This window comes from Schistocerca americana, chromosome 11 (genome assembly GCF_021461395.2).
Source record: "Schistocerca americana isolate TAMUIC-IGC-003095 chromosome 11, iqSchAmer2.1, whole genome shotgun sequence".
NCBI lineage: Eukaryota > Metazoa > Arthropoda > Insecta > Orthoptera > Acrididae > Schistocerca > Schistocerca americana.
In genome coordinates this window covers 101,207,654-101,268,601 of record NC_060129.1, presented here as the reverse complement: position 1 = coordinate 101,268,601, position 60,948 = coordinate 101,207,654, and the positions used below count along the sequence as shown (strand labels likewise).

Here is a 60,948-nt window from a genome sequence, read left to right as displayed (position 1 = left end):
TCTGAGGTCATCAGTCCCCTAGAGCTTAGAACTAGCCTACTTAAACCTAACTAACCTAAGGACATCACACACATTTATGCCTGGGGCATGATTCGAAACTATGACCATAGCCGCAGCGCGGTTCCAGACTGAAGCGCCTAAAAAGCTCGGCCACAGCGGCCGGCGAAGTCATTCACAAGATGAGCATAATGGGGGCTCGAATTGTAGTGCATGAAGACGAACGCCTCGCCAATATGCTGCTGATATGGTTGCACTATCGGTCGGAGGGTGGCATTCACGTATCTTATAGCCATTACGGCGCCTTCCATGACCACCAGTGGCGTACGCTGACCTCGTCATTGACGTCGGGAATGACGTTGCGCATCATACAGCCCATTGAACACAGTTTGAGTCATAACACGACGTCCTGTGGCTGCACGAAAAGCATTATTCAACACGTTGGCGTTGCTGTCAGGGCTCCTCCGAGCCATAATCCGTAGGTAGCGGCCATCCACTGCAGTAGCAGCCCATGAGAGGACTGAGCGAGAGATGTCATCGACAGTTCCTGTCTCTCTGTATCTCCTCCATGTTCGAACAACATTGCTTTGGTTCACTCGGCGATGCCTGGACACTTCCTTTGTTGAGAGCCCTTCCTGGCACAAAGTAACAATGCGGACGTGATCGAACCGCAGTATTGATCGTCTAGATACGGTTGAACTGCAGAAAACACGAGCCATGGTTCTTTTACATCTTTGGGCGTGTTTAGTGACATCTCTGAACCATCAAAGGGACTGTGTCTGTGATACAATATCCACAATCAACGTCTATGTTCAGGAGTTTTGGGAACTGGGGTGATGCAAAATATTTTTTGATGTGTGTATTATGTTTCATGATATCACAACTTGCTGTGCTGCTCTCTGGTAGTCGTCTGTAAGTCCGCCCTTGGCAAATGAGACTACCGACCATATTGCTTCTCATTTTCGCAAATTGCCAAGTTCTTTCTATCAGTATAGCTATTCCATAAAATGTAACAAGCCCAATTTTCTTCGTTTCTTTTGTATTGGGGTGGCATATATATCTAATGTTAAGTGTTCCGTTTCATGACCCAATAGTCTACATAAGTACGTCACATTGTGGTATCGGCTGTAGAATTCCTGCAATTTGTAGTTACAAAGACTGCCAACTGGGGCAGTGAGGGTGCTGTCAGCAATGGCGCCTGTCTGTCCAGAGTTGCTACAAGCGCTCATCTGACGATAGCCGGATGGAGGAATGCACAGAAGGTTGAAAGAAGGGAAATGTTGAAAGTAGTGAGATTTGCCATGGCCACATGAAGGTCATGAGATTTTAGATTGTGCTTTGCTTCTCTGTAGTTAAACGTGAACTGCTTTTACAATTCCAGATGACCAGCATATAAGATAATGTGAATGATGCTACCAGTATGACATTATAATAAAGTAAACGAGCTATTCCATTATCGCAGCAGATGCAGAAGTAGATACCATGTTATATCAGAGAAACGTATTCTTATCTTTTAATCTGGAAAGTTGGCTATGTCCTTTTCTTTTATAAGAATTTGCCTTATTTTTATTCTGTTGACAATGGAACTACAGCTGCATTATCACATAGGACCATGAGCAATTATCATTCTAACAGTTGTATGATTGTGTTGCATTCTATCAAAATATAGAATTTCTTGTTTAATCATTTGTCTGTCAAGTCTGAATGTGGCAGGCACCTTGCATGAATGGCTGCTTAACCCCAATTGCCTCGCACACCACAGAATACAAAGTTTATGATAATGGTACCACTGTACGTGAGTCCTACTTAAAGGTGGGTACAAATGATGGACTGCAGAATTCACATTCGCATTCTGTATTTAGAACAATATCACAAACAGATGTAGAGAGTCATTTCAGCATCATTGCAGAGATGTTTGTTGCACTGAATCCTTCACGACAGCATCTCCACGAGCTGCTGCTTGCCGTTCTGCCTGGCGATGGCGCAGGGTTCGTGCCCGTGTGCGTCCCTGGCCTCAGTGTCAGCCCCTGCATCGAGCAGCACGGCCACCACCTTTGTGTAGCCGCATCTTGCTGCAAAGTGCAGCGGCGTCCACCCATACTTATCCCTGGCGTCGGGGTCAGCAGAGGAGTCCAGCAATCGCCGTGTCACAGCCACGTGACCCCGGTATGCAGCCCAGTGCAGCGGCGTGTTGTGCCTGCTGTCCCTCACATCCACCTCTGCTCCACCTTCCACCAGACATGTTACTGCCTCCAGGTGTCCCCTCTCAGCTGCCCAGTGCAGAGCAGTCCACATGTCCTCGTCCCTCACCCCCACTTTCGCCCCTGTCGCGAGAAGCACCCTGAGCTCCTCCACCGCCCCCTCCTTAGCTACCTGGATCAGTCCTCGGCTACTCTCCTTTCCAGGAAGGCTCCTGCACAAAACATAAAAATTCTCACACCTTCCTGAAAACACACACTTAATAAAGAAAACATACAACCAAAAATGTATACATATGTCCAACAACGACCCTACTATATTCCCCTATTAAGGTATAGCGGTTCTGTCTTCAACCATCATCCATTAAAAGTTTCTTTATGCAACCTCTCAAGATTTTCATCTGTCAAATTCCGACACGCTTATTCCTGTAACTCACTTTCTTTCAACTTGGTGTGCTGTTTCTTAGCAGTCATTATATCCGCTAAAATAGATGCTTCAGGCAGCTTATTCTAGTTCTCTGTGAAACTATCAAAGATTACACACAAAACAATTTACATTTACATGTTAAAGACTCTCCTGACATTAAAACAAAATCCTTCAAACCTCTTATTGGTAAATTTGGTGACCTTATCAGCAAATCTAACCAGCTTCTGTTTCACATAAAAGAAATTCATCGAAACATTTTACATGTAACAATGGCATGTAATCTACTACATCTCCATTGTGTGTGTGTGTGTGTGTGTGTGTGTGTGTGTGTGTGTGTGTGTGTGTGTGTGTGTGTTGAAGCCTCTAACAGTATACAGTCTTCTACATGAACATATTTGAAAAAACAGGGAAACACCGACACACACACACAAAGTCACTTGTATCTGACAAGTTCACTACAGTCATCCTAGAAAAGATTACATACTGTAAAATGCGTGTGGCATGTGCCAGTAACTAAAATGTGGCAACTTCTGGACAAACAAAGCAAATAAATGATATGTACTTTTCTTATTCTGCCAAGAGATTTATTACAACTTATCAACATAATATTCATCTTCCATATGCCCAGATCCATTCCGTTAAAATATCAGATGCGCACTAAAATGGTAATACGACTGTTCCAAATTAAAATAAATCCATGAAATGGAATGAAAAATTAATGAACTCTTACATACATCATGTACTCTCGATGAATAAGCTTTTTGAAAATTTATGTAACATTCCATAACCTGTCCTATTGAATAATGAGGTAGACAATGTGAATCATGAACAAGTCTACAATATTTAATAGCCTGCAAATCGTGTTGACCCCCATAGTGCTTTACTAGGTCCACCAATGGTTGTGCTGGTTGTAGTGGTGGTGGTGGTGGTTGTGGTGCTTGTGCTCCACTGCCTACCTCTGTTGTGTCCACTGGTTTACAGGGACCAACAGTGACATTTACTACATAGTAGCAATGTTGCTACTTCATTTTAGAACACAGAGTGCACAGAGATACCAAAATCAAGTTGAAGCATCATGGGACTGTGTATGAATCGACCCTGTTGTTTGGAATCTGAGGCTATGGTAAAGAGCAACTAAGTCAGTTCATCTGTGTCTACATGTATACCATAAAATGACATATCATGAGTAAGGGCAAAACGACTCATTTTTGCCTGATCAACTGATGTAATAAAACCATTTAAAATATTTACAAATACATTGCAATAGCATTACTAATACCATAAAAGAGTTGGATCCCAATTCCTACCAAATTTTTGCAGTTTGTTAAAATATTTGTCCGAAAGACTACATGCCCGTCATGGGATAAATAAGCCATGGAAAGGGCCATCAATATAGTAAACAAGAATGAAATTGGCTGATTGAGAGCAGCCAGACAATTTGGTGTATCACAGGTGACTTTCAGAAGGCATGCCACAAACGAAGGGTCAGAGGTTTCGTCTACATTTGATGAGGGGTTTATGCAGGATATAGTGTCCCAAAGGAACTAGCTTACTAAGCTGCAGAACAAAATAGTATCTCTCACAAATTTAATAAGGAGAAGAAAATTGCTGGCAGGACTGACTGAAAGGATTTATGACACACAATCCTGATTTATCTTTAAGGGAGCTGGAAGCTGCTACTTTGGCTCATGCAGTGGTATTAAATTGAGTTCAGGTTAACAGATTTTACATGGTATATGAATGTCCTCAATAAAGAAGGAATTTCACCAGCATGAATTTATCTGTACTTTCATGTGTGGACATGAGTCAAAAATTTTTTGCAATGACTGGAGAAACAAGTTGGGGTACTTACAATTGTTAAAAGGTGTTGCACATTACAACATTAGCGTACATGAATACTGCTGCTAACTTTATACCTCCAGCTTTACTCTACCCCAGAAAAAACCGAAAGAGAAATTAACTGATGGAGTACCTATAAGAACTCTAGAAATAGGGCCAGAAAGTGGATGAATGGCTGGAGAAATTTTTCTAGTTTCATTAAGGTAAGCAAAGAGAATAAAGTGTTTATCACTGATGACGATAGCAAGAATCTCAAACATGTTCAAGTGCTGAAATGTGCCAATGAAAATGGAGCTTCTGTATTTTGCCTACTATCCCACTGTAATTGCCAACTTCAGCCAATACACGTTTGCATTTTTGGGCCCATGAAGACCCATTATAATGAAGGTTTCAAACGACCTAGAAACACAGCAAACGTCACCCAGTGCCAAATGCGTTAGCTCTTTGCCACTGCATAAGGCATAGAAGCATGTGTGGTTAATACTAAGTGTGGATTTCCTAAGGTTGCTTGACTCACTCTAGGTCACACTGTTGCTGCCCTCTCGTTCGCCTACAGCAGTTAGCTAGCTGGAATGTCAACACGCAAAAAGGGAGGCTAAGTCAAGGGAAAGTGATAGTACCACTCAAGCAGGGCTGGGCTTCAGTTCCTAGTCAGCAGAATCCACCCTCTTTTGCACAAGGCTAACTATGCAGGGCCTGTGGGTGCCTGGGCACCATTCTACCTCGCCGCCATCACTGAGTACCTAGCAGCTGAGTGCTTGAGCTGGATGGAATTGTAGCCTCCAACAATAAGACATACGTCACCCTGCACCACTTGGACCTGCAATCTGCAACAATAAGATGCGCAACAAGCTGCCCTCTGGCATCACCACAGAGGCTTTTGTCCTGCCCAACATCCAAGCCATCCTGTTGCCAAAGGAGAGTGAGAAGAAGGCATAAACGGCGGCCGCCTCTCTGATTCATGGGACGCACAGTGCTGCTTGCTCCCTGTATGCAATGGGCTCGGCCGGCAGCTTGGACGAAAACAATCTTCGCCTGTACATGGTGACCAAAATTCACATCCACCTAGGCGCGACAACGAATATTCCAATTTTCCTGCATGTTCACATGTTTTACAGAATATTTCACCATCTGAAGAGGAATACTTCCACAAACAGCTTTCAGACTTGTAAAAGATAGCTCTAGATGTCTCAAGGCACCATTTGATGAAGTATCTACAGTTCGAGCTGCAGTACAATGCTCATTAAAGACATGTAAAATAACTCTGGTTTCTTCTGGCTTTCTGAGCAGCTGTACCAACAACAAGCTTCTAGAAGAGAAAGTGCAACAGTGAAAATTAACTGAGGATTGACATATGTCGACAACCTTGCAAAAGAATATAGTTAAGCAGGGTGGAAGCCTATAACTCAGATCTCAGTGCAGATGAAGATGACTGTGTTTGTATGTACTGCACTATCTTCTCCCATTCAAGACCAGGGGAATCGTGCATTAAATATACTAGATGTAAGGTATGGGCTCACTGTATGCTGATATCCCAGCTACAGTTATTAATTTTGTGAGAAATCTTTTAAGACCTTAAAAACATATGCATGGATATGTATTAAACCCTCAAGACGTTTTGGCTTACGGTGTTTACTATTTCTGAAAATTGTGCACTATCATTTTGTCCCTATTGTAAGTATAAAATGACACATGGGCATAGTTTCTTGTCTTAATTTTTTCTTAATATTGTAGTTTCATGTTTAATGATTTCTAATCATTTTGTGTATGTCCTGGATTTTGAAGTGTTTACATAATAAAAAATGATTAAATTTTTTCAATAAAAACAAAACATTAAAATAGTATGTCATTTCTGGAACTATTCCCTACAGCATTACAGGTCACTAAGGAACCAATGAAAAAGGAAGTTCTGGAAAGAAAGCAAAATGGTTGCTGGAAAAGCGTGAGCATTCAAGATCAAGAGTTAGAAAGGAATTCCGTTGTTAAAAGCAGAGCAGAGCAAGGATAGAAACAGTATAGTGAAGACCTCTATGAGTGAAGGGAACTATCAGATGAGATGACACAAGAAAAAATGGTCATCAAATAACAAAACATAGGGGACTCAGTATTAGAACTTAAGAAAAGCTTTGGAATACTTGCACACAAACAAGACAATCTGGTTGGATAATATTACTCTGGAATTTCTATGACATTTGGTGAAAGTGACTCCCATATGACTGTTCAAGTTGGTTGCACAACCTATGACAAGGGACATACAAGCAGACCTTCAGAAAAAAATGTCATCCAGATACTATAGAAGCAGGCAAAGGCCAATAAGTGAAGACTTCCACACAATCAGCTTGGCAACTCATGCATCCAAATTTATGACAAGAACAACATACAGTAGAATGGTAAGGAAAATTTAGGATCTATTATATAGTCTGATAAGTTTGGATTTAGGAAAGATAAAGGCCTCAGAGAGGCACTTGCACTTGGTAATGGAAGCAATATTTACCAAAAATAAAGGAATGTTCATTGGATTAGTCTATCTTTAGGAAGCTTCGGCAGTGTAAAATGGTGCAACTCGTAGAAAATCCTGAAAAATAGTTTAATAAATAGGGGAAATGCAGGTAATATATAGTTATATACAATAATCGACTGGGAAAAATAGGAATGGAAGAAAGAGGAACTAATTCAAAATATGCTAGAAATGGTTCACCCTAATCGTTTAAAACTAAAATCGAGGTATCACTGCTGCAACTTAAGAGAATCAGGAATAGAATTAAAATTCAGAATGAAAGGATTCGCTGATGGTGTTGTTATCATTAGCAAAAGTGAGAAAGAATTACCAGAGCGGTTGAATGGAATGAATACAGCATTAGGATTTACAATCAAAAGAAAGATGAATGTATTGGGTAGTAGTAGAAATAACATTGATAACAAAGTTATGAAAATTAAGGACCACACTAGCAACAAACATAGACATGAGGGACAATGAAAGTTGCTCCAGCAGGGTAATACGACATTCCTCAGAAAACAAGACTACAAATACCAAACACAGACCTTAATCTGTAGAAGAAGTATCTGAGAATGTACATCTGGAGCTGAGTAGTGAATAAAAATGAATTGTGGGCTGTGAGAAAAGCAAGAAAAGAGAATACCACATTCAGAATGGGAGGCTATAGAAAGATGTGAACTGATAAAGGAACTGTGAAAGTTCTCCACAAAACAGGTGAGGATACTCATATGTGGGAATCTGTGACAATAAGAAGGGACAGGATAATAGAATGTGAAGACATCAGTGAATAACAGCCATGGTACTACAGGGAGCCGTATTGTTACTCTCATGTGAAGAAATTCAGTTCCTCCCCCCACCCCCATATCTCCCATAAACGTAGAACTTTCTCCTCTCTCATTCTTTCCAATAATCGTATATTGTCTCTTAACTATGTCTTTTTACCTTCCCCTATTACAGCAACCCAATGATTATTAGATGTTTCTCTCTTTTTACATACAGAGATACCTATTCACTATTGTTGTATACTCTCTTCCTGTCACTTGATTTTCTGGGAGTGACAATGGCTTCCAAAACTGAATTATTGTTGCTATTGTTTTGCTAATTACGACACAAATAAATCACTGAACTCTTCAAAATTACTCATGGGTTGCTATTCAGCGTTGACCTTTTCCTCAACTTCCTCATCCTGTTGAGATCATCACATTCCTCTAACAGGCCATCCTTCTTTCCATTTCAATTCGCTGGTCACGTTAAATCTAGATTCAGGCATCATATTTTCTTTTTCATGTTTCCCAGCCCTCCTACAACTCCCCCCTTTTCCCCTCACCTCCCCAATCGAGGATCTTTGGGACTACCTCGAGTGTGCTGTTCATGCCATGGATTCTAAACTGAGAAGACTAGTGCAGCTGGCCTGTCTGTACCTTCCAGAAACTCATTGACTCTCTTCCCACATACGGTGTGCTGCCAAAGGAGCGCATTCAGGCCTTTGACAGGTTGTCACATTAATGTGATTAGATAGTATATTCATGGGTGATGTGTTTCGAAAACAGCTTCTTTAAAGAAAATGTAGAGCAATTTTAATATATTTCGTGTTTCAAACATGAATTTTCATGTCATGCTAACCAAACAAGAGAGAATTAGGCTGAATAATTAACAATAGGGGCCAGAAGATAATTATCAATGATCTAGGAAGTGCAACCAATTTAACCAAAAGAGAAATTTTCTAGTAAGTAAACATCACAAAGTATTGCATAAATATTTAAGTCTAGCCAAAAATTTTATTAGCTACCAGAAATTCAGGGGAATATATAACTAAGTGGTGTGGAACAAATGGAAGTTAAATATCAGTGACTCTTCAATGTTCTGGTTATCGGAGAAGGTACAGCAGCAGCAATGGGTAGGGTAGAGAAGGCCGTCAGCAGCATCCTAACTGAAGGACATCCTGTGGTAGTTACTGGAGAGTTTTGTGAAGATACAGAAAACTTGAAAGACAGGTAGACAAATATGACACCTTTTCATCAAGGATGCAAGCAAAGCATGTTGACCACTAAACCCCTTCTGTGGTAGTGAGTGTCACATGTGCTCTGCATGATGGCTAAACAGAGAGAAACAATATGGGGACACTCCACACTGTATGGGAGCACCCAGAGCTGCCGTTAGGCCTGGGTTCTTATCCTTTGAACTGATCACAGGTTGCATGCATAATGATCAACCTCACGTGGGTGCACAGACGCTCACTTCACCTTTTCTGCGAATCTTCTATACAAGCCATTAATGAGAAACTGTTTCATCTGCTGTGCCTTAAATGTAGTTAAAAAGTTTTCCTGTACCGTCTAAAGACAATAAAGGATTGTGCTGAGAAAATTATTTTCAGAATGTAAACACCGAGTTGGGAATAGCAATTGCTCTAACTATCTACTTTAGACGAACCGATTTCCTCAGGTCTATATTAGCTACATCATCAATCGAAAACTGTAAATATATTGTTGCTCAACATGATCTGTGCTGCAGTAGGCTACTTTGTACCAGGTGTTGGTTATGAGATACACACTTAGTCCTCATCTTTTCTTGTGTTTACGCAGCGTGACACTATTGCTAGGTATTTTACTGCAAGTAGCAGTTGCAGAAGACACACTAAACCACTTTAAACTCTACTTTATGCAAACAGGATTTTAGTGACCTGCACAGTGCACAGAACGAGTCCTGAGGCACAGCTCGTCTTGGCCCCAAACTAGACACATCACTGCTTCGGCTTATGTGCTGAGCAACACATCTTTGTGCCCACAGCAAAATGACTGATGCTGTATACAAAGGGTTTGTACCTTTGTTGAGATACCTGATGCAGAAAGCCATAGGGCAACGTTTTGTACACATGCAATTTAACAGTGACAACAAATAAGGAGGGACTGTTTAAAGGACAAAATTTTTGAAGCTATGAAAACTTGGGCTATTTCTTGACATCTGCTGTTAACACTGTTAAATTTAGAGATATGTCTGAATGTGACAAAACTGCCTATTGGCTTCTGTCCCTGGTTCTTTGGCCGACGTTCGTCTGATGATTTTACTGATGTTACGGCAGCATGAGTGGCTGGCATTGTCAAAGCTTCACCCTCCATTGCCGGTGATGAACTGGAGCCGAGCTCACAGCCACAGACCATATGTACCTGTTGCACCAATGTCTGAGGGCTTTTCCGCGGTCATTTCCGGTGCAGTTGTACTCTTGCTACCTGCGACGGTCGTTCGCTGCATTACAGGAATCCAGGATCCGTTTACCTTAAGGCTTTCCGCTTTCTTGATGAAGCCATTCACATGTGTTTATATTTCTACAGCTTCTCTGAATAAGCAGCTGATTTCTCAAGCTGGCCCAACCTGCAATGTCTCTTATGTTCTTTCATCCTGGTAATGATTGATCATCCAGTCATCCCATCTGCGGCAGCGAGGTGGGCACCACTGGCAGTGGAGGGTGAAGCTTTGACAATGTCAGCCACTCGTGCTGGCGAAACGTCAGTAAAATCATCAGACGAACATCGGCCAAAGAACCCGAGATAGAAGCCAGTAGGCAGTTTGTCAACAAGTGCCGACGAAAGCCTTGACAATTCTCTTTGAATCTGCCAGGCAACAAAAGTATTCTGAGGTAGCAGCAAATGGCTGTTGTAGGCATCAATGAAGCTGCATTTTACAGGACAGAGACATCTATACAAACTCAGTGGCAAACATTATAGCCTTCAACACACACACACACACACACACACACACACACACACACACAGATATGGGGACAGAGTTTCACACTTAAGAATGGGAAGTGCAGCTGATCATCTTGTCTCGCACTTACCTGGTTTCTGTTAGTGGCCCACCGAGCAACTGACTCACTTTGACCACCTCATCAGGGTGGTTGAGGACCGCATCGGCCCAACCCGCTGTGGCAAACACCAGCGAGTTGGCTTTTATGAAGGCGACAGCGACCTCTGCGAGGCTGGGACAGGAGTGCCTCACTGCCAGCACCGCCGTGCGCACCGCGTTCTCTGCTGACAGCTGACTGGCCAGCTGCTCCTCACACTGGACCTTCAGCCCCCACACGCCGTACCTGTCTGCAGCTGCCAGGAGTTGTGGGGCCATGCGGGACACCTCGGGAGCATGGAGGGAGTTCATGTAGGCCAGCAGCTGGTGCAGCACCGGGCCCTCCACGTCGGGGACTGTGACCACACTGCTGCTGGCCTCCGGCGTGTCCTGGCAGAGCATGGCGCCGAACACGGGGCTCCTGCCTGCCAGGACGGCCCTGTGCGCCACCAGCCGCGTGTCCCCGGCCACCAGAGTCACCGTGGCCCCTTCCCCAGCATCCGTAGCAGCAGCCTCTTGCACCTCCTTGGCGGCTGCCATTGTGAATGTTTCTGAAAAAAGGCATCACTGAACAGCCATTTGCCCTTACACAGCACCGTAAATTCATGTATTAGGCATAGGTGATCTGTGCTCAGCAGCAGCGGGTAAATATCGCCCATTACATGTCAATCACAACTGCATGACATCCTTCCATAGCCACAGGTGATAGCCACGTGTCTTCAACAATACAATATCAAACACCTGTATTTCCCACAAGAAGTCGACAGAAAGGGGTGAAGACACTATTTCTGTAATTTCTAGTCGCAGTACAGTGTTACAAAACAATGATGGTTTTAAATATGGAGATCAGGAGCAATACAAACAAGGCCTGGCGAATCTATAGCTGTTAATCACTCCCGGTATTTAGGAAACTGCTAGTAATTACCTTTCCTGTTCCACTCCCAAGTAGAGCGACAGTGAAACAAGTACTAAAATGTAGACTTTCACGGGCGGAAATATCATGTACATTATAATTATCCGGGCTGTTATGCCGTGGTCGGTTGATGAATTCTGTGTCAATTCCCAACGTTTCGTCTCCGACTGCGGGAGACATCTTCAAGGGGGTCAGTAGCTTGATGGAAGGTCCAACACACCCACTGGATCGCTACTGACTGTACTGGGTGTGTTGGACCTTCCATCAAGCTACTGACCCCCTTGAAGATGTCTCCCGCAGTCGGAGACGAAACGTTGGGAATTGACACAGAATTCATCAATCGACCACGGCATAACAGCTCGGATAATTATAATGGACAGTGAAACAAGTGTCTATATGCCTCCTTATGAGTCCTAATTCCTAGCATCTTATCTTTGGGTCCTTACGCGAAATGTACGCTGGTAGCAGCAGAATCGTTCTGCTGTCAGCTGCCAAAGCCAATTCTCTACGTATTCTCAATGGTGTTCCTTGAAAGAACATCAGCTTCCCCCCAGGGATTGACATTTGAGTTTCCACAGCAGCTCTGTAACATTTTCTTAAAACCTATTGCTACCAAATGTTAGAAGCCTGCCTCAATTTCTTTGATGCCCTTCCTTCAATCCGACCCGGTGACGATCAACACTCACGCAGTACCCAAGAATGAGTCGCATTACTGTTCCATAGACATCTACTTTACAGGTTATTTACACATTCCTAAAATGTACTGAGTACACGCCTTCCCTTCTACCCTACCTACGTGCTCGTTTTATTTCATATCGCTTTGCAGCGTTACTCCAGGGTATTTAATCGACGTGACTGTCAAGCAGCACACTTCTAATGCTGTAGTGGAGCACTACTGGATAGTTTTTCCTACTCATCTGCCATAGCTTAGATATTTCTACGTTTAAAGGTAGCTTTCATTCATTATACAAACAAGAAATTTCGTCTAAGTCACCTTGTACATTGCTAAGTCACTGAAAAACACCACCTTTCTGTACCTCAGCATCATCAGCAAATAGCTGCAGATTGCTGCCCACCCTGTCTGCCAGCTCATTTATGTATATGGAGGATCACAGGGGTCCTCTCACACCACCCTGCCGATACCCTTGTCACTGATGAACGCTCTTCATCAAGGACAGCATATTAGATTATATTATTGAAGAAGTCTTTCAGCCACTCACATATCTGGGAACCTTTTCTGTTGCTATCTCCATTAACAGGCTGCAGTGCGACAGTTGCAGATACTTTCCGGAAATCTAGGAGTATGGACTACCTTTTGCCCTTCAACCAGAGTTCGCAGTATAATCATGTCAAATGACAAGGCGAGATTCACACATGCAATTATTTCTGAATTTGCGCTGATTTGCACACAGAGGCTCTTAAATAAAGGAAATTTATTTTCTTTCAACTGATAACATGTTCAAGGATTCTACAGCAGACGAATGTTGAGAACATTGATCTGTAATTTTGCAGATTCGTATTTTTATTCTGGTTATATGGATGCACTTTTTTCCAGTCGCTTGGAATTTTGTGCTGGACAAGAGATTCTCGACAAATGAAAGCTAAATTAGGGGCCTATGCCGTATATCGGGTGTCTCCAAACATTTTAGCCTAACGGCCACACTGGCTGTTCTGCTAAATCCCAAGGGCAAGACCTGGCTACAGCCTCTAAGTTTTCCTGAGGCCTGATACATGTTTTGCTCTGCTCACCTCGGTACAATTCAGTTTTTGTGACGCTTATCACTGTCGTCATTCTCTACGAGCTGACAGTGGCACTGCAGTTGCCATTACGCAATGAACAGCTATTATTGCATGAAATCTGGGAGGGAAGAAAATGTGTAAGACTCTGTGAGTAATCACACTGAAGTCGGAAACGAAATATCAAGCAAAAATAGGAAACATTAACGGAAAGGAAGAAAAGCTGTTAAAAGTGTTAAAAACAATATAGCAGGTTGCCTTGGCTGGCTGACTGCAGTAATAAAAATGGATGAGCCAGCCACTGCCACACACTAAAATACCCAGCCTAAGAGCAAAAGGCAAGAGAAACACAAATGCTGAAAAGATGAATACCAAGTCGAATAGACAGCACCAGACGGGGCGGGGATGAGTTAAAATGCAGGTAGGGTGAAGGGATGGAAGACAAGGCCACATGCCAACCCTTAGACTGAATGTTAAAATCCTCCTCTCGAATAAAACTTGAAGCTAGATCGGCTGTTCAGGCACTGCCACCTAACACTGCAGGCAGTGCGCCAGGATGGTTAAAGGTCCGTCTCAGGGCGGCTAAATCTGGACAGTCCAAAAAGATTTCAGACACTCAAGTGTGAACCACAGCGACACTTAAGTGGGTCCTCGCAACGTAGGTGAGCGTGAGCCAGCGAAGTATGTCCGATGAGGAGCCAGCAAAGGACGATGTAGTCCTTGTGAAAAGCTCGCATGGAGGAGTACCACACATTCGTCGCCTCCTTTACCATTCGTAGCTTATTCAGCAAAGTCAGGGAGCAGCATTCTGTATACCAGAGCTCGAAAACTTTGCGGCATAATACTGAACCAAACAACAGATTCCGGTAGGCCGATCTCCAGACTTTACAAGTAGTCTATCTGGCTAGACTTTCAGCAAATTCATTTCCCAGGATTCCGACGTTACCTGGGGTCCATAGATAGATAGACTGATTGTCTACGTTGTTTGAGGATGTAAACAGACTCTTGGATGACCGTTAGCAAAGGATGGCGATGATAGCACTAGTGGAGAGCTTGTGAGGTGCTCAAGGTGCTCAAGGGGTCGCTACAAATGAAGAAGGATTTCTGATGCAGGGACAGATATGCTCAAGGGCGCCAGACAAGGCTACCAGCACTGCATTGGAAACACTGTGGCCATCTTGCAAGGAGCGCTGTTCAGTATGTCGTGCATAAGCGGAAACGAACTCAACATGACCATCAACCTTCGAGCCATCCGTGTATACTACCACTGAAATGGGTACACTTCAAGAGAAACAGGCGACAGAGAGCCGCGGGGTGAACCGAGACTTTTGGGACTAGTGAGAGGTCTAGAGGAAGCTGCAGCCGAGGTACAGACCTTGGAGGTGTACGTGAGTGGGCCTGGAACGGAGGTGGTAGAGGAGAAGACGAGTTCAGAGAGAAGGCACCGGACACCCAATTTCTGTTCACCTATGGGAACCATCCAGGTCATTTCATTGCCATGTTGATAGCCGATGCACGTGCTGTGCTTCATACATTGTTACAACTACTTCTGACAGTGTTAAATGTATGGCGGTGACGTCTTCCGAGGAGTACAAAGGTGCAGTAGTATAGTACCATGGTGTATTCAACATGTGCCACCCGAAAAGCAAAATGTAATGGACTATTGTGTTTTGTGACTGCTGTTTCTTAGTGAAGATACAGTCAGTTTAGCACTGAGTAATTTAATTTAAATTGCCTTAACGCTAAATTCAATGCAATTGCTTACTCAGAACCCAATTTTTGCATCAGCTCCGCAAACGGTTGATTCGCAATGTAGCGATTTTTATGAAGATGGTTGCTGGAATTTAATTCTTCCACTCACACAGTTTGACCAGCTGCAGAAGTTTGCTCATGTCGTTCCCTTCCGCTTTGTTGACCTGTGAAGAAAAATGCTGCTAAGTGAAACAGACAAAAATATTTACAGATGTAAATTAAGGGATGAGCAGCATTTGAAGTCCTGCTCATCATTTCCACTAGTAAACTTGATTCACAACCATAGACAATTGTGAGTGGTGGTGGTGGTGGTGGTGGTGGTTTGGTTTGTAGGGCGCTCAACATCCATCTTTTTCACATTCCAGTCTCCCCATTTTTCTGAATGATGAGGAAATGGTGAGGAGAACACGAACACCCAGTCTCTGGGCAGAAAAAAATCCGCCGATCTAGCCGGTAATCGAACGTGAGACCCTGTGATAGACAGGTTCCAACACTAACCACTAGACCACGAGCTGTGGACAATTGTAAGTGGGATGTTACAATTACATAAATTTTATTAATCATAATTACAATGCTTAATTTCATTATGTTTATTGAATTACGTTACTTAGGCACAGTAAAGTTTCAGGAAGTGTCATAATTAATTACAATTAAAGTGTTCATTTACACGATATATATGTCAGTAGTTAATTTGTAGTTTAATTGGTGGTAGAATAAAAGTAAATGATTATTGCACGATTAAGTTTCATCGTAACTTCGCTTAATGAGCATGATGCATTTCTAAATCTCACTCAATTAACCCTCTTTAAGTGCAACAGTTTTTCGTAGGAATCCATGCAGAATAGGTCAATACGTTCCATTCCGATAATATAGGTACCCAAAAAGACATAATACAGTAATATAATTTATTAGTAGTACAGTATATCGTTTCAGAAGAATGATGTCTCAATATATTTGTTAATGACTGTGGCTGAAAACTTGTCGACAAAGGGAAATAGCATGTTCATACTTCGCATAGCTACTATCTTATGGTTATCTTAAATTAATTCGTGTCAGTTAACGATCAAAAATCCTTGCCATTGCATCGTAGCAGAAGCAGTCCCAATCTTTGGCGCGAGGCGAATCGCGACCGGTACTTCTGGCTGAACGAAAACAGGCGGCACCGTCGGAGCTTCCATCCACTTCACAGAGCGCGGTGGTCTGCAGGTACGGCTGCAATCCGCCCCGATACGTCAGGACCGTCACTGGTACGGACCTCCCCCGACAAGAGGAAATTATGTCCCCATTTTGCAAAATACTCTTAACGAGCTTGGCTGACGTACTGACGCAGCACCATCTCTTAGCGCAACACATAAATGCAGCCTCAATTCCTCTCTATGTCAACAAGTTTATGTTGATAAGATCATCTTACAGATGGCGTTGCATGTTCTGTATCCTGGATTGCCGATGCAAGCACCTTCTAGCTGCAGCACTGTCATTCGAAGTAATACCAGAAATCTCCAGTAGTACGGGGCTGCAACTATACAAGCAGCGCCACACGGAAAAATCGGCCAGTTCCCATTTGCAATCTGATAAGACGGTTCTTCCTAAACGTAATACGAACAACGTGTGCGAGTTGGTAATGTATAGTCACGTGTACGGTGACGAAAGTGTTGTCGACTTTTTACCGCCTAGTTACCTTATCACAGCTAAAAAATGTCTGGAAAAAGTGTGTCACTTTTCGAATGACTACACAAAAAAGCGGTCTTTTGTCAAGAAAGGACGTGCAGATCAGGCAGAGCTGAGAGCTTCGTTGCTGTTTCATCTCAGTAACTCACGGAGGTAAGCCAGACGTGAGGCATCCACCTTTCTACGAAGAATCTTACCAATAGATTCGCGGTAGCATCGACATCAAAGCACGTGGCTACATTTATGATGTAAGATGACACTGAGGAAGAATTACTCGTTGCTGCTGCGGCACTAACAGCAGCTTACGAAGTTGTCACGCATCGTCAGCCCTTCAGTTCTCTTGACTGTGACGTAAAAGTGAATGCCTCAATGTATCCCGACTACAAAGTCGCAGCAAAGCAGTCTACTGCCACAACCAAAGCTATAGCGATTGTTAAAAATATTATCGCACCACACTCCGTGTATGAACGCACAAAACATTCGCAGACAGTTTAATCTTAGAACACTGGCACCGACGCATCGAACCAGGAGGCCGAAAAGGTGTTTCCTTTAGTTGACCACTACTTAGCTGAAACTGACGGAATCCAAAAGAAGCTGTTCAAGTTTGAGTCACGTAATAACGAACATCGGAGACAATTGCAAAGTTTTCTTTAGACCCTTTAAGACAACTGCAAATTCCATCGGATAAATTAATCGCTTTAGTGGAGGCAATACCAATAACTTCGGAAACCTTCATCGACGCGCTCAGCGGAATGTGTTTCACCAAATTAAGGAGCGACTAGGAGACAATGTAGAGGGAACTGGATGGCCTGCCCGTTTCTCCACAGTACTAGTATCAAGCGCTGCTGCAATCTTATCTCTAGACATTGAAACAACCGTCGTGAAAATACGTAATTGTGTTTCAATACACTCTGGGAGGACAAGTTGAGAAAGTTCTGCTTATACGTTGATGTAAATCATGAAACTCTTCTATCTCATTGAAAAGCAAGATGGCTCTTGTTAATGCCCGCAGTTGAGAGAATTCTTAACTTTTGGACAATTTTTTGAAGCCAAAGAGGCCACTTGAAGTAATTTGATTTTTTCAGTAATCCCATGCGCGAAATTTATTTCACGTTACTACAGTCAAACTTGGCTCATCATCATCATTTAAGACTGATTATGCCTTTCAGCGTTCAGTCTGGAGCATAGCCTCCCTTATACATTTCCTCCATGATCCCCTATTCAGTGCTAACATTGGTGCCTCTTCTGATGTTAAACCTATTACTTCAAAATCATTCTTAACCAAATCCAGGTACCTTCTACTCGGTCTGCCCCGACTCCTCCTACCCTCTTCTGCTGAATCCATGAGTCTCTTGGGTAACCTTGCTTCTCCCATGCGTGTAACATGACCCCACCATCTAAGCCTGTTCGCCCTGACTGCTACATCTATAGAGTTCATTCCCAGTTTTTCTTTGATTTCCTCATTGTGGACACCCTCCTGCCATTGTTCCCATCTACTAGTACCTGCAATCATCCTAGCTACTTTCATATCCGTAACCTCAACCTTGTTGATAAGGTAACCTGAATCCACCCAGCTTTCGCTCCCATACAACAAAGTTGGTCGAAAGATTGAACGGTGCACAGATAACTTAGTCTTGGTACTGACTTCCTTCTTGCAGAAGAGAGTAGATCGCAGCTGAGCGCTCACTGCATTAGCTTTGCTACACCTCGCTTCCAGTTCTTTCACTATGTTGCCATCCTGTGAGAATATGCATCTTAAGTACTTGAAACCATCCACCTGTTCTAACTTTGTTCCTCCTATTTGGTACTCAATCCGTTTATATTTCTTCCCCATTGACATTACTTTCGTTTTGGAGATGCTAATCTTCATACCATAGTCCTTACATTTCTGATCTAGCTCTGAAATATTACTTTGCAAACTTTCAATCGAATCTGCCATCACAACTAAGTCATCCGCATATACAAGACTGCTTATTTTGTGTTCACATATCTTAATCTCACCCAGCCAGTCTATTGTTTTCAACACATGATCCATAAATAATATGAACAACAGTGGAGACAGGTTGCATCCTCGTCTTACCCCTGAAACTACTCTGAACCATGAACTCAATTTACCGTCAACTCTAACTGCTGCCTGACTATCCATGTAAAGACCTTTAATTGCTTGCAAAAGTTTGCCTCCTATTCCATAATCTTGTAGAACAGACAATAACTTCCTCCTAGGAACCCGGTCATATGCCTTTTCTAGATCTGTAAAGCATAGATACAATTCCCTGTTCCACTCATAACACTTCTCCATTATTTGCCGTAAGCTAAAGATCTGGTCCTGACAACCTCTAAGAGGCCTAAACCCACACTGATTTTCATCCAATTGGTCGTCAACTAATACTCGCACTTTCCTTTCAACAATACCTGCGAAGATTTTACCCACAACGCTGATTAAAGAGATACCTCTGTAGTTGTTACAATCTTTTCTGTTTCCATGTTTAAAGATTGGTGTGATTACTGCTTTTGTCCAGTCTGATGGAACCTGTCCCGACTCCCAGGCCATTTCAATTATCCTGTGTAGCCATTTAAGACCTGACATTCCACTGTATTTGATGAGTTCCGACTTAATTTCATCCACCCCAGCCGCTTTATTGCACTGCAATCTATTGACCGTTTTTTCCACTTCCTCAAATGTGATCCTATTTCCATCATCATTCCTATCCCATTTTACCTCGAAATCTGAAACATTACTGATCGCATTTTCACCTACACTGAGCAACTCTTCAAAATATTCCCTCCATCTGCCCAAGGCATCCACAGGATTCACCAGCAGTTTTCCTGACCTGTCCAAAATACTTGTCATTTCCTGCTTACCTCCCTTTCGAAGACTGCTAATTACACTCCAGAATGGTTTTCCAGCAGCTTGACCCATAGTCTCCAACCTGTTTCCAAAGTCTTCCCACGATTTCTTCTTCGATGCTGCAATTATCTGTTTGGCTTTGTTTCTTTCTTCAACATAACTTTCTCTATCTACCTGGGTTCTGGTATGTAGCCATTTTTGATACGCCTTCTTTTTCCTTTTACAGGCTGCCTTGACTGTATCATTCCACCAAGCTGTTTGCTTCATCCTACTTTTACACACTACTGTTCCAAGACATTCTTTAGCCACTTCTAGTACTGTGTCCCTGTACCTTGTCCATTCCTTTTCCAATGACTGTAATTGACTACATTCAACTAACTGGTACCTTTCTGAGATCGCTGTTATGTACTTGTGCCTGATTTCCTTATCCTGAAGTTTCTCCACTCTTATCCTCCTACATATGGACCTGACCTCCTGCACTTTCGGCCTCACAATCCCAATTTCACTGCAGATTAAATAATGATCAGAGTCATAAAAGAATCCCCTGAATACACGTGTGTCCCTCACAGCCTTCCGGAATTCCTGATCTGTTATTATATAGTCAATGACAGATCTGGTTCCCCTGCCTTCCCAAGTATACCGGTGAATGTTCTTATGTTTAAAAAAGGAGTTTGTGATTACTAAGCCCATGCTGGCACAGAAATCCAAGAGTTGTTTCCCACTCCTGTTGGCCTCCATATCCTCTCCAAATTTACCCATAACCTTTTCATACCCTTCTGTTCGATTTCCAATCCTGGCATTAAAATTACCCATGAGCAGAACACTGTCCTTGTCCTTTACTCTAACAACTACATCACTGAGTGCCTCATAAAAACTATCCATCTTATCTTGATCTGCCCCTTCACAATGCGAATATACTGACACAATCCTAATTTTCTTGCTAGACACTGTCAAATCTATCCACATCAGTCGTTCGTTTACATACCTTATTGCAACTACACTGGGTTCAATTTCTTTCCTGATGTAAAGCCCTACACCCCATTGTGCTATTCCTGCTTTGACTCCTGACAGGTAGACCTTGTATTCTCCCACTTCCTCTTCTTTCTCACCCCTTACCCGAATGTCACTAACAGCTAAAACGTCCAGCCCCCTCTTACTTGCAGCCTCTGCCAGCTCTACCTTCTTCCCAGAGTAGCCCCCATTGATATTAATAGCTCCCCATCTCATTACCATTTGTTTGCCAAGTCGTATCTTAGGAGTCCCTGGTTTGTCAGTTAGAGGTGGGACTCCGTCACCTCCAAAGGTCCGAGGCATTTTGCTCTGATTATTGCCAGCATCATATTTTAAAGTACCAGGGAAGCAGGTTGCTAGCTTTACTTGCCCTGAGTCCCATTGGGTTTTACCCCTAACGGCTGAGGGACTAACCGGTGGATTTGATAGTCTTTGCCGTATGAGCACAAAGGTGACCACGACTCAGAATATGTCCGAGATGCCCAGCCTTATTCCAAAGTAACTGGTATCCCGACTGTTGGGACCACTTACTTGGCCACTCGTACGTTGCCCGTGGTTCATGAACTAGGACATGACTACAGGAACCCACACCATGAACCACTCAAACTTGGCTCTGTTTGAAAAATATATTTGAAAACGAGAAGAGTAAAGTCTCGATAATTGAAGTAAGAAATATATTAATTTACACTTAAAGGTGTCTAAATGGTATACGTCGGACACGCGTGTGGCCACTATTAGTGATTGCAGACCGAGCGCCCCCACACGGCAGGTCTAGAGAGACTTACTAGCACTCGCCCCAGTGGTACAACCGACTTCGCTAGCGATGGTTCACTGTCAAATTACGCTCTCATTTGCCGAGACGATAGTTAGCCTAGCCTTCAGCTACGTCATTTGCTACGACCTAGCAAGGCACCATTATCATTTGCCATTTATCTTGTGATGCATGTACCGTCAAGACCGATGTTCACCAATTATGGATTAAAGTTAAGTATTCCAGCAGCAACGTACATTATTGGCTATATTAATTACCTTGTCCTGTTCCAGACCTCACGCCAGCCTGCGTGAGTGTAACGCGTGCTTTTCGGCTACCAATCATAGTGGCTTCGCTGTCTTGCCAAGTCACAACAGTTTGGCGCCGAGGATTGGCGTCGAGCCAATTCGCGTTTGTACTAATACTACCGCTCCTGCCCTGATTTACTTGTGTCATGGCTTCGCCACAATCTCCAGATGTACTGTCCGAATTTTATCGCTTACAGAACCAGCAGACGCAGGCCTTATTGGATGCCCTTGGACAGCTCGTCCAGTGTCAACGTGCAATGCAAAACGATGCGGCAGCCGCCGCTCCACCGCTCACGCAGCCACAACACGCCGTTTCACCACCTTTTCGTCCTTTTGATGCGGAACTGGAAAGCTGGACAGAGTGGTCACGCCAATTTGGATTCCATCTCGCCGCCTACAAAATTCAAGGTAACGAGCGGCAGGCTTTCTTATTATCGTGTGTAGGGGTGCAAACGTACCGTGTGATAGTGTAATTATTTCCCCGACGCGACGTAGCAACTCTGTCCTACGACGAAATTTTATCTGCATTAGATGCATGTTTCAAAGGATCAGTCAATGTAGTTGCGAAAAGGTATGCCTTCTTTCGTACAAAACGTACGGCCGGTCAGACTAATCGGGAGTGGGTTGCAACCTTGCAAGGCCTTACTAGGGATTGTGATTTTGTGTGTGAATGTGGACTCCCTTATTCAGATACTATGGTGCGTGATGCAATTGCACAGAATGTTTCTGATGTTCGTATAAGGGAACAGATTTTGAAACTAGTCAATCCCTCCCTTCAACAAGTGATGGACATATTGGATCGGCAGGACACACTTGACTTTGCTCAGGAATCATTTGCAACTTCGCCACCCATGTGTCAGGTTAACCGGCCCGCTGGGCGAGCTGCACGGAACAGTAAACAGTCCTCGCGCCCGGCCGCGCCAATGCCACCTGGCTCTCAGCCACGTGTCCCACGCCAGCATGCAAATGCAGTGAAATCATGCCTGCGGTGTGCTACTAGACATTCGTGTGAGAATTGCCCATCACGCCAGGCCATTTGCTTTTTCTGTAATACAAAAGGACATGTCAAAGTGTTTGCCAGAAAAAGCTCAGAACGGACACTCACAACCATTCCAGGCCCTTTGCTTCACGCTGGAATTGGAATCAAACAAAGGATACTCATGCTCGCAACTCTTCGCCTATGGAAATTCATGTAGTTCACTCCACTCCGCGCAGTGCCACTCTCTCTAACAGTGACTGTGTTCGTCCCACAAATAGTGTGCGTCGACGTCGCTGGAAATCCCGTCATGTCGCAAGTGATTCTGTACCAGTGTCAGTTCACATTGCACGAGATAGTCGCTCTTGTCGTCAGCAGGACAATAAACTTTTTGTTGTTTTGGACATCGACGGCAATGTGATACCATTCCAGCTCGATACCGGAACTGCAGTTACACTACTCAATCACGACATGTACAAACAGCTGGGCACACCTCTATTGCGTGCCGCAAATGTTAAGCTAACTAGTTATTCTGGACAGGCTATCCCTGTGTTAGGACAGTGCAGCCTTCTTGCAACATACAAGGGACATTTTATGTCCTTTGTTCTTCTTCTGCAGTGAACTTCTTTGTTTTCGATTTATTTCAGTTGTTTAACTTGTCTATAGTCAATCAGGTCCTATCAGTGAACCAGACTGTGCCTTCAGCCAGTGTTTCTCGTCTATGTGAAGAATTTGCAGACATTTTTGCACCGGGCCTCGGTTGCACTACGAACTATAAAGCACATTTGGAACTGAAAGTCAATGCGCAACCGAAAATTTTCAGAGCGCACAATGTTCCCCACGCATTGCGTGATGAGATCGCAAGAACATTACACGATTTGGAATCTCAAGGTGTAATTGGACGTGTGCTGGCTTCTCTCTGGGCTTCACCCTTAGTAATTTTGCAAAAACCTTCCGGAAAATTGAGACTTTGCGTGGACTTCAAGACAACAGTGAATCCACAACTAGTGATTGCAACTTTTCCTTTACCCCGCCCAGAAGATCTTTTTGACAAACTGTGCCCAGGTAAATATTTTTCGAAGTTGGACCTAGCAGATGCGTACTTGCAAATACCGGTGGACAAAGAATCCCAGCGCGTTTTGGTGGTTAACAAGCATCTTGGTTTGTACCGATTCAAACGACTGCCATTGGGGTGTGCATCTGCCCCTGCATTGTTTCAGCAATATCTACAAACTGTTTGTGTGTCGGTCCCTGCGGCAGCAAACTATCTGGACGATACTGTGATCTCCAGAAAGACGGAAGAAGAACATTTAGCCAATCTCAGAACATTATTTCAGGTCTTGCGACAAAATGGTCTTCGCTTGCGGAAGGACAAATGTGTGTTTTTTGCTCGTGATTTGCCATATCTGGGACATGTACTCAACGCCCAAGGCATCCATCCCAGTCCAGAGCACCTCTGTGCCATACAAGACTAGCCTTCGCCGCAGAATTTGAAGCAGATACAGAGCGTGCCGGGAAAAATAAATTACTACCATAAATATGTGCGCCACGCCTCTTCCATTTCAGGTCTGCTTCATCGCTTACGCCGTAAAGGTGTTCCGTTCGTCTGGACGACGGAATGCGAACGCGCCTTTCGCCAGTTGAAATCGGCGTCGCTTTCCAATACTTGCCTTACGCCATTCGATCCCCAGAAACCCCTTTTGTTGATGGTGGAGGCATCGGATTTCGGAATCGGTGCTGTGTTTGCGCACAAAGATGGTTCGCACGATCGCCCTATTGTCTTTGCGTCCTAATTGCTCTCGTCTGCACAAAGAAATTATTCACACATCGAGAAAGAAGCATTGGCTATAGTATTTGGTGTTACAAAGTTTCATTTCTTGTATGGTCGTCACTTTACCATCATCACAGACCACAAACTTTTGACATCCCTTTTTCATCCGAATAAGCCTGTACCTCCACGTACAGCACAGAAATTCATTCGCTGGTCTATTTTCCTCTCGCAGTACCGCTACGATATCTTGTATCTGTCCACTGCTAAGCATGGCAACGCCGATGCGTTGTCCCGTTTGCCTGTTGCTGAGGATAGAGCATTTGATTCCTCCGAATTTGCTTGCTTGTTCATTGATTCGGAAACCGATGATGTGGTCGAATCGTTTCCGATTGATTTTCGTCGTGTAGCTACAGCCACAGCTGCCGACCCTGTCCTGCGTTTTGTTGCTACGCAGTGGCCCTTGTCAAAGTCACGGATCGAGGATCTGTTGGTTCGCCGATTTTTTGCTCACAAGGAGAGACTTCTTGTACAACGTGGTGTTTTGCTGTTGCGTTCTGATAATGATCAGTCCAAGGTCGTGGTCCCACGTTCGTTACAGTCCTCTGTCTTAAACCTTCTAAACCAAGGACATTGGGGTATAGGGAGAACGAAACAACTTGCTCATCGGCACTGTACTTGGTTCGGAATCGATGCTGCGATTACACAAATGTGCTCTTCTTGCATGGCGTGTGCTGAACAACAATCAGCACCATCGCGGAAATTCTTTGCATGGCCAAAAGCCACTTCCCCTTGGCAACGCTTACACATCGATTTTGCTGGTCCATTCTGGAATGCTCGGTGGTTGGTTGTGGTCGATTCATTCAGTAATTTTCCTTTTGTTGTCCGGATGTCTTCCACAACGTCTTCTGTCACCATCCAAGCGTTGTCCGCTATCTTTTGCGTTGAAGGTCTACCACAGACTATTGTTTCCGACAATGGCCCCCAATTCATGTCCGCAGAATTTCAGTCATTGTGCAAGGCCAATGGTATTCAACATCTGACGTCCGCGCCGTTTTCGCCACAGTCAAACGGTGCCGCTGAACGATTGGTCAGGACTTTCAAGTCCCAGATGTAGAAGTTGAAAAAGTAGCATGCTCGGGAGGACGCGTTATTACTCTTTTTGTCCTCATATCGCTCTCAGCCCCGAGATGGTCTCTCGCCAGCTGAGCTGCTTCACGGCCGCCCTCATGGAACCTTGATGTCTTTGCTACATCCGCCACATCAGGTTCCTGTGCAGCGGCAACCACCTGGTTTGCTCCAGGTGACGTATACTATCGCAACTATCGCGGTTCACAGTGTTGGTTCGCAGGGCGCATTCTTCGCTGCCTCGTCCGCGCAATGTATCTGGTTTTGGGGGCCTCTGGTGAGGTGTGTCAGCATCTCAATCAGCTGCGCCTCTGTCGTCGCACGGGATCTGCCGCTCCCCGTCTGCTTTCAGCGACGGTGCCGTCCGGTCAGCGCCCTGGGGACCCATCTACTGGCTCGCCTCAGCCCCAGGTGTTACCGACGCTGCCTTCCATTTTGCCCCATGGCGACACGCCGCCGCCGCAGCCTGTTCTCCCGCCGGCGACGCCTGCAGTGGACGCGTCGCTGCAACCGCCGGGCGCCTCCCTGGGTACGCGTCGCCGATCGCTTCCTGTGACCAGTTGTCCTCCGCCATGGAACTCTTGCCCGCTCCGGACCATATGTCGTCTTCGCCCGTCGGGTGCTCCGGTCCGATGGAGGTCGACCCTTCGGCCCCTCCTGATTATCTACGGGCACATACACCGCAAGTTGGCGTGCACCCTGGACTAGGTTTTCAGGCGTTTCCTAGCTCCCTCGGACCGAATGGCCGGGTGCGGGTGGCACAGCCTCGCCTGTTGTTAGGCTCCCCACCTCATCACATACGTCAACATGGGGTCCTCCCAACGGCGGGCAGAAGCCTTATAACACACCGTACGCCGATTTCCGGGAAGGAATGTGGTGTCACCGCCAGACACCACACTTGCTAGGTGGTAGCCTTTAAATCGGCCGCGGTCCGCTAGTATACATCGGACCCGCGTGTCGCCACTGTCAGTGATTGCAGACCAAGCACCGCCACACTGCAGGTTTAGAGAGATTTCCTAGCACTCACCCCAGTTGTACAGCCGACTTTGCTATAAATGGTTCACTGTTAAATTACGCTCTCATTTGCTGAGACAATAGTTAGCCAAGCCTTCAGCTACGTCATTTGCTACGACCTAGCAAGACGCCATTATCATTTGCTATTTATCTTGTGATGCATGTGCTGTCAGACCGATGTTCACGAATTATGGATTAAAGTTAAGTATTCCAGCAGCAACGTACATTATTGGCTACATTAATTACCTTATCCTGTTCCAGACCTCACGCCAGCCTGCGTGAGCTTAATGCGTGCTTTTCGGCTACCAATCATAGTGGCTTGACTGTCTTGCCAAGTCACTACACATGCTTTCTTCGAATCTCAGAGTAGCATGTGCCGAGAAAGGCTAAGTTAAATATTGTGTTAATGCAAACACGTCACCACCTATTACATCTGAACCTTCTAGCAGGACGAGAGTTCTGGACCCTACACAATTTGATTTCTCATTTCAGTTCTGGCGACATTGCTTCACTCACTACCATATTTTTCCTTCGTCACTGCAGCACTGACTATTTAGGGGAAACATAACCTTTTCTGGTAGCATTCTGTGATAAGATTAAGGGTTTTCCTCCTGCAAGATCAGTGAGCAACTGAGCTGACATCTTTTCTTTATTCACTCACGGACCCAAACACCTTTCTTATTTATTTCCTTATGCAGTGATTTCATCCAAAGAGGCATTAATTAACAACGCCACCGCTGGTGCAGTTGTCAAAACTTTCAGTTTAGACACGACTATGGCACTCACAAAACTATGAAACTTATGTGAACACAGGTTGCTGATCATGTTTGGTTTGTGGGTCGCTCAATTGCGCGGTTATCGGCGCCCATACAAATTGCCAATCTTTACTCAGTCCGATCTCGCCATTTTCATAAATGATCATGAAATGATGAGGACGATAGAAACACCCGGCCCCGAGCGGAGAAAATTCCCAACCCGGCCGATAATAGAGCCTAGGACCCCGCAATGCAGAGGTAGCAATGCTAGCCACTAGAACACGAGCTGCAGATGTGAACACCGGTGTCGCCGTGTGTTCTGTCATGTATTATGAAATCGCAGTGCAATGCCATAGTGTAAACTAGCCTTAATGGAACAACAGCCACACAGACACTAGTAGCGAATCACAAAACCAGATAAACACACTCCGAACAGCGGGCCTCTTGGACATTGCAGCAGAGTCCAGCTGGCCACCTTACCTCTCTCTCGTGTGTTCCAGCAGACGTCACTGCGCTCCTGGCTGCCTTCTGAGCCGGGCGAGCGGCGCACACAGCTGAGAGCCGCAGCGGCAGCCTGCGCTGACGTCACGGGGCGGCGTTGCCAGCTCGCCCCCCAGCAGCAGGCCAACGGTCGGGACCGCACTGCGCGGCAGAGAGGCGGGGGGCGGCGCGGCGCGGCGCGGCTGCACTTCGGCCGGACTGTGTGGGCGTCGCCAGCTGGGGATCGTGTCTGACGACAGATGAGAATCTGTTCCATCTTCTGGACTCAGCTGTACTGTGTAAACGCTATACCTGGATCCACCAGAGCAGATTCATGTGTCATCTAAGCTAGCACGTAACACACTTTGCAACACAGCTCAAGTCGCCTATCGAGACGATTATTGCGCTGCCATGCTGGATTAGCCAAGCGGTCTGATGCGCTACAGCTATGGATTGTGCGGCTGGTCCCGGCGGAGTTTCGAGTCCTCCCTCGGACATGGGTGTGTGTGTTTGTCCTTAGGATAATTTGGGTTAAGTAGTGTGTAAGCTTAGGGACCTATGACCTTAGCAGTTAAGTCCCATAAGATTTCACACGTGTTTGAACATTTGATTATTGCGCTGCGACCGCATATACAGGAAGTTTCAAAAATAATATTCGTATTTTGAATGCATATATATACGAATATGAATCATTACACACATATTTACGAACCTCTCAAGTTCAGATTACAGATGTTCAATATGTCCTCCATCAGTGACACGAACATTATCACATCGATACTCAAATTCCTTCTATACTCTGGCATGTCATTTATCACTGTTGTTATGGCGGTATGCATCCGGTTCTTCAACTCTTCCAGGTTCTGTGGGAATGTTAGAATATAAACGTTGTCTCTAACGAAACCTCACAGGAAAAAGTCAGAGGGTATCAAACCCAGTGACCGTGGAGCCCAGGTGACACATGCTAACTCGCCAGCTCCTTGACGACCAATCCAACGGTTCGGTAGAGTTTCATTCAGATACTCGCGCACTTGGCAACTCCAGTGAGCGGCTGCCCCGTCTTGTTGAAAAATGAAGTTGTCTTTGTGCAGCCTCGAAAACAAGCAGTTTTGTAAAATGGGTAGATACTGCTGACCGTTAACCATGTTTCCATCAAAGAAGAATGGGCCGCACGAACAGATGATCGGGATATCGCACAAAACACATTGACTTTGGGCGAGTCTCGTACATGTTCAATGGCTGCTTATAGGTTCTGTAGGCCCCAAATTCGAACGTCGTGTTTGTTTACCTGACCACTAACATGAAAAGTCGCTTCTTCACTTAACACAATGTCTTATGCGAAAGTGTTATAATTGTCAATAGCATAAAGAATCTCGTTTTCAAAATGCCACACTTTTGCGTTTGTCGTCGCGACGCAGAGCTTGTAACGGCTGTAACTTGTATAGCAACACAACCAACCGATATCTCAAAACACGCCAAGTGGTTGTTGTAGGCAGTTGTAACTCCCGACTAGCACGATGAGTCGATTTTGAACGACTAGATTGCAAAGTAGTATGAATTTGTGCAACATTTTCTTCATGAACATGACAGCAGGCTGGACTCTTTCCTTTACATACAAATCCTGTATCTAGAAACTGTCGATGCCATCTGCGAATGTTCCGCCCATTCGGATGGATCAATTTGGTACCTCAGGCTGAAACGTCTTTTCACTGTAATCACGGAACTGCACTCGAGAACACAAAATGATTTCTGCTGCGGAGTAGCCATTTTAAACATATGTCGGTTACCAAGCAAAACAGAAGACAACTGACATCTAGCAGCTATTAACATAAACTAGTCTCTGTATTCCTTACTACAATAGCCAAGCTGAGGAGCAGCGATCAATAGTTTGCACAAAATAATACTTTGTAATATGTACATTCTTTTTGAAACACCCTGTATTCATCGTACATCTTACATACACAGTATTTATTATTGAAGATGTCGAGCTATAACCGTGGAGACAAGCAAATGGAAAAACATCATCAAACTTTTCCTAAATACAAGCAAGATTTGCTGCTGTAAATTGTGTTAGACCGGTACAAAGATACAACTGGAAAGAAACGAAAACTCAGATTAAACCCATTGCGGCCAACAAGGTAAAGGCATGGAGAGAAGTTGCTGTTGACTTTAATTCTCGTAACATCGCGGCAAATGATGACTCGAAGAGCCTGAAAATGTGTTACCAAAAAGATAAGAAAAGGATCAACAAAGCATTTGCACGTGGCGAGGTCTAATTATGTTTGTGATACGTAAACTGGAGCAAAAATGATGGCTGAACTCTTCAAGGCTGAAATGTGTAGAAGAGGAGACAGTAATTTCCTAAGGCTGTAATGGAAAGTGGAGCTCCTGAAGCCACAATTTTTTTGTGCACTGATCTGCCAGTTTTTTGCAACCAATTTTGCTGTTTAGAAGATATTTTATAACCCCATTCGTTATGTTCTTGTTCTGATACAGATTTGGATAACACAGGCTGCCGTTCATTCACATTATCAGTAAAAGAGGAGACAGCTGTATCTTCACGCGAAATTATTGCTCTCGTGGATGACAATGAAAATGAAAACGAAGGAAGGGATGTTTAGTCGAGCTGGTTACAACGATACTAAAATAATGTACAAACTATACTGTAACAGCACAACGCTACGTATTTTGCACTGAAAATAGCCTGTAGTTAAATGTAGATCAGCAACACATAAGCCAGTATTCTGTCATACGAGGGTGTGTAGTCTCCTTGGTCCAACGATGTTCCAGTGCCTTCATCACATCTCGAAAATGAGTTTCCTCCAGGCCTGCAAAATAGTTGTCAACTCTGGCTATCAGTTCTTCGTTTGAAGTGAATCTTCATCCTCTGAGACAAATTTTCAGTTTTCAGAAGAGATGGAAGTCTGACGGAGCCATATCAGGTGAATTAGTTCGCGTAATTTAGCCACGGCGACGGCACATGTGAGTGGGCGAGCATTGTCTTGTTGACAGGTGATTTCCTTCCTTGCTAAACCTGGCCTTTTGTAGCGTAGCTTTTGTTGCAATTTGACCAGGAGGTTAGCATAGTATTCTCCAGTAATTGTTTGCCCAGTGGGGAGATAATCTACAAACAGAATCCCCTTCGCATCCCAGAACACAGATGATGACCTTTCCTGCCAAAGGAATTGTCTTTGCTTTCTTTGGTGGCAGAGAATCAGCATGTTTCCACTGCTTTGACGGTTGTTTTGTCTCTGGGGTATAGTAGTGCACCCAGGTTTGATCTGTGATCACAAACCGATGCAAAAAATCTTGTTCGTTTCCCCTAAAATGGGCCAAACTTTGTTCCGATATGCCCATTCTCGTGTGTTTTGATTCAAATGGTTCAAATGGCTCTGAGCACTATGGGACTCAACATCTGTGGTCATCAGTCGCCTAGAACTTAGAACTAATTAAACCTAACTAACCTAAGGACATCACACACATCCACGCCCGAGGCAGGATTCGAACCTGCGACCGTAGCGGTCACTCGGCTCCGGACTGTAGCGCCTAGAACCGCAAGACCACTCCGGCCGGCTCGTGCGTTTTTGACCCAGCGTCGAGAGTCGCCGCACCCATCTTGCAGATATATTTTTTTTCATATCTAATTCTTCAGGTAAAATGTGATATACCCTTTCAGATGATATGTGGCAAGTGTGAGAAATTTCACGCCCTTTCAATCGGCGATCCTGCTTTGTGCACTTTTGCAATGATTTCTGGAGTAGTGACACATCTTGGCCGACCACTGCACGGATCATTACCTAATCTCTCCCAACCAACTCCCTCAGTGTATTCTGGAAGTCGGCACGAATGTCCTTTGCTTTCACACCTTTCTTTAATCACTGCTCGAATCTCGATTTTTTCCATCTTCGCAAATCATTGCGCCGGAACAACAACAGAGCCACGTCACCGCCACAGCTCTCTTCAAAGAGCACTGACGTGGCCCGTGTTTACAGACGACAAACAGTCCAGTCTAAGAATTTTTAACACTTTGCAGCCCTGTCAGCAACTGTGATAAATTAATATGTCAAACATCCTCCTGAGTTGCGAAATGTTACTGGTCTTTAGCCAGGTTTCAGCTAGACTAATCTAGCCTTCTTCAGAAGCGTAAAATAAACTAACACATGCCAGAACAAGGCACGGTCAAACATAGAACGCTACAGTACCGTGGTGCCATGTGAGGCTATGTCACTCAGCTGAGGAACAGCCCCGGCCCCACTTCGTGGAGAGCGGTCGGTTAATCGCGGACACTACGTCGCAACTGACTGCGGCACGCGGGTGTGTACTGAGACGGCGGACCAGAGGTGCCTGCCATTGGCTGTCTTTTTCTTATCTACTGGGAAATTACCTATAATGTTAAACTGTAAATTTGTGAGAGAACAAGGCACTAAGTAGATAGGATGCCGATGAGCGTTAACTGTAACCCGACACCTTATTAACTGATAAGAAATTTACTTAGACGTTAAGTTCAGATTGTTACATTAAAAATCACATATTATCACCGCTATGTTGTATGGTTCCACACGATCTCATGTGGGGGATGAGCAAGGTTATATGTCCGTAACGCGAGAACTTCTCAGGGTTAGGACAAGGTGGAAATGACATAATTTCCATTATACAGAGAGCAATACATCAATTTGTTAACGCGAAATTTGACTAACGTTGTTATGCTATGGCACTACATTACTATGGATTTATAACTGACTGGGTGTGTAAAGCTTAGGGCATCATTTATAACTTTATGCACAGATGGTCAACGTTGTGTGTAGGAAACCTGTAGTAACTTAACCAAACATACACTAACTATAAATATAATATGTACGACCGTTCGTGATACAGGGTAGTCCATTGATCGTGACTGGGCCAAATATCTCACGAAATAAGCGTCAAACGAAAAAATTACAAAGAACGAAACTTGTCTATCTTCAAGGGGGAAACCAGACGGCGCTATGGTTGGCCCGCTAGGTGGCGCTGCCATAGGTCAAACGGATATCGACTGCGTTTTTTTAAAAATAGGAACCCCCATTTTTAATTACATATTCGTTTAGTATGTAAAGAAATATTAATGTTTTAGTTGCACCACATTTTTCGCTTTGTGATGGATGGCGCGGTCCCGGAGGAGGTTCGAGTCCTCCCTCGGGCATGGGTATGTGTGTTTGTCCTTAGGATAATTTAGGTTAAGTAGTGTGTAAGCTTAGGGACTGATGACCTTAGCAGTTAAGTCCCATAAGATTTCACACACATTTAAACATTTTTGATAGATGGCGCTGTAGTAGTCACAAGCATATGGCTCAAAATTTTAGATGAACAGTTGGTAACAGGTAGGTTGTTTTAAATTAAAATACAGTAAATACGTACATTTCAACATTTTATTTCGCTTGTTCCAATGTGATACATGTAGCTTTGTGAACTTATCATTTCTGTGTTACAGCGTGATTACTGTAAATACCACCTTAATGCAATAAATGCTCAAAATGATGTCCCTCAACCTCAATGTATTTGGCAACATGTGTAACGACATTCGTCTCTACAGCGAGTAGTTCGCCTTCCGTAATGTTCGCACGTGCATTGACAATGCGCTGATGCATGTTGTCAGGCGCTGTTGGTGGATCACGGTGGCATATATCCTTCAACTTTCCCCACAGAAAGGAATCTGGGGACGTCAGATCCACTTTCTTAAGAACTGCCCCAACCTCGCTGCTCCTCCTTCCTGTAATACCTGCAATGGCCCCCATCCCACCTACTCCCACAAGTGTAAAGCTAAACCCCCTCCAGCCACCCCTGAGCTTACAGTCCCAGATCATACCGTCAATCCCCCTGTCCATCCCAACAATTCCCTCCGTCCACCCCCCACGGCCGAGGACATCATCCGGTTCCTTACCGTTGTGCTCCAAACCATTCACCCTTTTCAGCACCCCAACACCTTCCAACAAATCTCCCTTGCCGCTCGCTCCGTTTTCCACCTGAACACCTTCGCCACCTACTACCACAACCAAGCCCACTTCACCTTCACACGCCTCGACAGCCTAGTTTAAGTCTCTTCCCTTCCCTCTCTTCCCCCCCTCCTTCCCGCCATGGCGTGGCACGAGAATCTCATCCTCTTCCAGAACATTCGCTCCTTCTGCTCCAACAAATACCTCCTCATGCACACCCTCTCCCACCACCAGGTCAACACCTTCCTCTTGAACGAAACCTTTCTCCAGCCCCACCATTCTATCCGCACCTCTCCCTATATCCTCCACCGCACTGACACTCGTGGTCCTCGTGCGCAGGGTGGATTCGCGATTGGCCACCTTCAGCATATCCCTGTCCGGCCACAACCTCTCCTCAATGAGCCCACTAAACACCTTATCCTTAGCGTCTTCTTCCCCTCCCTCACCATTACTTGTGCCACCGTCTATGTCCGCTCCACTGTTCCTCTTCCTTCTGACTTCATCTCGCACATTGACCGCACCTTCTTCACCTATGTGATTGCCGCCGACCTCAACATCCATAGCCACACTCCTGCTGCCCTTCGGCGGTGGCATCAGTTCCTCTCCACAATCTAAGGTGACCTTGATACCCTTCCCCAGCACACCCGACCTGAAAGTGACACCACCCATGATGTTGTCATTGCCTCCGCCAACCTCCTTGGGCGTATCGCTGTTACCGTCCTTGACCCCACAGGTAGCGATCACCTCCCTGTCCTTCTCACCATAACGTCTGCTCACTGCCCCCCTCCGGCTCCGCACCCTGCACCCCCTACCAAGGTCGTCCATGACTATTGCCGTGCCAACTGGGATGCCTACCGGGACTCCATCTCCACCCAGGTCGAAAGCCACCCTCTTACGTATCGCCATCCTGACGACATCATCCACGCCTCGTCCTTCCTTCAGAAGATAATTACTGACGCTGTGGAGGCACATGTTCCTACCAAAACCATCCACCGTCCCACTCTCCCTCTGCGGGCTGTCCTCCTCCTCCGTGAATCCCGCCGCCTCTATCGCTCCTTCCTGCGCACTCGTGACAGGGATACACTCCAACGCCACAGGCAAATACAGCGACACGTACAGAACCTTATTACAGCAACGAAACGCCGAGACTCGCACCAGACCTGCACAAGACTCAACACCACCCTCCCTATCAACTCCTCCGCCTTCCAACGCCTTACTGGTTCCCTTTCCACTCCCCACTACCCCCTTCTCCATAACGATCGCCCCCTTCCTGGCAACCTCAGTAAGGCCATCCACTTCACTTCCCACCTTTCTGAGGTCTTCTCCATCCCCGATGATCCCCACTTTGATTATTCTCTTTTCCCCACCGCCATGGAACTTGCCGATACCTCGGTCGCTCCACTTGCTCCTAGTCTCCAGTACTTGGGGCAGTTGCCCCCCTCCAACATAAACACTCCCATCACAGCACGAGAAATTAAACTTATCCTCCGTTCCAAACGCAACACAGCCCCTGGTCACGACTGTGTCACCTACCGTCACCTTCAAGAAAGCCCCTATTCCTTCCTGACTGTCCTCGCCCATCTTTATAATGTCATCCTCTCTACTGGCTTCTACCCTGACCTGTGGAAGACCTCCCGCATCTTCTTATTCCTCAAACCCAAGAAACCTCTTCCTATCGTCCCATCTGCCTCACCTCCGTGTTCAGTAAGGTCCTTGAATCCATCCTCTCCCACCGTATCCATCAGCACCTTGCTCAACACCACCTACTCCCCCTTACCCAGTGTGGCTTCCGACCCTCCTTCTCTGCTGAAGACCAACTCCTCAGCCTTGTTCACCTTCTGTCCCTCCAGCTCAACTCCCATCGCTCAGCCATTTTTGTTTCCCTTGATCTCCAAAATGCATTTGACCGTGTATGGCATCCCGGTCTCCTCTTTAAACTCTAAACCTACGCCCTGCCTCTCAATTTTGTCCGTCTGGTCGCTTCCTTCCTCTCGCACCGTCCTTCCTATGTCACCCTCCACAACTCCAACTCCCGTATCTTTTATCCCACGGCTGGCATCCCCCAGGGTTCTGTCCTCTCCCCTCTCCTTTATCTCTTGTACTCAGCTGATATGGCCAAGCCACCCCCACCAGTCCACCTTCTCCAGTATGCTGATGACACCGCCCTCCTGGCTCTCTATCCTACCCTTCAACGGTCTCAATGTACCCTCCAAACCCACCTTAACCAGTTCACCACTTGGTGTAACCAGTGGTTCCTCCGTCTCAACCCCTCCAAAACCCAGGCAATCATCATAGGTCGCACCACTCGCTCTTTTCGCCTCCATGATTTCTACCTCACCCTTTATGGTCGTCCCATCCAGCTCACCCCCACCCTGAAATACCTTGGCCTCACCCTTGACCGACACCTCACCTGGACCCCTCATCTCCAGACCATCCAGCAGAAAGCCCATTCCCGCCTCCACCTTCTGAAACTCCTATCTGGCCGGACATGGGGATTGCATCCTTCTACCATCATCCTCCACACATACAAATCCCTCATCCGTCCTATCCTCTGTTATGCCAGCGTTGCCTGGAGCTCCACCCACACCCGCTTTTACAAGGTCCTCCAAATCCTTGAATGCCATGCGCTCCGCCTTGCCTTCTGTATCCGCCTTCCTTCCCCCACACAGCTCCTGTATGAACTGATCCTCTTCCCCCACCTTCTCCTGTTACTCCAACATCTCCGCATCCTTTACATTGTCCGCAGGCTTGATCCCCCCCACCCTCTGGTTTCCTCCTTCCTCTCCACCCCCCGCCCATTGCCGCGCCTCTATCGCTGTATCCCTCCCTCTCTCCACCTCCACACCCTCCATCAGGGCAATTTGCAACACCTCCCCCTCCCGGTTAACGAACTTCGCCGTGACATCTACCCTTCCTTCCAACTATAACCTGGCCTTGTTCCCGCCCCCCACCTCCCCATGGCCCCCTTTTTTCCTCTTCCCTCCTTCTCCCAGAGCGGATTTTCCTCCTTCCCCCCCCCCTCCCCTGAGACCCTGCACCCCATACTTGCCTCTTTCCTTCCCACATCCCTCCCTACCTGGCCCTCTTCAGCGCGCCCCCCGCTCATTTCCCCCATCTCTTCCCCTCCCTCCCTTCTTCCAGTCTCCCTTATCTCCTTGCGCCTGGCCAATCCTCTGTTTTGATCATCGTCAGCGTGCCACATCAATGTTGTGTTTAGTGATGTTTCTCCTGTGCGTCAAGAGGTGTGATTTTAATTGTGTACTGCCTTGAGGTTCGCTGTCAGTGTTTGTTATGTGCTACGCCATCCATTGATACCTTTTATGCTCCAGTCATACTGTGCCTTGTGTTCTTTTAATTGTTGCAGTGTGTGAATTTTTGTGTGTGCTACTTTTAAACAGTTTTCACAGTTTTTTATCTCCATTTTACGGTCACCCTGTTTTTTGTCTATTGCCTTCCATGATGTTCCCCCTTTTTTATATCTATGTTCGCCATATTCTCTCCTTTGTTATTTTTAAATGTCTTCTATTGTTTGTTCTATGTCTTTTGGCTGAAGAGCAGCGCATATGCTGCTGCCAGCCCACCCTGATGGGGAATCGAAATACAATAAAGAAAAAAAAATATATCAGATATAACGTGTTTAGGATATTTCCTGCAAGGCTATTAACTATTTAGGATGAGGATTATTATGAGCTTGGTGAAATTCTCACATAGACTACCAAGAAATAAGCACCTAATGTTTAAGGTAGGGTGTGTCAGGGTGCACAACGACACAGCCAACACACTTATATACTATTGACCGATATAGGTCAAGCATTTACAAAATATAGTCTGCTACCTAACCTTAGATAGGAATAATATCTCAAAGGTTACATTGTATACAGCGTGACCACGCGCAAAACGCTATAGTTTTCATTAAAAAAGATTCTTTAGTGCAACAAGGTCAAACTTATTTGCCTATGGAAGAATACTTTAAACCATATTGCATAAATATTAAACTTAAACTGGCGTCAAGATCTCATCAAACAGTATTGGCCAGCTTGAATTAAAGGTGGGCATAAGACTTAATGCCTGTGGGTAGAAAGAAAAGACAATGTGTGCCAGCATCGTTAGTAGGTTTGACTACCATATTGTCAGTTCTGTTGGAACTAGAACTTTATTTACCGTAAGGAATATTAATTAAACCTTACTATTGAACGTTACCAAATACTTCGACGCTTAAGACATAGAAATTCACCACGACGTCAACAGCCCAACGAATATCACGTGAAAAACTCGTTGCGCTAGGGCTGACCTCTCGTGGTGACTCCGAGAACTTTTCAAACCACTCTTGCGGTGTCAGACTCTCGTTGCAAGTGCGAAAGAACAGAAAATAATCTCGATAAGAAATTCCAGTTTGGGAATCAAAGATTTGCATGCCTCGAGCGTGAACATAAAATCAAAGTATAGTGCTCTCTTGCAGAACATGAAATAAGAATGGAAACCCTCGAAATACATAAAGAAATTAAAGAATTAGAACTTGAAGAAATTAAAAGATTATCAGACTTTTAAACTGACACACTGTAAATTTCTTCCAGTCTTGTAATGTTCAATACATACCTTGTCAATAAATTTCGCACGCATTGCATTGTGACTGCTGTTACCTTCATTTCCTTAGGGTATGTAGTCTGTTTTAAATTCTTTGTAGATTATTATATGTGGGGTTTTGTATATATCTTAATACAATCTAATCAATTTTCTGAGACCAATTTGTTATGTAGAAGGCAGTTTTTAATATTATTCGTGGTGTTCTTCTTCTGATGGGGAATTAAATAACCAGGAGAAAGGGAAGGAAAATCTGCCTTTCAAATTGAAACTTTTCACATTTATTCAGTTTTTTCAAAAACTTTTTAGATACATTTATTGTTAATAAACGCCTTCCCTCACGCCATAATTATCTCTGTTGTCTTCATGCTCTGCAGATGCAGGAATTTCTGCACACACTCTTCTCCCAGCAAATACGTAGTCATCGTTTCAGGTAGCCGCTCTGATGCATTGACAGCCATATCGTGGAAGACAAATGTTGGAACTGTGGTGTCACCGCCAGACACCACACTTGCTTGGTGGTAGCCTTTAAATCGGCCGCGGTCCGTTAGTATTCGTCGGACCCGCGTGTCAGTGATTGCAGACCGAGCGCCGCCACACGGCAGGTCTAGAGAGACTTACTAGCAGTCGCCCCAGTGGTACAACCGACTTTGCTAGCGATGGTTCACTGACAAAATACGCTCTCATTTGCCGAGACGATAGTTAGCATAGCCTTCAGCTAAATCATTTGCTACGACCTAGCAAGGCGTCATTACCAGTTACTATTGATGCTGTAAAACATGTACCGTCAAGAGCGATGTTCACCAATTATGGATTAAAGTTAAGTATTCCAACAGATACGTACTATATTTGCTAGTCTCAATTCCTTGTCCTGTTCCAGACCTCACGCCAGCCTGCGCGAGCTAAAACGCGTGCCTTTCGGCTTCCTCTCAAAACCGGGTTGGCTCTCTTGCCAATCCACAACAGCAACTATTATAACTGCTGCACGATTTACTTTCATCCTGAGTCCTAAACTCAAACAGGGAAACCGCCTTTTCGCCACTCCAAACATTCTTTCGACTTCTGGTCTGGCCTTCTCGTGGGCACGATTACAGATTCCCTCAGCCGCCGTTTCTTTGCGAAGTACCGGCGTCAGCAAATACCTCCTTCACTGACAGTCACTGTCTCCCAGAAGTACGCCTTCCAGAATTTCTCTTGTTCTTAACTGAACATGTACATGGGAGTTTCCGTAAATGTTGCTGTCATGGGCAGATTCTGGTCATCTAGCCACGATATTTAAATATCGCCGCTGAGCGTCTGACATCGCTTGTACATAAAATCACACGTGACGATTTCTAAATATCTCAGCACTGTCGCCAAAACTTTTTTGCAAATTTTTGGTAAGGTCCTATGGGACCAAACTGCTGAGGTCATCGGTCCCTAGGCTTACACACTACTTAACCTAACTTAAACTAACTTACGCAAAGGACATCACTCACACCCATGCCCGAGGGAGGATTCGAACCTCAGACGAGGGGGAGCCGCGCGAACCGTGACAAGGCGCCTGAGACCGCGCGGCGATCCCGTGCGACCACTGTCACCGCCAAGCGATTGATGGAGATTTGAGTGGGGTCAAGAGCACCTAAAACGCCAGAAAAATGGCAAAAATCTCCTTCTACATCTACATATATACTCTGCAAACCACCGTGAGGTGCATGGCAGAGGTTACGTCCCATTCTACCAGTTATTAGGGTTTCTTCCCGCTCCATTCACGTATGGAACACGGGAGGAATGATTGTTTGAATGCTTGTGGGCGTGCTGTAATTATTCTAATCTTACCCACACGACCCCAATATGAACAATAAGTAGGGGGTTGTAGTATATTCCTAGAGTAATCATTTAAAGCCGGTTCTTGAAACTTTGTTGATAGACTTTCTCGGGATAGTCATCAAGAGCCTTGCAATTCAGAACGTTCAGTACCCCTATTACACTCTCCTACGGATGAAACAAACCTGTGACCATTCGTGCTGCCCTTCTCAGTACGGTTCACGCACACACTTGAGCAGTATTCTAGAACTGGTCACACAGGTGATTCGTAAGCCATCTCCTTTGTAGACTGACTGCACTTCCCCAGTATTCTAGCAGTAAACCGAAGTCCACCACCTGCTTTACCCATGACTGAACCTATCTGATCATTCGATTTCATATCCCTACGAAATGTTACACCCAGGTTTTTGTATGAGTCGGCCGACTTCAACAGTGACTCATTATATTAGAGTAATAGGACAATACGGTTCTTCATTTTGTGGTCTGAAATTTTACATTTCTGAACATTTAGAGCAATTTGCCAATCCTTGCACCACGTAGAAATCTTATCAGTGCAGCTTCTTTGAGATAGTACTTCATTATAGTTAACTGCATTATCAGCACAAAGCCTGATTTTGCTATTAGTATTGTCTGTAAGGTCATTAATATACAGCATCAACAGCGATGGTTCCAGCACACTGCCCTGTGGCGCACTTGAAGTTACTTCAACATCTGACAATAACTCTGCGTCGAAGATAACATGGTGTGTCGTCCCTACCAAAAAGTCCTCAGTCCCGTCATAAATTTCACTTGTTACCCCACACGAATGTACTTTTGACAGTAAGTGTAGGTGTGGTACTGAGTCAAATGCTTTTCGGAAATCAACAAATACTGCATTTTCCTTCTTGCCTTGATCGAAAGCTATCAATATGTCATGTGAGAAAAGTGTGAGTAAGGTTTCACATCATCGATGTTTTCGAAATACATGCTTGTTGGCTTTGAGAAGGTCATTCTGTTCAAGACACCACATTAAGTTTGATCTCAGAATATGTTCTACGAGTCTACAACAAATCGATGTTGGGTGTTCGTAGCGCCATTTTTTACCCAAGAGCAGTTTGATTAATACCTTGTGGACAACTCTGCCTGTCGACAGCTTAGGGTCTTCATTTAATTATCATTTCATTCTAAGTGAGCTGCATGGTCACCGATGGTATGTCCGAAAGAACAGATACCATCTGTATATAGTTAAGGCTGTCCAACCATTGAACTTCTTCTTCTGTGCTGGATGCACACGCATTGCTCGAACTCTTACCGGACTCGGTAAGATTGTCTGCCGCGACTAATGAGTGTAGTGGGCAGACACACTACGAATGTAGTGTGTGGCCATTAAGTTGGGAATGTGGGTTTCACGGGGAGAGAGCAAGGGATAAATCCCTGCAGTCCCACTATCCTCTGTGCAGCCATGTAGGCAGGAGATCCCGGGTTCGAGTCCCTGTCGGGGTACACAGTTTCAACTGCCCACGTTGATGTATGAACGTCTGTCGACAGCTTAGGGTCTTGATTTAATTATCATTTCCACTCTGCAAGCTGTTGCTACGTTAAATTTACAAAGGTATCCAACATCCATTTCAAAGGTTCCTGTGGCGTGAAATCTTCAAGCTAACAGCAACATGCACGTTGCAGTCAGTGGCTGGTTTCTTTTGGTTGGTTTCATCAGATAGTCTCTGAACCTTAGTTGCAACCGCCCTGCTGTGTTTTTATCCAAGCGAAACGTCAGCATAAACGATTTGTTATTTACCTCCAACAGTGGGTTCGCCCTTTCGTGGAACGTGTGTGGAGCTCATAGGGTCTCGTCGTCGTCGTCGTCGTTTTTAGTGGACACACCCGAATGCTCATATATCTGTAAAATGGACGAAATGAAACGATGGAATTCATATCGTGTAGGGTTGTTGGACACATAATTTTGCCCAACATTGGTCCAGAAAGCTCGGAAAACGGAGAGTACGGTTTGGTTTCAATAGTATGTAATGGAATCACATGGTAGTGTTGCTGTAATTATCGTTACGACCAGTGCAGTGGTAGAACTAGTAACAAATGGAAAAAAAACCTTCCGAGAATTGACGTGGGTGCTAACATGAGATCCTTTGCACTGCAGTGCATGACGCACCCTGTGATCCAGCGACAAAGCTGAGATATTTGACGTCGTTAGTGGCATATCGCTAAATACTTGCTCAAGTTCCATTCATCAAGACACGTAGTATTGTCATAGCAGTCTGAGGACGTATTCGGTAGTTAAGAATTTGATACGAACTCCATAGTTGCTGCCAATGGAGCCAAGAGATACCATACATAAGAGACGGTGAATCGTTGTTGGTTGCTGTCAGAATTCCCATACTTAGCGGCAGAGTAAGAAAGGAAATTCGAAATATTTGCAGTAAACAGTTAAGGCCCTAAAAATGTCTTTGAACTAATCACCTAAATGGGGAACTGTTATGAGATTAATCATTACATACAAATGGTCACCGGTAATTTCTTTAACTAACCTTCCAGATCCAGGAGGAAAGTATTTCGGGCATCAGCGAGGTGGGAATGGTGTAGTCATGTATTTACTTACCATTTTTGATGTTAATAATAATTTTTCATTATTTCTATTTCTTTTTGTTAAAAGCAAAAGCGATGTTTAGCTATACCACTACACTATAAACTGGCAGTTACAGTGGGAGATGATAGGGTGGAGAAGAGTTTGTAACTCTTTCATTCTGGCGAATTCTCCATGAAAACCAGAAATGCATTCGACCCCCCTCCTTACCTACCACCTAATTAATTATGTGCACAACGGTAACGAAGGGAGTTGATGGTGGATCATGCTAGTTGGTAAGATAAGGAGTGCATACTCACAATAAAAATAGTAATCTACTGATTAAAGAAAGGAATTTTATCATAATAAATGACAGGAAATGGGACTCTGCATTTATCTACGAAACGCTATGCTGATTAAACATTACAGTGAGATTTATTATGAATCAGAACAGAAAGGTACAGGACTGTCGATACAAACAGTAGGCTAAACGATAGGGTACACCGAACTATTGTGAGAAAAAGAGTTGGCTCGAGAACAAGGGGCTCCTACTCTCTGTGATGCAATAGATTGACGATAATGACTGTAGGTTCTAATTAATCAAATATTACTCCCCCGACTATAATGCACCGAGCGAGGTGACGCAGTGGTTAGCACACTGGGCTCGCATTCGGAAGGACGACGGTTCAATCCCGTCTCCGGCCATCCTGATTTAGGTTTTCCGTGATTTCCCTAAATCGTTTCTGGCAAATGCCGGGATGGTTCCTTTGAAAGGGCGTGGCCGATTTCCTTCCCAATCCTTCCCTAATCCGAGCTTGCGCTCCGTCTCTAATGACCTCGTTGTCGACGGGACGTTAAACACTAACCACCACCACCACCACCGACTATAACGCAGTATCGCGATTAGTAGCGAGAGCTGAAATGGGAACACATGGGGAAACAAACAAGGTGGACTTGTAGCAAAGCTAGCCCTCGTGCTGCCGAGGACTTCTGTGCAGAAACGACAGGTCCTGCAATGCTGGAGCCGCAGAATACTTTACCAGACCTGAATCCCGCAGCACGTGGTCGGTAGGCAGCGCTCTGATGATGTAGGCGCCGACTCCTGCCGTGCAGCAACTCTGTTTCAACCCGTGGCCTCGAATGCTGTCCGAGAATTCTAAGTTCTGCTCGCCAAGCAGGGAAACTCCTGGATGCACAAGGATGTATCTCCAGGAAGAGGCACAGCAAATCCGCCTAAACTCGCCCTGTCGGTACACGTGCGAAAACGCGGAGAAAGAATCTGCGTCTTAGGTCGCAGAACGAAACTGGAGTATGACCGAAGTCATACTCCACAACGATTCCGAAAGAGTGGAACTAAGTCGCAAGACCGTCCAATTCCCATGAACATCAGATCCCGAATGCCATGCGCCTGTGCAGCGCAAGAGCGAATCCAACGTTACTCAGCTCACCACTACCCTCGAAAAGCCGCGAATCAGCACTCAATATTGATTCCGGAATTCCTCCACACTATGTCAGAACATCATTCGCGCCATTAGCGTCCGTTCCCTCCAATTTTGAGCTGGTCTTTGTGACGTCAACTGGTCTCAGTTTCAGTTGAATAATCACGCCTCTGCTATTTAGCTGGAGGCATTGAACTTGCCGTTTTACCGGCTACGAAAACAACCTGGCAAGACCACCGGCCATCTGGCGGCAGACAGTCTCGCTCACCAGTGCACCGACCACAAGAATTCTCAGAATCACGAAGACAATACATTCAGTCAGCGCCAACAACCTTCGTTCCAGACGCACCGGGACGGTAAACATAAACTAGGGTGACACTCAGACAGCTCGGAGGTCGTTTCGCCGTCCATACAACAGGCGAAACTCGACCGAGGTCAGTTGCCCCGCCAGCGTCTCAAGCCCATTGATGTACGACCCTCTCCGTATTTGCGGAAGTGCAGACCCCCACCCCTCCCCCCCATGAAAATGCATGCAGTGTGTCGCGTCCTCCGCTGCCCGCCTCGACACAAGCCTCCCAGGGAAGTAGCAGAGGAAACTAAAAGCAAGACCACTACAGCTCCCAACATGCATAGCAGTCAAGTGAAAAGTAATTTGAGATATCAGTTCAAATACTCTCATCAGAATGATCTTATTCGGCCGGCTCCCACCGTGAAATGATACAAAACATTAATAAAATTGGTGAAAATGAGAGGCGAAATGCAAAAGAAGGCATGGGACCTCTCAACAAGTGAACCTGAGTTTGGAGCGCCGATTTTCGCGCCAAGCACGATCCTGTTTGCAGCTGAAGCTTGATCTGAGGTTATTTACTGCCTCAACCCAAGGCTAAATGCTTCCTTCATACAACTGGTCGCAGAAGTAGCAAGCGAACTGTATAGCATTGCCCATCACAAACATGAAGCGAACACTAATCATTCTAGCATATCTATTCAAGGGCGTCTATTAATGACGGAATGTAGTATATGTTTTCTGGGGAGACTTGATAGATTTTAAAATGCTTCTCTTTCCTTTATAATCTTCTATGAATACCGCCTGTGTCAAAGATCTGTATTGTGATAAAGTAAAGTATACCAGTGCTATTAGAGTATGTTGAGACTGCGCTAGCTCAATCGGTAAGGCAGCTGACTTAAATGCAACAGAAATGACATCAAACTCGGGTTCAAATGTATTTGGACGAACCTACAGACTAAGAGGCGCAATGTATACAATATGGGCCCGCCTACAATATTAAAAATCGTGACCCCTTAACATAAAATGTACAACTTTTCATTAATTAATGTAACTTTTATTACAGCGGTTAAAAATAGAACTTGGTGTGTGTTGTAAAATCCCATGTAATATAAACAAAGAGGTCATTCGTTTATTATATTCAAAGTATTAAACAAAAGTTATTAATAGTTATAAATATTTTTATAAATTAAATACATTATAGTGATTGGCAGTCACTATCAAGAAGCATAGACCTATAGATCTGTCTATTCTTTGATTGCTTTGTATGTATAAAACCCGATTGTAATCACATTGACCTCTAGAGAAACTGGACCATGGGCTGAACTTTCTGTGATGGAAGGTATTGATTATTTCACTGGCATCAACAGCTCATTTTGAATACTGTGGAGGCTGAGTTCACTAACTCTGTCTTGGGTCATAGAACTCCACAGACTGTTCTTTACGAGTTTCAAAAATAAGCATTCAGCTGAAGAAACAGCAAAAGGAATAGTTAAAAACAGGCAACATTTTATGTACTAATCTGGAACGCTATAGCTACGACTGAATTCTCTGTTACTGACAGTTCTGTTAATCAGCTGTCCAGGTTAATGAGGCTATTTCTTGTTTCTAAGCTTTTTTGGTCTAGGAATTTACTGGATAAATCCTCCTCACATTCATTTCTAAGAATTACTATTGCAGTCTCTTCGTCGAAAGCAGAAAGTAGCCCAAGACACTGCTTCTTAAAAATTGTACTGATAGCAAGATAAATTATGAGCTGAACAAAATAACACGCTTTATCAAGCTCTACATTTTTCCACTTCAATATTTGAGATACTAAATTGCTTATCTTCAACAAAACTCTGCGCCATAGAACTGCACGATTCGATCAGCTCCAATTTTTAGCGATGACAAAAGTTTCAAATTATGAGATAAGTTCCAAAACATTTGAGTCAAATCTACGATTTAGCGAATCCACCCCCACATCAACTATTTAAAAAAATTAGTATTTTAAACATTGCAGCCCAGTCAGCAATCGTGATAATCTAATATATAAGAAACTATCAGCATCGATTGCGGTAATGAAACCAACCTTTACCTGGGTTTCAGCCCAAGTAATTTAGCCTTCTTCAGAAGATGAACCTGATTCTATAATATGTCTACGAGGGCATGGTCTGGAAATAAAACTGTTCAGGCTGTTTTAGTTTCATTTCTAGACCATGCCCTCGTAGACATAATATAGGATCAGGTTTATCTTCTGAAGAAGGTTCAATTTCTTGGGCTGAAACCTTGGTAAAGGTTGGTTTCATTACCACAATCGAGGCTGATAGTTTCTTATATATGTGAAAAAATATTCATGTGTACATTTCCTCTGGTGTTTGACAAGTATGAGGATCACTAACTTCGTCGTAGCATTTTCGGCATCTTCCTTCTTCTGAGAAAAACTGGTTCATGAATGTTACTTTCCACTCCTTTCCTAATGGTTTCATTCCACAACTCAAAAAATATATTCCTCTATGAAGCTACACTTGCAGACAAAGTTTCCACCAATGCTTTGATTTACGGTATGATAACGATTTCTTCTGAAAAGAAGAATGAATTTCCTCAATCCTCCCAAAAACTGAAATTAACATTTTCATGGAAATAAAAATCTTAATTGATGCAAGCCTGAAAAATATCTGCTAGCCATTCCACCGACTTCACTGTTTTCTTCGGACAGATCTTCCAATAATTGCGAGAGATCGTCATAATTATTTTTCAGTGATTTTAGTAATTGTACACTGTCACACCACGTCATAGGACAGAATGGTCGCAAAGTCAATCTGAACGTTTTCTGCAACACCATCTTCGTTGTCTTCTTGTAGAGACTGAAACACTGTTAATATTTTTGATATATGTCTTACAAATGATATTAATTCGCGAAGAATCATCAGAAAGTTTCGCACTTGACTAGTACCTTGCATCGCATCTGGTACTACCAAATTCACATTATGCTGTGAACAATGAACAAATGTGGGTCACGGCTGCAACTGAATAATCCTACTTTGACATTCAGTTAAACGTCCACTGGCATTGCTCGCGCCATCATAAAATTGACCACGACAGTATTTTATGCCGAGGGATGAACGTCTTATGACATCCTGGACGATTTCAAACAATGTCCTAGGACTTTCTGAAGCTACCTAATAGAAGCCTGTAGTTTCTTTTCTAATTTGAAGATTTTTATCGACGTATCTGAAACATTTGGGTAGTTGTTCTTTCACTGACGTGTCGGAAGCCTCATCTACAATAAGAGAAAAGTATAGTGACTCTTTATTAGACTTCACAATGTTTGCTGCACATCGCTGGATAATAACGAGACAACTTCATTCAATATATCGTGGGAGACCCACTTATTTGAAGTTGTCTGCTGCCGAGATTTCAAGTCAGGGCCATCTTCTGCTCTAACAACAGCAACTGATGAATATTTGATGCTTCATCGGTGTGACCACGAATTACTATTCCTTACTGATTTGAAAACTGGAGGCACGATATAAGCTTTAAAGTCGCCTTGCATGCATTTTTCATATCTTCTAATTTAAATGTTGAGTTAAGGGATATCACGTTGGTACCTTGTTCTGCAGCTGCCGGAGCAGTCACAGGCGTTTTTCATGAACTCTGAAACGTTCAATTGCCTGTTTCACGGGGAAAATTTGTTTCGAACAAATGCATTACATTGTCTGCAGAAGTAGCAGCTGGTGACGAAAGCACTACACTGGAATCAAAAGCTTTTTTCCACACACTACTGAACATTTTGTCCATTCTTTGCCGTAATAAATCAAAGAAAATGTGAAACTTCCTGGCAGATTAAAACTGTGTGCCCGACCGAGACTCGAACTCGGGACTTTTGCCTTTCGCGGGCAAGTGCTCTACCATCTCAGCTACCGAAGCACGACTCACGCCCGGTACTCACAGCTTTACTTCTGCCAGTATCTCGTCACAGTTTCAATCTGCCAGGAAGTGTCATATCAACGCACACTCCGCTGCAGAGTGAAAATCTCATTCTGCAAAGAAAATGTGTTTTTCCATCTTTCATGGCATGACCTACCTGATGGTTTTTTCAAATTTTTTGCTGACTTACTACGGCAACTCGAAGAAGACATATTCTTCGGTTCCTTATTTTTTGGTTGAACATGCCTCTCACTATTGTCGGTGTCAGTAATATCCACTTATGATGAGGACGACGGCAAATATACGACGAATTTATCCATAGTGACTGTTCGCGTTCGAAAGTGTGTGTAGAAGCAATACTTAATATTATGATTCAGCCTTCCATACGCGTCCAGTAATCGCGCAACACTTGGAAACTGTGAAAATTTAGCTCGACGACGAGGTTACGCTCCACGCATCCCGTCAATAGATCCTCTCCCTTGTACTAGCTATTAACGCAGTAACACACACTCAGTCCCGCGTCCTTCAAAGCCATTGTGTCAACAAACGAAACGATAACAATCCACATTACGTCAAAACAATTTCGTTGAAATCTTCAACCGCAGGGCTGTTAAAAAAAAAAAAAAAAACTATTGAGGTGGTTTGAAGCAATCGGCTTCCTTGTGTCTTTATTACTTCTCAATATTGGCAAGCAGACATCTTAAAACAATTGTTGAGAATGGAGTTGGCGCATTAAATAGCGCGTCACTTGCAAGTAAACAGCCTATAAAGATAATGGCGGAAACAACGGCTGAGTGTGTGACAGCGATTGCAGTATGCCCTCCTGGTTGGAAATGAATACTAATAGGTTGGCGTGTGTAAACAAACGTAGGAGGGCTTACCTGAGAGATAGTTCCTGTTTGTTCATGAGCAGAAAATGCATGGTAGAGGTGTTATTTGAGCCATACATGTTTGAAATGATTATTGGCAACAAAGTGATCGAAAGTCTTTCTGCAGATTCCCGAAGACTAAAGCAATGTAAGTATTAATGTAAATTTGTGGTTAGTGTCTTTCAGTGGGTTAGTTGTGCTTTTTATATTTGAGAAAGTTATTAATTCTAACTTGGCTTTTGTTATTTCCAAATGTAAACAGTGATTTATTCGTTGCAGGAGGGCAGATCTTGGCGGAATATTTAGAAAAGAAGGACCAGAGCATTTAAACAGAAGTCATGTAGTATGCTCTCATCATTTTGTAGAGAAGAACTTTACGAACAAGAATTTACTAAGCCAAGGCTAAGAATTGTTTGTAAAGCAATAAAATAGCTATATTTAATGCTTGACCAATGATTTGTTACATACAACAATATTTCTCCTCGTTTCAGTATTAGGCCTGGCTCTGTTCCTCAGTTTTTCCCTATAGAATGGAAACTAATTTCAGATCAAGCTCAAAGAAGAGAAAGCGAGAAGAGGAAGTGGAGCTACAAGAGTCAGTCGCTGACGTTCAGGCTGAAGTGAACGATAATGTCATTTCCAAAGTGGAAAAAAAGCGGGGAACATGATTCCAATTGATTTGAAAGTGTAGAATGTAGCAGAAAAGAGTATCGAGACAGAAAGGAGTGATTCGTGCCCTGAGATCTGAGATGTGTATTTTAAAGCTCAAAGTAATGAAGTGTAGCACTGTTAAAAGCAATGTTTCTCATGATTTGACAGGCAAGTTTATCAATCTACAGGGAATTATGAAAAACAGGAAACATAAGGGAAGAAGGTATACAGAACAAGACAGGAGCTTTGCTTTGACTTTTCATTTCTGTTCACCAAAACCATACAGGTTTTGGACGATATATTTTTGTTTACCTACACCAAGGACACCGAGGAGCTGGTTGAAAAATTCAGAGGGTACGCCAGGTATTAATAGCTTAGTGCTTGATTTGTTACAACTAAAAGTTGAAAAAATGTAACCATAGGAAAAAATTGTGTCAGTAGTATTTGATGTCACTGAAGTACTTTGGACCTAGAATGCACAAAATTACTTACTTCAAGGTTTTGAGGATACCACTGTAGAAAGTTGTTGTGATTCAAAGTTAACTGAGCGCCAGTTATGTAAGACAGTCATTGCAGTGACGATCAAACGTCTATACTTAAATATTAAGCAAATAATAGTTTATTATTTGACCTGAGAAGTCATGTCAGGGGTGATAATAAAAGATATGTTGATTAACATTTTGGTTCAAATTCAAGATAGTGGTCTATGACCTAAAACTGTAGTTTGTGGTCAAGGAACAAATAATGTAAAAATGAGAAAACTCTGAGGGATTAACTCAGAAAATCCATTTACTGAAGTGAATGGAGAAAAAGTATTTTGTTTTCTATGACACTCCTCACTTATTCAAGTCACTGAGGAATAATCTCAAGAAATATGACTTCCAGTGGAAAGCAAAGGTCTGTAGTTGGACTCACAGAATTTTAAAAGAAAGACTCAGTAGTTGTACCTAGACTTGCCCTCAACCTCACAAAACTATGCATCACACTCCCTCCATTCTCACCAATCAAGGTGTGTTTAGCAGTGAGAACCCTAAAGTCACTCTCTTGCTTGCGGTATTCAAGTACATATGAAATTTGATTCTTTGCCACCCTCACCTCCTGTTACAGCTTATTTCATTGAAACGTGTGTTAACCTATTTGACAGTTTCAAATCACCCAAATGTAGCAATCCCAAAGAGTATAGAAAAATACTTTGCAGTGATTCGTGCGATTTGTTTATTCTGGCGCCAAAGACTGTGCACCGGGTCACTTCCGAACACAGAAGTTGCGGAACGCAGGGCCTCATCAGTAGTTGGCCCAGTGGGCAGTGGAAACGTTTCGTCCCTGTCTCACGCTGCCACGTTACCAATTCAGATGGCGACAATAAACGATGTACTGGATTAGGGTCACAATCGTCTTTTAGAAAGATGCCCACATCTTGAGGATATTCTTTTAGGATACTTTTGTTGTTTCTATTGAAATACCATTTAGTGTTTTGTGGAACGTCCTAAGAAAAGGCTTGGCTTTGAGCACTATGGGACTTAACTCCTGAGGTCATCAGTCCCCTAGAACTTAGAACTACTTTAACCTAACTAACCTAAGGACATCACACACATCCATGCCCGAGGCAGGATTCGAAACTGCGACCGTAGCAGTCACGCGGTTCCAGACTGTAGCGCCTAGAACCGCTCGGGCACTCCGGCCGGTCCTAAGAAAAGGATCCAAGGCTGACTCATACACACTGACAGCTGATGGCGTTGCCTGAGAGATTTATGAACTGTTACAGGATCTGTTTTCGCGTCACTGATAGATGCGGGGTGTTCCAAAAGTCTCTCTACAGTGCCGTACGATCGTTAGCATCGCGTGCCATATGCCGCAGTGAATACACCGAAATGAAACTCAGTGAAATACAAGTTATTATGATTGAATATACATTTTTACTTACAAATTTTCACATTAAATGCTGCATCTGTCCCCCCTGTTGGTGAATACACAATTAAATTCGTCTAATTATATTTCCAAACACAAGCTGTAACATTTCTTGTGTAATAGAAACAGTGAAACTGGGTATTGCGGTTTTCAATTTATCGATGGATTTTGGACAGTTGCTTTCGCTGCACCCCAGAAGAAAAACTCAGGTGGTGTTAGGTCAGGCGATCATGAAGGCCAAAGTCCCTGTGAAATTATGTGCTCACCGAAAACATCAGTAAGCAGGGACATTGAAACGCGAACTGTATGCGCGGTTGCAGCATCTCGTTCAAAATAACCGTTTTGTATTTCAATTAACATAAATCCTCCTACGAAAAGGTACAGAATATCACTGCAGTATCGTTGTGCGTTTATTGTTTCGTTGAAAAACAGACATATGCCACGCATGGGTAACAATCATATAGCACTGCGGAGAGACTGTTTGAACGTCCCGAGTTATACAATTTGTACTGGTTAACAGCTTCTGCATGGAGTTCTTTCTGTGAACAACAACATATCTTAACATGTTGCATAAGTGTCTGTGTAATGGAACCCAGTGTAAACATTCGATCTTGTGGTTTAGGCAAAATCATTTACAGTACTTTCATTCACGTACAAATATCAAAATGGTGCGTGATGCACGCTTCACATTTCCCGCCATCAGAGTGATGGGGCAAACGGCCAATGCAGTCGCCGAGGGGAATCTTGAATGTGGGGGCGCGACGCGGAATGTGGACAGCGAATCCGGCTGAGGGGGGAATCGTTAGCGCCAGGATTTCACCGGGAACAGATCCCGGCCATTCACTCCCCTCTACAGTAAGGAACAATTACTGGAACAGGTCCCGCCCTTTCACCCCTTCTGCAGCGACTATGCATATCCTTTGGGGTCTTCCCGTAGTCTTTGGTCTTGATCGCATGTTTCCAGTTGACCCACATCGTTTACTGCGTTTGTTTGCTCATTACAGTACCGAGCAGTGTTCCTCGGCTTTGCAGTATCTGTGTCTTTTAACGCATTTCCTTCGCCGTCTTAGCAGTGTACTTATGCGTTGTAGCAGTATTTGCGGTTTTTCCGTGTTTCCTTTGTGACTTTCACAGCGTTTGCTTTGTCATTGTAACATTATTTTACAACGGTTGTACTTCTTCGCTGCATCAGTGTTTTGAAATGAATTCTTTCAGATGTCACGTTTGAGGAAACGAGTGCAGTTACCACAGGCCTCTGAGGCGGCATATTTCCACAGTGAACCCACAGAAGCCCAGCGAAATAATGCCTGCTGTTAAAATTACGAACGTTCGTCTACCTGTCGGTGCGACTTACGTGATAAGAATTTTACTTTAACCAGATTATAACACCACCAAAAGAATATTCCCGAGGAAGGGCAACAGAAACGTTGATCTATACGATGTGTTCATTCGAAACTGATTCCACAAAGTGCTGGATGGATCCTTTCCAATTCGAACACGACTTAAATGTGAAGAATCATTCCATTCATTGCTGAAACCACACTAGTCTCACTGCATTTTTGGAAAGTGTACCAATAATTAATTTGGCACCCTTAAACAACAGTAATCATTTAATTGGAGTTTTAACATATTTCAAAACATTTGAGAAAGATTTAAATTTTAGACGACCTAGGACACACGCTTTTGTCCTTTGAAATAGTCAGAGTTTCTTTCACTATAGTAAACACTGAAGATGTTTTAATCATCTAGTACAGAGTTAACAGAATAAAATCATTCATAACAACTAACTTTATCATTACTGTTGAACTTATCACACTACCAAAGTCAACTGAAAATTTGAACTATCAGATATCCAATTGTATGTCACCTACAGTTTGTTTCCATTTTTGATTTATTCCAGTGTGTTAAGTAGTTACAAGAATTTTACTGAGTCAATAAAAGTATGTAATTATAGAATTTGTTGTACTTATTACCTTGCTCATTTCACATATTTGCAAATTACTCACTGTGCTGGACATTTGAGGTGGACCCATTGAAATTTAAATTTTGTTTTGTGTTGACAATCGAAGTACAAGCAGTCTACCTTGTTTCTCTACATGGGGAATCAGTCAACAGTTAACTGTTGGCTTATTATTCTCTTGGTAACTTATTCATATTGAACTATAATGTTATGAAATTTCATGCAAAACTTCCACTGCATAGTTTAACACATTGACTGCCATGGTATAGCTGGGTTACCGACCCCTTGGAGCCATTTACTTTTTTTCAAAATCTTGCTTTAGTTTGCTCCAAGTAAATTTGTTAAGAGCAAATAATGTGAAAATACGGCACTTTAGTACCTTTATTTTCAATTTTTTTGTGTGGGTTACATATGATTCACAGGGCCCCAGAGTAAAAGTACCAGGTGTGTCATTTGCTACGTCGCTAATAATTTTAGGTTTGTACTCCTATCAGTTTTTCATTCCACAGCATTATTTGTTTACAGTTCCATTATTGCTTTCCTGCATTGTTGTCACAGTCTATATTCAGTATTGTTGCTCCATAACAAAGTGATATTGTGGCAGAATAAAATGTCTCATAGAAGTTATGAAGATGAACAAAGGCACGTACAGCAGCTTTTACATGAAGTTATGGACATAAGTGATGAAGATTCTGTGTCTTTATTTGGTGATAGCTCAGACGAATTTTTACCAGAGGAGACCGGAAGCGAAACCGGGAGTTCTGATGATGGAATCACATTAGTGAAGGTAGGAAGAAGAGCTTCATGTCCACATTCAGCCGAAGAACCAGACTTCACAACTGTAAAAACCAGGCAACAAAGCACCTGTAACCGTGTTAGTGCCATAACTACTGCAGGTTCAATTGAAGTAAGTGTGATTTCTGAAAGTTCGGAATGAAGATGATACACGTAGAACTAATTCTAATGAGATTGTCTGAGGGCCAGTTATGGGTAAAAAAATGAATAACTTTAATTTATTCACTCCATTTCTGCTGTAAGTGCTTCTGTTTCACTAACTCTCAAAGGCACCATACGAATTCTTCAAATATTTTGTAACTGATGAAATTTTATAATGTGTGACTCTACAAACTAATTTGCAAGCAAAACAAGTCTTAGGAAGTCATTCAGTAACTATTACTTCATGATTGAAAAAGTGGACTGATGTCAGCGAAACTGAAATTCAACAATGTTTAGGATCTTTTTATGGATGTCACTAAATGTAAAACCAAGGATTCCAAATTATTGTTTAAGAAATATGCTGTATCACAACAATGTAAAAAATGTTACGTCACGCAATCGTTTTGAACTTCTTTTATGTATGTGGCATTTTTCCGATAACAACAAGTGCCCACCGGGAAACCGATTATTCAAAATTCAACCTCTTACTAGTAAATTACTGCAGCGATTTCCTGTTTTGCAGGAGAAAGAAGTTTGCATTGATGAAACACTTGTGCCATTTCGAGGAAGACTAAGTTTCATTCAGTATATAAAGGATAAGCGCTATAAATTCGGAATGAAATTGTTCAAACTATATCTGAAGGGTAGCTACATCTGGAATATGAAAGTTTTCTGTAGGAAGAAGCCGAATCCTGGTGTTCCTATTGCCACTTTTGTTGTTATGAGCCTCGAGGGCAGAATCTTACATACAAACAATTTTTGCACAAGTGTTCATCTAGGGCACCAGCTTCTTGAATAATCAACACATTTAGTTGGTACTCTAAGATCAAACAGAGAACTGAATCCTCAAGATGTTTTACAGGCAAAACTGAAGAAGGGGAAACACAAAGCAAAGGAAAGTACCACAGGTGTAGTAGTACTGAAATGGAAAGATAAGAGGGATGTTCTGATGCTGAGTGCTGTTCATGGAGAAGAAGAAGCAGAAATTCAAAGCAGGAAGGGCACAAATAAAAACCAGCAGTGATAATTGACTATAATTAGTTAAAGTCTTTCATAGAGCTTTCTGACCAAATGAAGCCGTACTCGCATTGTCTAAGGTGGGGTTTGAAATGGTACAGGAAGCTTAAATTTAATTGTTGACAGGGTCAGCACTGGTAAATGCTCATGTGATTTACCGATACATCAACAACAAGAAGATCTCAACCACAGAAATCAAAGAGGAAGTGACTTTGAGGCTACTCCATACAGAAGATGGTAACGAGCCTGAGACATCTGTCACCAAAGCCACCGCGTTACCTGCAGATTGTGCTCTTGTGAAGATGGGAGCAGCCAGACGTAGGTGTACAGTGTGCTATGAAAAAATGAAGAAAATTAGGGCGGGATCCTGCGGTCAAGAAATGCAAACAAACTGCATGGAAATGTAAGAATTGTGACTCATATTTTACCATAGAGTGTTTTTTCATAAAGCACACGGCATACAGGTGTTAGAGAAAGTGGAATGACCCATTTTTTTCAGTTTAATTGTTGGTTGCAATTAAAGTTGAAGAATGTAAATAAAACTGTATGTAATTTGCAATCTACTGTGTAAGTAATATGTCAAACTAAATAATAAATAATAAAAAGAAGAAAAGTCCAATACGACTCAGCCATGTGAGTTATATATAACTCACGAATTCAAATGTGAATAACTACTCTTGAGCTCTTGAAAACCATAGGCCACGAACATGATTTGTTACTGTGGCCATAACCTACTATAACACCGAGTCTCAGTACGCTCCTGTGAGTTACAACTGCACCATGGAGCTTTAAATGGAGAAATGTCAGTGAGTTGTATTTACATCACGTTGGCCAAGAGAACACTTCCTGTGAGGTATAGTTATCTCACATGGCAGTCATTGTATTAAAATTATACAGATACAGACATGTTTTACTATGTTGCAATGTGAGAAAGACCTCTTGGATGCAAATGACTACTTCTGCAATAATGTAAAAGCTTAGTGATTTTGTTCTGCATAAAGGAGAGTAATGACAGAATGCACTACTACTTTGTTAAGTATTGTTATTCTTGACAGAAAATAATTTCATAACCATTTCTTTCTGATTATCAGTTTCATATGATTGGTATAATACGAGGTGCAGTCATAAAAAATATATTAAACTGTTGTGAACGCTTTTGTCCATTTAGTCATGAATTATGAGATGTGATTATTCTAGCACCTGAAGTATACTGCTATAAAAAATTGAATGTTTTCTTTCCAAATGCTTATCCCCACGGTAGCCTCATTAGCTACAAAGAAGTGGGAGTGCAACACAAGACCCTGTTTATATGGTCCAGGTGGTGCTTGATGTAATCTGGAGTACTAAACATTCTGGAAAAGTTTTACTAACTGCAAATATATTAATATGTACAACACTATACAAACCTTTTAGTTTGGCACTAACAAGCAACACTTTTTTTGGTACTTGGAACATCATGAAAAAGCTCTTTGAAAGGAAGTAGCAATACATGTGATGATTGTGTCTGTTAGCTAAAATAAATTTCAGATACTGGCAGAAGTAAAGCTGTGAGGACCGGGCGTGAGTCGTGCTCCGGTACCTCAGATGGTAGAGCACTTGCCCGCGAAAGGCAAAGGTCCCGAGTTCGGGTCTCGGTCGGGCACACAGTTTTAATCTGCCAGGAAGTTTCAAATTTCAGATAAATTGTGAAATACGTAATCATGACAAGTTACTATATCTTCTTCTTTTCCTTCTTCTTACGTTACAGCGTCTATAGGACCACGGGTAGCCCCTTTGTGGACATCATTTTCCTCTTCTTCTCCCAGAACCTCTTCATTCTTTCTCTTCTTCTCCCATACTCTTCTTACAAGATCTTCAGTGTGCATTTCTCCTGCTGGCTCCACTGGTGACACTCCAATCTTTTCCTATTGAAACGTCACAGGTTTACGCTTCATTTAACTAACTGATTAATTTCTACCTGTTTAATAATTCATTTTACGCCGAGAGCGTTCTTTCAATGTTTCGTCTAGTTAATTAACCTCTGGATTCAAGAATGCTTCCGTGTATATTTTTTCTTTTGTTGGCATCACACCTCCTCTCTCATCCTTTGATCCCGTGGTGTATGTGGATGGATAAACGTAATTATGCATGGAATATATAATAATCTGGGTTAATCAAAGATGGTAGCAGTAGGGTAGTTTAGCGCCAACATAACAACGTGAGCAGATTCTGGAGAGAGTTCGTGATTCCAAAGATAGTGGGGATGAGCAGGGCAGAGTTTGTGAGGTTGGTCCTCACTGAGGTCCTACCCCCCACCACCAGTTTTTCTGAACGGTTGGCGGTTGGTCCTCGAACGCGACATGTTAGGGCTCTCTGGGGCCGTCGATTGAACGAGACGGACGCAGGGGTGCGGCGCTCGTCATGGATGGTGAGAAAAGTTATTCATAATGTAGGCCTTTTGGGGTAACATTGATTATGAAACATGTTCAAGTGTGAATTAATACCGGGAATCGTTCAGCGATATTGTATTTGTAGTAATTTTTCAGATTAATGTGTTTCAACTAGCGGACTTGGGTGCGAGGTGATTGAGGGCATGAACCAACGGTTCTTGTTCTTAGGTCAATAGCAGATAGGTTCATTAATGTTTCATTTGTTGCATAGTTTAGTTCCAGATACAAGCAATATAAATTTTCCATGATTCAACGATTTATTTTACTCGTTTCTTTGTTGTCGAACTTGGCCACGTGTTGCCAGCATTCATAACGGTAGTCACTGGATTTGCCTTTCGTTAATCATAGCATGAATAATGTGGAGTCATGAAGCCTGGGCTGGTTTGCTAACGTTGCATTGCGGTAGCATAGTATGCGGTTTCAACATGAACTTATCCGCATGGTACTGCATGTGAAGTAACACAAGTAATGTTTGAGAGAGATTAAAAGACGAAAACCAGGCAATGTATGGTAAGGTGGAAGGAAGTCGTGTTTGCAGATCGAATGGCAAGAAGCAGTGAAAGAAAAAGGGGGGAAAGGAGAAGTATTTAATGACTGACAGTGGTGTTGCCAGTAGTAATGGCTGTAATGTTGTATTATTTTGGTGTGTTGTGTCCTGAGGGGTGAGAACACATTTCTCATGTTTTATAATTTGAACTCATTGGTAGAGGGTTATTCTTCTTGTAAACTTTGGTGTAAGGGCTTGAAGTAGTTCATCATCATCATCATCATCATCATTTAAGACTGATTATGCCTTTCAGCGTTCAGTCTGGAGCATAGCCCCTTTATAAAATTCCTCCATGATCCCCTATTCAGTGCTAACGTTGGTGCCTCTTCTGATGTTAAACCTATTACTTAAAAATCATTCTTAACCGAATCCAGGTACCTTCTCCTTGGTCTGCCCCGACTCCCCCTACCCTCTACTGCTGAACCCATGAGTCTCTTTGGCAACCTTGCTTCTCCCATGCGTGTAACATGACCCCACCATCTAAGCCTGTTCGCCCTGACTGCTACATCTATAGAGTTAATTCCCAGTTTTTCTTTGATTTCCTCTTTGTGAACACCCTCCTGCCATTGTTCCCATCTACTAGCACCTGCAATTATCCTAGCTACTTTCATATCCGTAACCTCAACCTTGCTGACAAGGTAACCTGAATCCACCCAGCTTTCGCTCCCAAACAACAAAGTTGGTCGAAAGTTTGAACGGTGCACGGATAACTTAGTCTTGGTACTGACTTCCTTCTTGCAGAAGAGAGTAGATCGTAGCTGAGCGCTCACTGCATTAGCTTTGCTACACCTCGCTTCCAGTTCTTTCACTATGTTGCCATCCTGTGAGAATATGCATCCTAAGTACTTGAAACCGTCCACCTGTTCTAACTTTGTTCCTCCTATTTGGCACTCAATCCGTTTATATTTCTTTCCCACTGACATTACTTTCGTTTTGGAGATGCTAATCTTCATACCATAGTAAGTAAGTGGTCCCGACAGTCGGGATGCCAGTTACTTTGGAAGAAGACTGGGCATCTCGGACATATTCTGAGCCGTGGTCACCTTTGTGCTCATACGGCAAAGACTACCAAAGCCACCGGTTAATCCCTCAACCGTTAGGGGTAAAACCAATGGGACTCGGGGCAAGTAAGGCTAGCAACCTGCTTCCCTGGTCCTTTAAATATGATGCTGGCAACAATCAGAGCAAAATGCCTTGAAGTAGTTAGTGGAATAATTTAACCAAGCAGCCCAATTTCTTTCATGATTGTAAATAAAGTTGTGGAAACGGTATCAATGTAGTGATTTGCGGTTGCAGTGTAGGATGAGGGACAACCACAATCCCATTCCATTCCTATGAAACTTCAATACATTCATCGGTTGATGACCCAGTCGTCAACCCAAAACAGGCGAACGTGTGTTTAGAAAATAGGCCTAGATAACTTAAGTCTAACTGGCACCTCAATTTAATTGTAAAGGCTGTGAGGTAAATCGGTGTACGTCAAATTGTAAATGGGTTTAGATTTAATATCTGTTTAGGCTCTAACTGGTACCTCAATTTTATTGTAAACTTATGAGGTGGTCCACAGTACTGCAATTGTAATTCGTAACAGTTTGATTTTTTTTTCATCTGGATATTATTGTTTCTGTCACCTCCAATTCTGTAAAATCAGGGTCGACATAATTTTTGTAATAGGATTACTTTTAATTTTACTGTAAATAAAAGCCTGTGGATAAGTTGTGATGAACAATGAGAAAGTTGTACTTTGTAAAATCTTATTTACAAAAATGTGTTTGTGTGCAAGTCGCTTCGAGTGGTCGAGAGGGACGGAGAGTGGCTGGGACTGCGTGGAGAGTGAGAGACGTAACGGGGCTACCTACCTGGAGCTGGCGCGTGTCTCGCTCCCTCCTAGCCCTGTCTCTGTCGCACTCTCCCACCACTTGGCGGGACGGAGACGGCGAAGCGATCAGCTGAGGGAAGCAGCTACGAGCCCTCCTCGCGTGAAAGGGAAAGTTGCAGGGGGGAGCCTCTGCTGACGTCACTCACCCCAGCTGAGCCTATGGCCAGTCTCAGGGGCCACGCCGCGCTAGCCGACAGCTGCATCATCAGACACGCCTCACAGCAGGCATCACAGTGGTAACCACTGCTGACGTCACTCGCCCCAGATGAGCGGGCTGGCCACCTCCGTAGCCACGGCG

General features: G+C 43.7%; 1 protein-coding gene across 1 annotated transcript; it reads right to left on the bottom strand.

Annotated features, from left to right (window-relative positions):
* Positions 1-1,835: 1,835 nt before the first annotated feature.
* On the bottom strand, positions 1,836-28,184 carry LOC124553307 (ankyrin repeat domain-containing protein 65-like). The gene is made up of 3 exons (XM_047127186.1): positions 27,908-28,184; positions 10,794-11,349; positions 1,836-2,410 (listed from the first exon to the last, which is right to left on the bottom strand). Exons 1-3 carry the CDS (start codon positions 28,182-28,184, stop codon positions 1,930-1,932), a joined length of 1,314 nt encoding a protein of 437 aa, XP_046983142.1. The 3' UTR covers positions 1,836-1,929.
* Between the last annotated feature and the right edge of the window lie 32,764 nt (positions 28,185-60,948).

Coding starts and splice junctions, on each gene's coding strand:
- LOC124553307 (XM_047127186.1), bottom strand. CDS start 28,184: ATGGAACAGATTCTCATCTGTCGTCAGACACGATCCCCAGCTGGCGAC. Junction 11,350..27,907: donor CTGGAACACACGAGAGAGAG/GTAAGGTGGCCA, acceptor GCCTTTTTTCAG/AAACATTCACAATGGCAGCC. Junction 2,411..10,793: donor GGGCCACTAACAGAAACCAG/GTAAGTGCGAGA, acceptor TGTTTTGTGCAG/GAGCCTTCCTGGAAAGGAGA.